General features: G+C 41.8%; 2 protein-coding genes across 6 annotated transcripts; both read left to right on the top strand.

Annotated features, from left to right (window-relative positions):
• The first annotated feature begins 27,250 nt into the window (after positions 1–27,250).
• On the top strand, positions 27,251–39,903 carry LOC140195389 (uncharacterized). 5 transcript variants are annotated; one of them, XR_011885455.1, is made up of 7 exons: positions 29,649–30,213; positions 31,405–31,464; positions 33,422–33,598; positions 34,833–34,919; positions 35,621–35,821; positions 36,866–36,991; positions 39,253–39,903. XR_011885455.1 is itself a non-coding variant. In XM_072253611.1 (4 exons), the coding sequence occupies exons 1-4, from the start codon at positions 29,694–29,696 to the stop codon at positions 39,354–39,356; spliced, it is 861 nt and encodes a 286-aa protein (XP_072109712.1). In that variant the 5' UTR covers positions 29,649–29,693; the 3' UTR covers positions 39,357–39,903. The 5 variants fall into 5 exon arrangements, 1 of the variants encoding a protein (XP_072109712.1); XR_011885457.1 differs by lacking the exons at positions 29,649–30,213; positions 34,833–34,919 and adding an exon at positions 27,251–27,658; XR_011885456.1 differs by lacking the exon at positions 34,833–34,919 and adding an exon at positions 27,251–28,291 and having other exon boundaries at positions 29,985–31,464.
• Positions 39,904–51,354: 11,451 nt separating this feature from the next.
• On the top strand, positions 51,355–71,844 carry LOC140195388 (retinol dehydrogenase 12-like). Its single transcript, XM_072253610.1, has 7 exons — positions 51,355–51,685; positions 58,341–58,447; positions 63,081–63,236; positions 64,615–64,719; positions 65,205–65,414; positions 67,530–67,722; positions 71,310–71,844. The coding sequence occupies exons 1-7, from the start codon at positions 51,672–51,674 to the stop codon at positions 71,410–71,412; spliced, it is 888 nt and encodes a 295-aa protein (XP_072109711.1). The 5' UTR covers positions 51,355–51,671; the 3' UTR covers positions 71,413–71,844.
• The last annotated feature ends 245 nt before the right edge of the window (positions 71,845–72,089 follow it).

Below are 72,089 nucleotides of genomic sequence, written 5' to 3'. Positions count from 1 at the left end.
AGGTCTACTGTGCAGTGGTCCTTACCACTCTCCCTTACGCCAGCGAGACCTGGACTGTCTACAGCAGACACGCCAAACAGCTCAACCATTTTCACCTGAGCTGTCTCCGCAGACTCCTCCACATCAGGTGGCAGGACAAAGTCCCTGACACGGAAATCCTGGAACGAGCTGGGCTCTGCAGCGTCTACACCCTCCTGCTGAAAGCCCAAGCCAGGTGGGCTGGACATGTGGTCAGAATGCCAGACAGCCGATTGCCTAAGCAGCTGTTGTACGGAGAACTGTGTCAGGGCAAGCGCTCAGTCGAGGGGCAGAAGAAACGTTACAAAGACTGACTGAAAGCGTCCCTCAAAGGCCTGGGTGTCGACATCAACGCGTGGGAGATGCTTGCCCTCGACCGTCCAGCTTGGCGCAGCAAGTTCACCACAGGACCCCATGCAGCTGAAGTCAGGCGCATCATCGAGGCGCAACGAAAGCGTGCTGTGCACAAGGCCCGAGCAGCATCCACTGCCACGACAGCACCCACCCACTTGTGTCCCACATGTGGGCGAGCCTTCAGGGCCCGGATTGGCCTCATCAGTCACCTCCGGACCCACAGCCACCAATCTCCCATTTGACTTTGAAGCCATGGTCATCTTCGACTACGAAGGACGAACAACAACAACAACACAACAACAACCTCACATTTGTCTGTATTAAACTCCATCTGCCATTTTTCAGCCCATTCTTCCAGCTGGTCCAAGTCCCTCTGCAGGCTCTGAAAACCTTCCTCACTGTCTACTACACCTCCAATTTTTGTATCATCAGCAAATTTGCTGATCCAATTTACCACATTATCATCCAGATCATTGATATAGATGACAAATAACAATGGACCCAGCGCTGATCCCTGTGGCACACCACTAGTCACAGGCCTCCACTCAGAGAAGCAATTCTCTACCACCACTCTTTGGCTTCTTCCATTGAACCAATGTCTAATCCAATTTACCACCTCTCCATGTATATCTAGCGACTGAATTTTCCTAACTAACCTCCCATGCAGGACCTTGTCAAAGGCCTTACTGAAATCCATGTAGAAATATCCACTGTCTTCCCTTCATCCACTTTCCTGGTAACCTCCTCGAAAAACTCCAATAGATTGGTCAAACATGACCTACCACGCACAAAGCCATGTTGACTCTCCCTAATAAGTCCCTGTCTATCCAAATGCTTGTAGATTCTGTCTCTTAGTACTCCCTCCAATAACTTACCTACTACTGACGTTAAACTCACCGGCCTATAATTTCCCGGATTACTTTTCGATCCTTTTTTAAACAACGGAACAACATGAGCCACTCTCCAGTCCTCCAGCACCTCACCCGTAGACAACGACATTTTAAATATTTCTGCCAGGGCCCCCGCAATTTCAACACTAGTCTCCTTCAAGGTCCGAGGGAACACTCTGTCAGTTCCCGGGGATTTATCCACTTTAATTTTCCTCAAGACAGCAAGCACCTCCTCCTTTTCAATCTGTACAGTTTCCATGATCTCACTACTTGTTTCCCTCAATTCCATAGACTTCATGCCAGTTTCCTTAGTAAATACAGACGCAAAAAACCTGTTTAAGATCTCCCCCATTTCCTTTGGTTCCGCACATAGCCGACCACTCTGATCTTCAAGAGGACCAATTTTATCCCTTATAATCCTTTTGCTCTTAATATACCTGTAAAAGCTCTTTGGATTATCCTTCACTTCGACTACCAAGGCAACCTCATGTCTTCTTTTAGCCCTCCTGATTACTTTCTTAAGTATTTTCTTGCACTTCTTATACTCCTCAAGCACCTGATTTACTCCCTGTTTCCTATACATTTCATACAACTCCCTCTTCTTCTTTATCAGAGCTGCAATATCCCTTGAGAACCAAGGTCCCTTATTCCTATTCAATTTGCCTTTAATCCTGACAGGAACATACAAACTCTGCACTCTCAAAATTTCCCCTTTGAAGGCTTCCCACCTACCAATCACATCTTTGCCAGAGAACAACCTGTCCCAATCCACGCTGTTTAGATCCTTTCTCATTTCTTCAAATTTGGCCTTCTTCCAGTTCAGAACCTCAACCCTAGGACCAGATCTATCCTTGTCCATGATCAAATTGAAACTAATGGTGTTATGATCACTGGAACCAAAGTGCTCCCCTACACACACTTCCGTCACTTGTCCTAACTCGTTTCCTAACAGGAGATCCAATATTGCATCCCCTCTAATTGGTACCTCTATATATTGATTTAGAAAACTTTCCTGAGCACATTTTACAAACTGTAAACCATCTAGACCCCTAACAGTATGGGAGTCCCAATCAATGTATGGAAAATTAAAATCCCCTACCACCACAACTTTATGTTTCCTGCAGTTGCCTGCTATCTCTCTGCAGATTTGCTCTTCCAAGTCTCGTTGACTATTGGGTGGTCTGTAATACAATCCCACTAATGTGGCCATACCTTTCCTGTTTCTCAGCTCCACCCATAAGGACTCAGTAGACAAGCCCTCTAATCTGTCCTGCCTGAGCACTGCTGTAATATTTTCCCTAACAAGCAATGCTACTCCCCCACCTTTCATTCCTCTGCCTCGATCACATCTGAAACATTGGAACCCTGGAATATTAAGCTGCTAGTCCTGCCCCTCCTGTAGCCAAGTTTCACTAATTGCTATAACGTCATAATTCCACGTGGCTTAGAACAAAAGCTTAAATCTGAAGGGAGTAGCAGAGAAGAATGTAGCACAAGTTCAAAGAATTTTCAATGTAATTTGTATTAACAGTTACAGTAGAAATAGAAAATACAAGTTATATAAGTCAGATCAGATAGCATTTGTGAAGAGGGAGACAGAGTCTCTACTAACTCTCTCTCTCAACTAACCTTGCAGTACATGGAAATGGGTTGTAAACAATGTTTGCTTTAGATAGATAGATTAATAATCATCGTACAGTACTTGAAATCTTAAATGTTAAGAACTAAATGACTGAAGGGTCTTTAAATAATCAAGCACATTGAATCTATTTAATTTAAAGGACCTGAAATTGACTTTAAAGAAAATGTAGACCATAAGAGACTAGCTTTCAAACTGGCAGCCTCTCCACTTCATTGAAATTATTATTTTTTTTGCTTAGCCTGTGCATCATTTATTCTGATGTACATTTAGCATGTAACTTTCCCAACATAATTGCTGTGATGTTGCTACTTTGCCACTGGTTCCATGATGATTGCAAAATTAGACTACTGTCAGATAATCACTAGCACACCCCTTGAAACAAGTTATGGACTTCTGCATTCTCACACATTTGTACAGGAATCCCAAGCTTCACAGTACCATATGGAAAGTAATATCAGCAGTTCCATATGGAACCAATTTCAATGGGACTGAAATTGCAGGAGGTGTTTATAACTGGAATTATACTCACATGCATCGCACAGACAATCAAGGATAAACTCTCCTTTTAGTCTCCTGACTAAGAAAATACAGATATGTAAATAACATTTTATGTAAATAGATGTATTCCAGTGTTGTATTTGAAGAAATTGGCCTTAGGGATAAAACTACTAGGCAAAGTGAAGAATTTTTTTGTCAAGCACCAATTCAGTTCTTTGATATGTATGATTTTTCTCCTAACAGGTTCCCTGCCTGGATCTCAGGCTTGGCTCTGGGTGAGGAGGGAAAAGCTACAACCTGAGCATTTCAGCTTATTGCTGCATGGGGTGAAGATTGTTGGGGGGGCGGTGAGGCATTGTGCGAATACTGTGGTTTGGAGGATTGAGCAATGATCATGAAGTTCAGAGAGAGATTAGGGGCTGAGATGGGGAGGTTGGAGGAGGGGAGTAAATTGGAGGTCAGTGATTGTTAGTAGTATTTTTTTACCAGTGAATCTGGTGAGGCAGGTGGGAATCAGATGATGCGTGTGATCACCAACAAAGAGCACTAAAATATTTTGAAGTGTGTCTAATTACAGCAACATCAGATCCTGCTAGATCCTTGTCATTGAGTGTAGATGTTGCTGTGCAATTGGAGGAGCACATTTATTTCAGTGGTAAGGAGGAGGACTCCTAGAACTTTCTTCTGGGAGTCCTTCCAAGCTGGAAAAGCATTTACCCAACCCAGGTCATTTTCTTTGCATCTATTTTGCTGTTGATATTTCTGAGGCATGGGAAAGCTGGCTGACTAAAAGGAATACAGATAAAAGTACAGGAGATGTAGACATTAATATACCAACCAACCCTCTAGAGCCAATCGGTTGCCGTGCTCCCATATAGTATCCTTAAAACCTGAATCACATGACTTCAGTGGGAATACGGTTTGGGGCTGCAATTCTTTTTCACATTTTAGCATAGAATACAATCTAAACCATAAGGTGGGAATACTGGAAGATACAGGTTATTTCCCCTTATCCTGCCCCTACACTCAATGAGGTCATTGCTGATTTATTACGTAAATTCAGATACATACCTTTACACATGATAGCTTTAACAGCAATATGTCGATCACAGGTTTATAACTAACATTACCACAATATCAGTTGCTGATTCTGAAAGAGAGCTTGAAGTTTCTACCATTGCTTGTATGTTGAAATGTTTCATATCTTCACTCCTAAAAGACGTAGTCATTTCATAGGGTTCCAGTCAGCAGAAGATTGATTCACTCAGTATTCTTCCTCAATTCTCCTTACTAACTTTGTTCAAATCACACCCTAAATGTCAGGGCTATAGTCATGCCTTATATGATCTCTCATTGTGAATTAATCTTTGAAATACAGATGTCAGGCTGGGCTACATAAAACTGCAATCCTCCTACAGCCAACTATCCACGGACCACTCAGTTTATGGTCAGAGTCCATAGCATAAGAAAGGCTGGCAACCCCTGAGGTAAAATATGACTCTCACAACAGCTAATAGGTGGCATACATACATACATCTACTGATGCTTCTGGACACATCTTCAGTGATGTTCCTGGAATCATCGGGTGTTTTGGGTCTTTCAACATCATACAACCTCCTCCAGGTGACCCAGCCGGGGCTGATCAGACCCCAGCTTGTGTCCAGATGGCTAGCTACTTATGACTCCATGGCTCCCCTCTTTTGAGCCACAGCCATCTTGAGGCCCTCTCTGCCACATCGGTGGTACTGCGGATGGTTCTCCTCTTCCTCTCTCCCTCGATGCCCAAAATGCTGAAGGCTGTAGCTAAGGAACGGGCTGCGAATCCCCTACAACCAACCTCCACTGGGAGAAACCTCGCTCTCCATCCAGCCTGCTGACAGTTGCTGACCAGTCCTGCGTACTTGGAGAGCTTCCTTTCAAAGGACTCTTCCAAGCTATCTTCCCATGGGACTGTCAGCTCCAGCAGCACCACTTGCTTACCAGATTTTTTCAATTTTTTTTGCAACTTTTACCATTATAAATCTAATTCATATAAAAAAAATCACAAAAAATCACATAATCAGAACCTGAAAGAAATTAAAATCCTCCTTAACTCATTTGTCAACATTTTTTCTTTTGTTTTTAGGATTACAATCTTTATTATCTTGAATGCCCTAGTTTACCTCAAGATCACTAACTGAGGAAGTTTGCCATTTCCTGAAATACTCTTTTCGGGCTTGGTATTAAGTTACAAACACAAGAAAGTCCAAATGGGTGCTGAAAATCCAAAGCAACGCATACAAGATGCTGGGGGAGCTCAGCAGGTCAGACAGAGTCTATGGAAAAGAATAAACAGTCAAGGTTTCAGGCCGATACCCCTCATCAGGGCTGAGAAGGAAAAGGGATACCAGAATAAAAAGGTGGGGGAAGGGAAACAGGCTAGCCGGAAGATATTAAATTAAATTCTGGATGGTATTAAATTAAATTCCAGACAGCCTACTCAGAATATAGAAAGGATTGAAATATTTTCAAATCATTTCTTTCTCATGCATTGCTACAAAAAAAAACAGATTGCTTGGACAATTGTTCATTTACAGCAACAAACACAAATGCTGGAAGAAATCAGCAGGTCAGGCTGATCTATGGAAGTGAATAAACAGTCGACATTTTGGGCTGCGACCAATCATCGTGTCCCATGTAAGCAATGAATAGCCACAATTCTCATACCATTTTGTGAATGATCAGGCTATTATGGATTTTATCAGCACATGCAAAAAGATCAAGTGAAGGAATAAGAGCAGGATTGGGGACTGTAGCAAGGTACTGACATCCATTGAGAGGAACATTTGTCAAAGCAGTAATTCATTCTACACTTGTTCTCACAGTTTACCTCAGAGATGTGTAAATTATCTGTTTCAAAACTAAGACATTTGACTAAAAAGTAGAACGTTTGCCAGTTATGGAATGAATCAAGTAAGATCACTTACTGGTTAATTGTTGAGATTGTTAATCCCTTGTAAGCAATAGAATCTGGAAGACCATAAGACATAGGAGCAGAATTAGGCCATCTGGCCCATCAAGTCTGCTCTGCCATCTCATCATGGCTGATCCTCTCAGTCCCAATCTCCTGCTTTCTCCCCACATTCCTTCATGCCCTGACCAACCAAGAATCTATCAACAAAGATGACAACAAGAATTAGTTTTATTTGTCACACTGACATTGAAACATACACTGAAGTGTTTGTTTGCTTCAAATCAAATTGACAAGGTTTGTGCTGGGCAGCCTGCAAGTGTTGCTGCTGTTCCAGCGCGATCGACTTACTAACTCTTAGCGTATATTTTTGGGATGTGGGAGGAAACCTGAGCTCCTGGAAAAACCCCACACAGTCATGGGGAGAACGTACAAAACTTTTCACCCGAAAGGGAAATTGAGTGGACAGGTGGGTATGTTCAGGGAGATAATTCAACACTGAAAGGAGCTACTTAAAGGAAAGACATGGATTGTGGTGAGGTCAGGAAAGTGTATTTCCCTTGATTCTCTTAATGTCCAAAATTCATTAGCATGCTTTGAATATAAATTAATGAACACTCCTCACAGTCCTTTAGATTAAAGATTCTTAAGATTTTTAATTACCCCTGCAAATAACTTTCTCCTAAATTGTGACAACACATCTTAGGGCTATTCCTTTTGGCTCTACATTGTTCAGCAGAAGAAACCATCATCTGGGTCCATCCTGAAGATCCCTTTCAAAATTTTATTTAGCCCATTGGATGTTCTCCAAAACTCCTATGAATATTTATATAGATAATCTCCACAGAAGAAACTCTTAATGCCAAGTATCCAGTGTATCTTGCCTGCATCACCGCCATTTCCTAACTTAGGTATGAGAAAACAAATTGCACACACTCAAAAGAACCTTGAAGTGGAAGCAAGTTTAAACATAGTAGCTAAAAGAAAAACAGGAAGCAAGTGAATAGAATTTTATTCCATGCTAAGAGTTGTTAGTAACTGGAAAGTACCCTGAAAGAGCAGTAGAACCACATTCCACAGCAACTTTCAGAAGATGACTGGATGTTACTTAATGCAGAAATATTTGCTAAAACATAGTGTGAAACACTTGATTGTGATTGGCTGGACAGATTTCAAAAGTTTACTGATATAGGCATGCACTGAATTGTCCCAATCCATTTGATATCTCTGGGATGTGAGTGAGAAATTGGGCCTCACAAATTTGAAGAAGAGATCAACAGAATTGATAAGGACAGATTAGTAGATTGTTCAAAGCTCAAAGTAAAATTTATTATTAAGGTACATACATGTCACCACATACAGTCCTGAGATTCTTTTTCTATGGGCATACTTAACAAATCTATTGAACAGTAACTGTAAACAGGATCTGTAAATTGTAAATATTAGGAACTGTAAACTGTAAACAAACTGTGCAAATGTAGATAATAAATAAATAGCAATAAATAATGAGCATGAAATAACAAGATAAAAGTGTCCTAAATGAGTGTAGTTATATCCCCCTTTTTTCAAGAGCCTGATGGTTGAGGGATAGTAACTGTTCTTGAAACTGGTGGTGTGAGTTCTGAGGCATCTGTACTTTCTACTTGATGGCAGCAGAAAGAAAAGAGTATGGCCTGGGTGGTGAGAATCTTTGATGATGGATGTTGCTTTTCTATGGCAACATTTCATCTAGATATGCTCCATAGTTGGGAGGATTTTAGCCATGATGTATGGGGCTGAATCCTACCTTTGGTAGGACTTTTCACTCGAAGGCATTGGTGTTCCCATACCAGGCCGTAATGCAGCCAGTAAGCACACTTTCCATCAGATATCTATAAAAATTTGTCAAAGTTTTTGATGATATGCCAAATCTCCTCAGTCTGTGGAGGAAGTAGAGGCACTGCTGCGCTTTCCTTGCAACTATATTTATATGATGGGTCCAGGACAGGTCCTCTGAGATAGTGACACCCAGGAATTTAAGTTACTGACCCTCTCCATCTCTGATGTTCCGATGATTACTAGCTCATAGACCTCTGGTTTATCCCTCCTGAAATCTACAATCAGTCCCTTGGTCTTATTGACACTAAGTGAGAGGTTGTTGTTATTACACCACTCAGCCAAATTTTCAATCTCCCTCTTGTATGTTGATTCATCACCCCCTTTGATACAGCCCATAACAGTGGTGTGTTCTGCAAACTTCTACATAGTGTTGGAGCTGTACTTAGCCACACAGTCGCAGGTATAAAGCGTGTAGAGCAGGGGAGTGGGTACAGATCCCTGTGCTGCTCCTGTACTGATGAAGATTGTGGAGGTGTTTTTGCCAATCCAAAGTGGGTGGAGTCTACAAGTGAGGAAATCCACAATACAATTGCACAAGGGAATTTTGAGGCCCAGATCATGGAGTTTATTGAAGGAGTGGATGAAGGTGTTAAGTGCCGAGTGGTAATCTGTAAAGAGCACCTTTGCGGTCCAGATGTTCCAAGATTGTGTGAAGAGTCAACGAGATAGCATCTGCTGTAGATCTGATGCTTCAGTGGACAAATCAGTGTGGATCCAAGTCGTCACTCAGACAGGAGCTCATGTGCATCAACACCGGACTCTCAAAGCACTTCATCATTGTGGATGTAAGTGCTACTGGACTAAGGAAATTGAGTTAGAAGTAGACGCTAGATAGGCTGGGGCTTTTTATCCCAGTGTGCATGATTCTGGTTGACTTTAACCACATTCCCTCAAGTTGATTGGAGTACTGCGCAGATGCAACAGGAACATTCACACACATCTCTGACAAAGAGCTTTTAAAAAGCCCAGTCTCTATAACAGAAAGGTTCTGCCTAGTGGAGCAGTCAGCATCGGAGTGGTAACTGGCAGAGTAGGCACAAGCCAGAGTAGTAAAGTTTTGGCTTTACAAAGCTTCAGCGAGGACAGGCGGAGGCTGGGTAAGTTCTTTCCTTATTTCTTTTTCAACTCTAGACAGAATAGGGGGGTATGTCTACAGAGCCAGTGTTCTGCTCTAGATATCAGATGTGGGATTTCCAGGAGATGTCCAGCCTCCGTGATGGCTACATCTGTGCCATGTGCATCGAGGCGCAGCTCCTTAGAGACCGTGTTAGGAAACTGGAGCTGCAGCTCAAAGACCTTTGGCTTGTTAGTGAAAGTGAAGCAGTAATAGACAGGAGCTACAGGGAGGTAGTCACCCTAAGGCTACAGGAGGCAGATGACTGTCGGGAGAGGGAAGGGAGAATGTCAGATAGTGGAGAGCACCCCTGTGGCCATCCGCCTCAACAATGTGTATTCCATTTTGACTACTGTTGTTGGGGGGGAGGAACACCTACCCAGGGGAAGAAACAGCCGCCATGCCTCTAGCACTGAATCTAGCCCTGTGGCTCAAAAAGCTAGGGAACTGGAGAGGAGGGCAGCAGTAATAGGGGACAGTTAAGCGATTCTGTAAAAGTGAACAAGAAACACAGATAGTTGTCTGCCTCCCAGGTGCCAGGATCCGTGATGTTTCTGAACGTGTCCACAATATCCTGAAATAGGATGGTGAGCAGCCAGAAGTCGTGGTACATATTCGTACCAATGACACAGGAAGAAAAAGGGAGCAGGTCCTGATAAAAGAATACAGAGAGTTAGGAAGAAAGCTGAGAGGCAGGACCTCAAAGATAGTAATCTTGAATCACTGCCTGTGCCACACAACAGTGAGGATAGGAATAAAAATGAGGTGGCTGAAGAACTGGAGCAGGGTTTCAGATTTCTGGATAAATGGGACCTCCTCTGGGGCCAGTGGGTCTTGAGCCTAATTCCACTCATATGTCTTATGGTCTCAAGTCAACTATCTATTCTAAGGTATGGCCCTTAAAACTGTACTTCTCATTGGTGTAACCAGAGCTTGTATCATTACAATATTCTTCTAACCTCCATGATGTTCTTCCATAGGAAGGTCAAGATGAGAAAAAAGTGAAAAACATTTGAAATTTCTACCATTGTGGTTCTAATACGGCTGGAAAAAAACTGCAAACAAAATCACATAATCAGAATCTGAAAGAAATTAAAATCCTTCTTAAATCATTTGTCAACATTTATGTTTGTGATTTTTGAGATTACATTCTACTATTATCTTAAATGCATGAGTTTACCACATGATAACTAACTGAGGGAGTACAGCATTTCCTGAAATACTATTTTCAGGCATGGTATTAAATTATGATCCAGATTGCCTACTCCGGTGAAAATAGAAGGAGTGGTAATATTCTCCAATCATTCCTTTCTCAAGCATCACTGCAAAAAGCAGACTGCTTGAACATTTGTTGATATATATTGCTTTCTGAACTGCCTTATGAACCAACAGTAAACACTTTAATAATCAATAAAAAACAACCAATAAAAGTACTTCAAAAAGATTTTTTAAAATTTTTCCCTGGAGGAGGGTAATGTCAGTTGCTGGACAATTAAGTCACCCTGGCCATGTTAATCACGTTGACGCTGCTTTTACCTGCTTTCATGATAGCTAACTCTCATTAGCAGGTAACTTAGATGCAGGAGTTGGAGACAGCCAACCTTTCTGAGCAGAAATGTGATTTTGGCTCTCCTTGAAATTTAAAGGCTTATGGGGCCTCAAAAAGAAAGCAGCCTTGAAAACAAAACTAACCTTGATTTGGTCTGTTTTAGTTAACTGATTAATATTGCATTTATGGGTTATAGGAGGTGTTAGACATTGTTAAAACAGTGTGAAATATTGCTCATACGCACAGTTTAGTGCAGAGGTACATTATAGAAACAGAAACACAATCAGAATTAGGTTTATTATCACTGACGTGTGTCATGAAATTTGTTTTATGGCAGCAGTAGATAAAACATTACTATAAGTTACAGTAATAAGTGAATCAATGGTACAAAAGAGGAATAACGGTACAGTGTTCCATGGATTTTTGGACCATTCACACATCTGATGGCAGAGGGAAAGATCTGTTCCTACAACATTGAGTGTTGGTCTTCCAGTGCCTGTACCTCCACCCTGATGGGAACAATGATGGCAGATATACCAGGAAGTCACCACAAATGGAGGAGACACAAACCTTGAGGAATATGCCTCATCTGTCACTAGCTGCCTAAGTAAGGGTGTAGACGACGTTGGTATCTTAAGACCAATCATCTCACGGCCCAACCAGAAGCCCTGGCTGAACACAGAAGTGCGATCCCTACTAAAATCCCGGGACGCTGCCTTCAAGTCTGGTGACCAAACAGCTCTCATGGCAGCCAGGCAAATCCTCATTTTAGGCATCAGATGGCAAAGGTCACCCACGCACAAAAAATTCAGGACACCTGTCTGATAATGATCCCTAGCGTATGTGACTGGCCATCAAGGGGATTACTGACTGTGCACACAGTGTCCGTTGTACCAGTGATGCCTCCCTTCCTGATGCTCTAATCAAATTTTATGCTTGTTGAGGTATGTCACACAATCTTGGCCATGAAATCTACTCCCTCTTAGGTGAGCTGACATTGTCTGTAACAGCAGCAGACGTGAGAAGGAGTCTGCAGAGTCAACCCCTATAAGGTAGGCAGGCCAGACAACATCGCGGGCTGAGTACTCAGGGAATGTACATACCAGCTGATTGATGTCTTCTTGGTCATCTTCAATACTTCATTCATCCGGGATGTTGTCCCCACATGCTTCACATCAGCCACCATCGTCCCTGTGCCAAAGAATTCTGCACCTTCAGAGCTGAACAACTACCACCTGGTAGCACTATCACCAATCACCATGAGGTGTTTCGATTGGCTACTGATAGCTCATAATAAAAAACTCCATTCCTGCCATACTGGACACTAATCAATTGGCTTACCAACAGAACCACTCTACAACAGATGCCATGGTATCTGTCATGCATCTGGCTCTGACATACCTAGAAAACAGTAACACTTATGTCAGAATGCTGTTTCTGAAGTTCGGTCAGCATTCAACACTACTGTTCCGCAGACCTTGGTGAACAAACTCCTACTCCTCAGTCTAAATACACCACTGTGCAACTGGGTGTTGGACTTCCGAACGAACAAACCTCAGATAAGTTGCACAACAGCTCCTCCCTCCCCATCACCCTCAACATGGGCAACCCCCACCCCCAGGGCTGTGTTCTGGGCCCATTGATATACACTCTGCTCACACATGACTATGTGGCCAAACACCCGAGCAATCACATTATCAAATTGGCTGATGACACAACAGTAGTGAGGTTCATACCAACAATTATGAGATGGTATACAGACAGCAGGTGGAGGAGCTTGAGGGCAGGCACCTCTTCCTTAATCTCAACAAGACAAAGGAGATGCTTATCGACTTCAGGAGAACTCACACTACACACACCCCACTTTATATCAGTTTCAAACTCTTGGGAGTGCAAGCTCGCACAAACCCTCAAGGTCCCAGAACATATTCTACATGATCAGAAAACTCTCCAATACTTCTACTTTCAGAAGAGGCTGAAGAGACATGGACAATGCACTTCCATAATCCTGTCATTCTTCAGTTTAGAACATCCTAACAAGCTGCTTCACTGCCTGGTAAGGAAACTGCACTGTGGCTGGTGGGAAGGCTCCCCAACAGCTAGTTAAAACTGCCCAACATATCACCAGCACCAGCCTACCGGCCACCCAGGACATCTATACAGAAAGGTGCCAGAAAGGGCCAGTTACATGATGAAAGATCCCACCCACCCTGCTCATGGACCTCAGGAAGGAGGTTATGTAGCATCCAAACCGGGACCACCAGACTCAAAAACCATTATTTTCCCCAAGCAGTAAGATTGATCAACACCTCTATCCATTAACCCACTACCATTACCTTCAGTCAGTTACCTTATGTACAGATACTTCTGTGTCAAGCGTCACTTCATGTAGTCATACAATCAGCCTTTGTATATAAGCTATCTGATGTATTGTGATTTTTTTTTCAAATATTGTGTTCTTTACCTTTTGTGCTTTTTGTGCTGCATTGGATCTGGAGTGACAACTATTTTGTTCTCCTTTATTCTTGTGTACAGGAAATAACATTTAACAATCTTGAATCATGAGAAGAAGGCATGTCCTGGATGGTGAGGTCCTAAATGATGGATGCTGCCTTCTTGAGGAGCTGCTTTTTGAAGGTGTCCTCGATGGTGGGGAGGCTGTGCCCTGACAGGGCTGGCTGATTCTACAAACCTCTGCAGCCTCATTTGATCCTGTACATTGGAGCCTTCGTACCAGTCAGAATGCTCTCCATGGTACATATGTCAAAGTTTTCTAGAGTCTTTGGTGATATACCAAATCTCCTCAAACTCTTACAATTGCTACATTTTAAAATCCTGTGGACAAGTGTGACAAGTGTGATCAATGCAGGAGTTTCAGAAGGCCAGGAACAAGAGAGTCATTAGAGACATTCAAGGAGTGTTGGTTAATGACAGTGGGTATGGGAATGTTAATTGTTTTGCTACTTTAACTATTGGAAGATAAGGGTAAAGGGAGACCTCAAAATATGTCCAGAGATAGGATTCTGTCAAGAGAACAAAGATCCCCTGTCTAAGCCTTTGTGCAGGGTGCTGAGAATGTAATGAAGGGGTAGGCTTCAATAGTCATATTTCCATAATTAATAGTAATGTATGACCACATTGCCCTCTAATAAATATCAATTAACATTTATGTTTGATATACATCTCAAATATGTATCAAAATTAGTTTATTGTGACAACTGGAGACACTCACTAGAGGCCTGCTCTGCTATGCTTATATCAATCCAAAAAATTGTGTAACATTGGTTTGAAGTTGGGGACAGATTTCAAAGGTTATTGATCAAGGCATGTTGCATTGAATCATCACAACCCATCTGTATTTCTTCAGGATGTCTGTGAGAAAAGTGTGTGAGATGCTAAATGCATTTCATTGGCTATGTATCTGTACTCAGCACAATGACAATAAAGTTGAATTGTATTGGAATGAATTGAATTGAAATAGTGTCTCGTGAATTTGATTGTGTTTTCAACAATGTGAACAAGAAGACTGATGAGGGCAGAGTAATAGACTGGAGGAGAGGTCTTGAGCTATGGAGAGAGGCAAGACTGCCCATGGCTTTTTCTCATTGGCATGTTGGAAATTGAGCAGTGAAGTTACAGAGGTACAGTATATAAAATCATGAAGGATTGTCACTGTCTTTTTCCCAGGCTATGGAATTTGAAAACTACAGGGCATAGGTACACGGCCGAAGGGAAAAAATTTTAAAAAAGGATCTGAGGTGAACTTTTTTGGTGTGTATTTGGAACAAGCCGCCAGAGAAAATGGCATTAGGAGCTACAATTACAATAGTTAAAAGACATTTGGACAGGTACATGGATAGGAAAGATTTAAAAGGTTATATCCAAAATGCAGGAAAATAGAACTAGCTCAAGTAGGAAACTTGGTTGGCATAGGGGAGTTAGACTGAGCCAGTTTCTACGTTGCGTAACTCTATGATTCTATTCATTATCAAGGTAGAATATGAGGTACTATTCTAGTTTGTATTTGACCTCCCCTCCCCCGGCAGTAGAGAAGGTAAAGGATGGCAGGTCAGTGTGGAAATGGGAGAGGGAGTTTGTTGTGTATTTGATATTTCAGTAATATTTGAGTAATATTGTAAATATATTGATTGGTTAACCATTCTTAAGAATCTACTCTGCGTGGATCAAGGTCATCGCATGAACTTCAAGTTGGAATCAAAAACAGCTGCTTGTAAACGTAGATGCAAAGACCAAAGCCCAGCTGGATGAATGGAAGGCCAAAAAGAAAGGAGTCAATAGAGAAATGAAGACAGAGGATGTATCAGATGGTGTTGTGGATGTGGAAACCAAGAGGAGAGATCAGATCATAAAGCAAGCAACAGAAAGCTTAATAAGAGAATATTTCAGTTACTAAATGCACCTTCCCAAGATCAAGATGCACATCCTTGAAAGAAGAAAAAGGAAAAAAAGAGGAGGATAACATAAGTAACAAACAGGAATTCTGCAAATGCTGGAAATTCAAGCAACACACATGAAAGTTGCTGGTGAATGCAGCAGGCCAGGCAGCATCTCTAGGAAGAGGTGCAGTTGACGTTTCAGGCTCTCCCCCTCCAACTTTCAAATCCCTTACTCACTCTTCCTTCAGTTAGTCCTGACGAAGGGTCTCGGCCTGAAACGTCGACTGCACCTCTTCCTAGAGATGCTGCCTGGCCTGCTGCGTTCACCAGCAACTTTTATGTGTGTTGCTAGGATAACATAAGTACTGGGGTAATGAAAGAGGATAAATGGGACCTAATTTCTTGAGAAATTAGCAAATTCAGAGATACTCACAAGAAACTAGAATAAGTAAAAGGAAGGCGAAAAAAAGAAAGACAACCAGTTGAAAAAAAGAGAAAGGATAGAAAGAAAGAATGTGGGAGAGAAAGAGGAAGGTGTGAAAGAGAGAAGTAATGAGAGAAAGAAAGTGGGATCAGGAGAGAAGCCCATTCCACGCACTCACCACTTTCTGCGTAAAAAACTTACCCCTGACATCTCCTCTGTACCTACTCCCCAGCATCTTAAACCTGTGTCCTCTTGTGGCAACCATTTCAGCCCTGGGAAAAGCCTCTGACTATCCAAACGATCAATGCCTCTCATCATCTTATACACCTCTATCAGGTCACCTCTCATCCTCCGTCATTCCAAGGAGGAAAGGTCGAGTTCACTCAACCTGTTTTCATAAGGCATGTTTCCCAATGCAGGCAACATCCTTGTAAATCTCCTCTGCACCCTTTCTATGGTTTCCACATCCTTCCTGTAGTGAGGTGACCAGAACTGAGCACAGTACTCCAAGTAGCTGCAACATTACCTCTCAGCTCCTAAATTCAATTCCACGATTGATGAAGGCTAATACACCGTATGCTTTCTTAACCATAGAGTCAACCTGCGCATCTGCTTTGAGCAGCTGCTATGGACTCGGACCCAAGATCCCTCTGATCCTTCACACTGCCAAGAGTACTTTATACCAGTAATACTTTATTCTGCCATCATATTTGCGAAATATGATGCAAAAGATGCTGGAGAATTTGCAAATGGGAAGAAATGGAGTGATACTTGGAAACTTGACTTTTTAAAGCGTCACTTAGCAAGCATAATCACGGATGGATGGTGGGCAAAAGCTCCAGCAAGAAATTTCTTCATTAACTGCTACAGGCCTGCTACGTATGTTCAATAAGAGTGCAGATAAATGAGAGTGAAAACAATCAAATCCACCAGAGGAGATCAAAGTTTTTATTGACAGTGTTTTGCAAGCTGTTAAAATGAATACCTCTATATATAAAATTATGTGCACACATGTTGCTGTCCCTGGGCAAAAAATTGCACAGTACAAGATTTTTATGGACTTGATTATTACAAATTAGAGGGAACATTGTTTCAGATGAGTTAGCTTAAAGCTTCCTTGTAATTTTATGAAGAATATAATTATGCATTTGTCATTTTTAAATCTCTGGAAAGAGCCAAGTGAGCATCTGCATTCTTGTTAAAAGTAAGAACACATCCAGAGAGTTCCAAGCCCATCCTGGTCTCCAGGGTCTAACAGAATCCAATGACTTGGAGCATTGTCATTTTCATGCGTGTAGAGGCAACAGCTCCCTGGAACTGAGCTCTCTGATAATATTGGCGCAGTCCAGGGAAAACAGTTTCCCTTTTTCCACTGAATTCTGAGCTATCCGTTAGATATTGTCCTGTTTTTAAGTCATTTTGACAAAAGTTGCTGGAGAATTTGCAAATGGGAAGAAATGGAGTGATACTTGGAAACTTGACTTTTTAAAGCGTCACTTAGCAAGCATAATCACGGATGGATGGTGGGATGTCACCTTTGTAATACAGTTTAATATGCTATGCTTGTTGCAGATGCTGTTAGACATTTACTGTTGTGGACAGTGCTATGTTGCTCCTCTCACGTTCCCTCTGTCTCAGCACTTACCGCACTACACTAAACCCCGCACCCTCAATTAAAGACAAATGTACAGGAACAATGTCAATGCCCCTCAGCTACGTTGTTAAAGCATTTCTTTCTCCTCGAACACCTGCTGTTGTCATTTTCGTAAATTATTTGTGGTATCTAAAATAGAACAGAAAGCCTTACAGCCACACCAGCACTTTTCGTGCATTTCTGCTCCATCACTGCCTGCCCCTTGCCCTTGCTCAATGAAGCGTTGGTGGCCTCCTGCCAACATTTTTTCAGGCGGCTTTAAAAGCATTTCCCAGTCTATCTATGACTGCTTCTCTTCTCCAATATTGTTGACTCAAAACTGCTGTCTAAAATAGCCCGATAACCTATTCATTTGTATGAAACCAGAGATGGATTTTATGTCCAATAATCACTGCAGTGGACAAACAAAATGAGTCCTGCTGTAAGATCCTCTGTAAAGCCTCAATGAGCTCACTTGTTTATTATAAGGTTCTTTTATTTATTATCAAAATATACAACTCTGAAGATCTTCTTCTCTGATAGCCATGAAGCCAAAAAAGAAAAGAAAAGCAGCACAATCATCAACCCCAAAATCCCATCCTCCCACACAAAAAAAGAACAAACAAAAAATGGAACAGGCACATCAACCCCCAAATCCCTCCTCCGGCTAGAACACCCAAACAATCTCCAAACAGCAAATCACAGGCTCCAGCGGTTCCAGAATCACATTCAAGAGAAAAAAAAACCAAACATAACAGACATAAAAGATGTGAAATATATGGTGTCATGATCTATTCAGCGGAAGTATTGTACCGAAGGAGCATTGTACCCAGGCGCTATCTTGACCAGAAGTTAATTGCATCAATATTGACAGGGCTTTGCCAATGACGATACCTTTTCCTTTTTGGAGACTCATTGGCCTTGAAATTCCAATACTTGTGTGTGCAGCTTGATGTAATTTTTACATGCCTGTCTGAAAAGTACTTCAAGAATTTTCCTCCAGCTCCTCTTGGGAATGCATCGAGGTCATCATGTAGACAAAGCTGTTGATCTCAGTGGTTGGAAAGATGTTGGAATCGATTGTTAAGGAAGTGGTTTCAGGGTACTTGAAGGCACATCATTAAATAGGCCTAAGTCAGCATGGTTTCCTTAAGGGAAAATCTTGCCTGGTAAATCTATTAAAAGTATTTGATGGATTAACAAGCTGCGCAGACAAAGGTGAATGTTAAGTGCTTGGATTATCAGAAGGTTGTTTACAAGATCCTGCATATGAGGCTGTTTAACACAATAAGCACCCATAATATTGCAGGAAAGATACTAACATGGATAGATTATTGACTGATTGGTAGGAGGAAAAGAGTGGGAATAAAGGGAAGCGGTGACTAGTGGTGTTCCACAGGAGTCAGGTTGAGACAGCTTCTTTTTACATTGTATTTCAATGATTTGGATGACAGAATTGATGGCTTTGTAGCCAAGTTTTGGATGATACAAAGATAGGTGGAAGGCAGTTACTGTTGAGGAAGCAGGAGGGCTCCAGAAGGACGGACAGATTGGAGAATGGGCAAAGAAGTGGAATACAATGTTCGGAAATGTATGGTCCTGCACAAAGGTAGAAGGAATAAATGCTTAGAAAATTTTTTAAACGTGGAGAAAATTCTAAAATCCAAGGTGCAAAGGGGCTTGGAAGCCTTTGTGCAGGATTCACTAAAGGTTATTTTGCAGGTTGAGTTGGTGGTGATGAAGATAAATGCAATGTTAGCATTCATTTCAAGAGGTCTAGACTATAAAAGCAAGAATGTAATGCTGAGACTTTATAAGGCATTGGTGTCCTCACTTTAAGCATTGTGAGCAGTTTTGGGGCCCCAATTTAAGAAAGGATGTGCTGACATTGGAGAGGGTTCAGAGGAGGTTCGCGAGAATAATTCTGGGAGTGAAAGGCCTATCTTATGAGGAGCAACTGAAGGCCCTGTGCCTCAATTCACTGGAATTTAGAACAATGAGGGGTGATCTCATTGAAACCTATTGAATGTTGAAGGGCCTGGATAGACTGAATACGGAGAGAATGTTTCCTATGGTGGGGGAGTGTAGGACCAGAGGGCACAGCCTCAGAGTAGAGTGACATCCATTTAGAATGGAGATGAGGAGGAACTTCTTTAACCAGAGTGTGGCGAATCTGTGAAATTCACTGCCACAGGCGGCCGTGGAGGCCAGGCCAAGCCAGAGGTTGATACGTTGTTAATTAGAGTGTGAAAGGTTATGAGAAGAATGGGGCTTCAGAGGGAAATGGGTCAGCGATGATGAAATGGTGGAACAGACTCAAAGAGCCGAATGGCCTAATTCTGCTCCCATGTCTTATGTCTGATGGACTTTGCCTGCATAATATTCTACTCTGCGTATGTGGCTAGTCCAAACACTGAAAGAAGTCTCAACTGGAGAGTTGAACCATAAAGTCATACAGTGTGGAAACAGACTCTTTGCCCCATCAAGTACTTGGTTACACTGATCCAATACTAATCCTGTCTTTACCTCCAAGAGGACCACAACCTTGTTCTGGTTTGGAGGCTTATGTACCTCAATGACCCAGAGAGCGATGTTGGCTGGAGTCAGGGCTTTATGCTTTGGTAGGGCTACTCATGCCAAACATGTCAAAGGGTAGAGGACAGACTAAGAGTGCTTTACTGGTCCTCCAGGTTCGAGGGTTCAGCTCAGGGCTAACAACCCTGACTGGTAAAACAAAACTGTTACTGAATCAGCAATGAAGAATCATTCTACACTGAGTGCAATGGTATTCCTAAGTCTCCATCCGGTACCTGTGTGACCTACAGTAGTGAAAACCAAGAGGTAGCTACTGACACGATGAACACTGCCAGAGATGGAGGACCATCATTGCTGCCCCAAATGCCAGCGGCATAACAACCAATGACGATAATGACATTCTCTTCAATCGCATCCCCCCTCCCAACTCCCCACACACGCCGATTTCTTCATTCCCTCATATACTGGCACAATTTGCAGCAGCCAGTCTGCACATTTCTGCGTTATGGGAGGAAACCAGAGCACCTGAAGGTAGCCTACCATCACAAACAAAACATGCAAACTCCACCTGGCAGTACCAGATGTCAGAATTGAACCAGCTCCTCTGGAGCTGTGATGCAACAGATCCAATGGTTTCGTCACCCTGCAACAGCAATGAATGAAAGGCCTGACTTTACTTGTGGCTGTGTCAGAAGTCCAAAGCAGCATTTCCTTCAGCTATTCTAATTGTTTATGTTCCTCACCACCTCCCACCATCCTTGCAACACTTTTACTTCTCTCCACACCATTTCCCAAACCTCATGACCATCTCTCTGACTGAATCTCGCACTCTGATCATCTTTCTGTCTAATAATCCTAATCACACTTCAGAACATTAAACCTAACCATCTCAATCGTCTTGACTATATGCACCTATCCTCCCCATGGCTCCAAATTCCTTGTTCCCCAAAGAATTCCCTCTCACTTAAATGTAGGGTAATCCATTCCACACATCCTCCATCTTCAGAGCACAACCTCCTATCACCCTCCAGTCCACCAAAAGGAATCTTCCACATCTTCACTGCACTGGGAGGAGGCTCCTGGAGGAAAGATCTTGTGCAGCTATTCTACTCTACGTGTTTCACTGAGCCTTGAGCCTGAAAAGGCTCACACAAAATTAGTATGCAATCTATGTTTGTAAATGCTTTAAAGTTTCTCGCCTTTATGACTTGTTTTGCCAGCAGCAGCAGCTCTTCAAAAAAGTAGAACATTTTATGTTCATGTTTGTCCATGCCTGAGGCTAATTCAACTGGCACAAACAATAACAAGACCATAGGATTGTTTTCCAGTGAAGAAAAAAATTAATCTACTCTTGTTACTGTTTTTGATGAAACTCAGATTACAGTCTGCCTGTTAAACTCATGTTCTTGCCCCCTATAACATTAACATCTAGAAATTAAGTAAACTTATCACATTGGTGGGTAATTTATATTCTGCAAAATGGTTTTGTAATGGTACATAGTTAATTAGTTATGCATATTTTACACATGTGATTGATGCTAAGATTGCAATTTGCTATGTACGGAGATGAATACCCTGTTCTCCCTTTGAAGTTAATGTTTCAGCTGTCAGTTAGTTTGAGATATAATCTATTCTCTGTCCAAGCATATGTGCTATCATGATCAAAAAGTCGCAAAGATAAATATTGAAGTCTGTTGGAATCTATGTTCCATCTGTTAATAACCTAACCATCTATATGTGGCTAACTCCCATGTCTTTTGTCAACAATCTATCTTCATATGTCTGGAAGAGATGGACAAGACAAAAGAATTGTTGTGTGTATTACTGAAGCACTTGATGATTTTATTGATTATTTCGTCCACAAAATTTTGGTCATGGTATTGAGATGAAACTCAGATTTTGATTCCATTTTGTAACTTTACATTTTTATATTCTAGTATAAAAATGTTGTTTTCAAAAAACAAATTGAGCAGTTAAGAAATCAATAGAGAGATAAGAGACACAGCTGTTACCATTCTATGACAATGTTTAAATTCAACAAGAAAATAGAATGATTGAGCTAGTAACATTCACAAATAAAAAGAGGAAGACATTCCATCTTTTAAATCTGTTTTCCTTTCATTTAAATCTGTCCATTTGCTTTGCTTCTGAAACTAATGTCTGACCAAAATTTTATCACATCCCCACCATCAAAAATTGCAGGTTCTAAAAATTAGATTTACTACAGAAAATGCTGGAAATACTTAGCAGGTTAGGCAGCATCTCAGAGAAGGAAACAGAGTTAACGTTCCAGGTCAATAAATTTTGCATAAACAGACTGGAAAGTACTGAAACTTTTGACTAACAAGTATCTTTGAGTTTTTGGGTCTCATGTTTAAAATTTACACCATCCTTAGCCTCAAAGGCTTTCTAGTAAATTTCAGATTTCCACTATTCACTATGAGCCATGTTTTCCAATGTCATCCCTGAACAGTTCCAGTTTAGATATCGTAAGTTCCCATTTTCCCATTCCATGTTTTTTTCCTCTTTCTTTCATGTCAAATCCAATAATTCTATCAAATATTAACACATTTTTAGAGGTACAAAAAAATCTATGGTAGAATCTAATGTGATAACTCCACTGCTTCTTGTCTCAAAATACCCTTGCGAAAATGGAAAGAGAACCATTTGGAAATATTTATGCAGGTATGGTGACGAAGAAACACAAACTCTAAGTCTGAAGACATGTTAAATGTGCATTTTGGCTGCTGGCTGAAAAATATAGATTAAAGTTAGCAGTTGTTCTCATAAGGGCAAATGTGGGCATTCATAAGTAATGTGAATATTTCTGTGTCACTACAATGATCCATGGAATACAATTAAGGGTTATTGTTTTAAATGTGAGTCACCTCATTCAAATTCTAACATGGCAGTGAATTACAAAAAGAGCTAATAGTTCATAGTTAATTAACATTGTGAAGCAATACCTATCTATATAAGGACATGTCTGCACAGGAAAGGTGGGCAATTGCATTTTATTATTTAGACAGCAAGACATAGGAGTAGTATTAGGCCATTCAGCACATCGAGTGTGCTCCAAATTCTATCCTTCTCAATACCATTTTCCTGCCTTCATCTCATAACCTTTGATGCCCTGACTAATCAAGAATCTATCAATTTCTGCTTTAAATATACCCAATGACTTGACCTCCACACCAGTCTGTGGCAATGAGTCCCATAGATTCACCAGCCTCTTGCTAGAGAGATTCCTTCTCACCTCTGTTCTAAATGGACCTCCCTATATTCTCAGGCTGTGCCTTCTGGCCCTAAACTCCCCCACTGTAGGAAAAATGCTCTCCACATCATTCTATCGAGGCCCTTCAGAATTTCATTGGTTTCAGTGAGATCCCCCTCATCATTTTAATCTCCAGCAAGCAGATGCCCAGAGATATCAAACAGTCCTTGTACATGAACCCTTTCGTTCCTGGAATCATTGTCATGAACCTCCTCTGGGCCCTCTCTAGCACCAGCACTGGAGAAGATGATAAGGGGCCCGAAACTGCTCACAATACCCCAAGTACAGTCTGACCAATGCCTAATAAAGCCTCAGCATTACATCAATGCTTTTATATTCTAGTAGTCTTGAAATGAATGCTAATATTGCACTGACACAACCTAGAAGTTAACGTTTAGGGAATCTTACACGAGAACTCTGAAGTCTCTTTGTAACTCTAATTTTTGAATTTTCTCCCCATTTAGAAAAGTGTTCACACCTTTATTCCTTCCACCAAAGTGCATGACCATACACTTTCCTACACAATATTCCATCGGCCACTTCTTCACCCATTCTCCCAATCTGTCTGAGGCCTCCTGCAGACTTCCAGTTTCCTCAACACTACCTGCCCCTCTACCTTTCTTTGTATCATCTGCAAATTTGGCCACAAAGCCACTAATTCCATCATCCAAATCATTGACATATAATGTGAAAATGGGCGATCTCAACACCGGCCACTGTAGAGCACAACTAGTCAATGGCAGCCAACCAGGAAAGGACCCTTTTATTCCCACTCTTTACCTTCTTCCAGTTTGTCAATCTTCTATCCATGCTAGCAACTTTCCTGTAATACCATGAGCTCTTATCTTGTTATATAGCCTCATGTGCAGCACCTTGTCAAATGCCTTCTGAAAATTCAATTACACAATCTCCACTGACTCTGCTTTGTATACTCTACTTGTTATTTCCTCAAATAATTCCAACAGATTTGTCAGGCAAAATTTCCCTTTAAGGAAACCATGCTCACTTCGGCCTACTTTATTATGTACCTCCAAAACCTCATCCTTAATAATGGACTCAACCACTGCAGTCAGGCTAACTGCCCTAGAGTTTCCTTTCTTCTGCCACCCTCCCTTCTTAAAGAGTGGAGTCACATTTGAAATTTTCTAGTCCTTCATAACCATTTCAGAATCTAGTGATTCCGGAAAGATCATTACGCATGCCTCCACAATCTCTTCAGCTATCACTTTCAGGAACCTAGGCCATCGTCTTTCTGGTGCAGGTGACTTATCTACCTTCTGATCTTTCAGCTTCCCAAGCACCTTCTTCTTAGTAACAGCAACTTTGCTCACTTCTGCCCCCAACACTCTGGCATACAGCTTGTGTCTTGCACTGTGAAGACTGACACAAAATACTTACTAACTTCACCCGCTATTTCTTTTACCCCATTTCTATCTCTCTCATGTTATTTTCCAGCAGTCTGATATCCATTCTTTCCAGCAGTCTGATATCCATTCTTTATCTATCCTCTCTTTTATTCTTTGATTACCTGAAAAAACTTTTATATTATTAGCTATCTTACCTTCATATTTCATCTTTTCTCCCCTTATGGCTTGTTTAATTGCTTTCTGTTGATTTTTAAAAACTTCCCAATGCTCTAACTTCATGATTTTGCTTGGGCAAACATTAGTCATAAACACTTATGAAGGACTGAGCAATGTATAAGAGAGCAGAAGTCCTACACACCCTTCACCCTTACCTCATATTTTGGGTAGGATTTTCAGTTCATACAGGAAGTTCCTACCTGAATCTACATGCCAAACTTTGTGTCCAGTACTGAAAGAGCAGACAATGGGCTTGCAAATTTGCCAGCAGTTAATTTAAAAATTCACATTTAAAAGACTCAGTATCTTAGAAACATTAATGCAATTGTTTTCTTAATTATGATGGAGGTGGTGTTGATATGCATATTGCTGAAAAGTGTTACTCATTGGCTATCTAAATATTCAGGTGGCAGAGTAGCCTATTTGAGTATCACAGTATTGTAGTGGTTAGCATAATTCCTTACAGCACCGGTGACTGGGTTTCAATTCTCACTACTCTTTGTAAGGAGTTTTGTACCTTCTCCCATGGCCACCTGAGTCCCCCCCCCCCCCCACACACACATTTCAGAGATGTACAGGTTAGAGCTGGCAAATTGTGGGTGTGCTATGTTGTTACTGGAGGCATGGTAATACTTGCAGGCCACCCCCAGCACATCCTCGACTGTGTTGGTTGTTGATGCAAACAATGCGTTTCACTGGCTGTTTCAATGTACATGTGACAATAAAGCTAATTTTTACCTTTATCTTATCTTTATCAATTTTCACCAATAATCTTCAAATCCCAGAATTTCTGTAGCTGCCTGTTGCCCTTTTTAACCACTATTGTCTATCAACAAAATTAACAATTTTAGTGTACGTCGTAACTCAAATATTAATCTATACTATGGTACACTATATATGCAATGAGGTTTCTATTGGTCAGAGTCAAGCATGGATGTTGTGTCCTAGCTGTCTAGATACGCAAGCCAGGGCAGTACGATATGGAAAGAAAGCTGTTGCCCATGTAGCAAGTTCCACCTCTGCATGCATCTAATGAACCCAAAGGAACGATAGAATCTGATACAGTTTGGCACCAGCAGCATCACAGGAATTGCCAGTCAGCATTGAACTCAACGTTGGACTGCCTGAGGGACTCCAGCTCTGGATTTTTCCCTCAGGTTTACTCTCAAAGCCTTCCACATGAGTGGGTATAGCTGCAAGGCAGCGGAGGCTTGAGAACAGAGTTTTCACTACCATTCCCAGATGTAACAACCTTAGGAATCACACTATATACACATCACTTCCGCTTAAAAAATAAACCCTACAAATCATTAACTACCTACATAATAAAGTTATAAAACCAATTAATTATTTGAATTAATATACAGTTATAGATTACACCAGTAATAAATTCACCTGTTCTCTTACTGAACTTTTCACCGCAAGTTGAATATCACGTCTCTAGAATATATTCTCCAGACACTGCTAGCTTCACAGAGCATTCACTTCTACTCTGACATACTGCATTCAGAATCACAGGATCATAGATTGGATACAGCAAAAAAAGATGGTGTATAGCCCATTTTCTTTCTGTGTAAGATCAAAGTAAGAGCAATACATTCCACGAGGCTTCAATAATGAACAAAACATTTTCAGTGTTTAACTCTACTGTGAGGTGCAGATGGTTAAGAGTTCCAGGTTCCTTGGAGTTAACAACACCATCAGCTTGTCCTGATCCAACCTCATAGATGCTGTGGCCAAAAAAGCACAACACCACTTCTATTTCCTCAGAAGGCTAAGGAAAATTAGTCTTTAACCCTGTTGACCTCACAATTTTTTATAACTCTACCATTAAAGCATCCTATGCCTCAGGCCTTGTTATGCGATTGTTCTGCCTAAAGCCCAAAGAATTTGAAGGGAGTTGTGGACGTAATTCAGTTTATCAGGAAACCCAGACTCCCCTCCATGGACTCTGTCTACACTTCTCTTTGCATTGGAAAAGCATAACCAAAATCACATTTTCTCTTCTCCCCCTTTCATCAGGCAGAAAATTGGAAAACACCACCTCCTCAAGGATGGAGCCATGACAGGCATAATGGTTAGCACAACGCAAAGGGGCATGAGGTTTGGAGTTCAACTCTGACACTGTCTGTAAGGAGTTTGTACATTCTCCCTGTAACTGTGTGGGTTTTATTGGAAAACATTTTAACTCTGTTTTCTAAGTGTTTATTTTATGTGTTGCTTTTATTGCATATCAGGTGTTTATTCAGATGTTGACCATGTCTTTACTATGCATTAATTGTCTGTTACTGAGTGCGTGGGATTACTATGGTATTTGGGATGTAACCATTGAATGAAACCCGTGTACTTTTAACCCCTCGAGAAAAATGAATGTAGCCAAGTAAGAGAGATAAGAGTAATTGATTTATTAGCTAGATTGAAATTTACAGAGATATGCTAATACTGTTAACCCAGAAGGGGTGCTATAAAGAATGCTGTGTGAAAACATCGACAGGCATTCGGTGGCAGACTTACAGAGCCTAGTCCACCGTCTGTCTCAGCTTTAATTTGCAAATTAAAGTTTAAAATTTCTTGAAGAATCTTCGGCGCTTCCTTGTCATTTATAAAACCACGACAAAATTGGCGTAGTCGGGCAGGATCGGGAAGAGACCCGTGGAAGAAGAGAAACGGCAGATTGAGGGCGCTTCCCGGTCCCTGGGGGACCTCCACAGAGCTAACAGAATTCAGGGTGCACCCAAAGAAAGGTAAGCGCTTTTTAGCGACAATTTGGACTAAGAATTCTGTTGGTTTTTGGAGAGATCTCGGGGACTCAGAAGCGTGAAACAACTGTCGAAGGGTCTCTCCGATTCAAAGAATCTGGCAGAATTGAGGGTTACAAGGAGGCTCGGAGGATTAATCAAGAACACTGCAGTGAGGGGGGTGAGTATGAATAAGGTAACGAGAAGTTAAGTAAGAAAAATTCCACGCGGTGCTGGTAAATCCCCGTGGATACCGCTTCGTATGAGACGAAGGTCTGAACAGGCAGGGAAAGAAAGAAAATAAGAGAAAATCCTTGTGAATATCCCCTTAAGAAGTGTAAGGATCTGCATAGGCGAGGTGCTAAAGAGAAAATCCTCGTGAATACCGCCTCAAGAAGTGTAAGGGTCTGAATAGGCGAGGTGCTAAAGAGAAAATCCTCGTGAATACCGCCTTAAGTAAGGGTCTGAATAGGCGAGGTGCAAAAAGAAAGTTCTGCGGATACCGCCCGAGAAAGGGGTCTGCACGGGCAGAACAGAATGGAAGATAAGGATAGCTTAAGTAGATAATTTAGACGCGGGTGAAAAGAAACCGTAAGGTTAGATAGAGAAATAGGTTACAGAAAATATTACCGAAGTATGAGACGTTAAGAATACCTTCAAAAGGGGAAGAACAATATGACAGGGAAAGGAACAGCAGTAGAAATAGAGTAAAATATTCCCGATGTGTCAAGGCAAGATCGCGGAAATTTCAGAAAAATGGGAAAAAAGAACCAAAAATCTGGTCACGAAGTGGCCGAAAGAAAGAACATTTGATGTAAGTTTACGTGAGGAAATGGAGGCGCTGATTAAAAATCACAAACCAAGAGCTAAATCCAAGAAAAGACAGAAGAAAAGAAAATAGGAGATAGAAGTGTTAAAACTCTTTAGGGTGGAGGGAGAAAGATTGAGAAAGAAAGGAAGAATATCAGTAGCAAGTAAAGAAGACACTGAGAAACAAGAAAAGCAGCCTGGTAAACCAGAGGAGAAACAATAAGGAGCCGACTCTACCCAGACCTGAGAAATATAGAAACCCCTCCCCTTATTACGAGAAGGAGACTCTTAAACAGTGTCCTGTACTATCAGGAGAACTATAACTGGAAGCAAAGTTTAAAGTCTGGGATACTGAGGAGGAAAGGAGAAAATATGAGGAGTCGGGTGAGGAGGAAAATCAGAATATGGGGAGAGAAGGGAAAAAGTGATGCTGTTGTTAGTAAAAGGGTCAGGACACATACAGTATGTTCCGTGGGGCTCCCAGGACTTGGAAGGGCTGAAAAACACCCTGCCTAGCTTACATGAAGGAGCAGGGAAGTGGATTAGAGCTTTTGAAGAAGAAACTACGGAATGGTTATTGGCTATGGGAGATTTGGAGGCACTGCTGATAGGGTTGATGGGAACTTCCAAATTAAAAGAGCTGATGGAAACGGCTGGACTACTAAATGCGTTCAGCCCAATGACTGACGCGACCAGCTTTGACCAAGTGAGGCAGAGGGTATGGCAGGCCCTCAGGAAGTTTTACCCACCCAAAGTGGACCCCAAAGCTTTGAAAGGGGATCCGCTGGGGGACACTGAGAATCCAGCAGCCTATGTAGAAAATCAGTTAAAAAGGTGGAGACTGGAGACTGAGCAAGAAGTGGAAGGCAACTCGTTTATGACCATACTGTTCCGAACCACCGTTTTGGACGCAATGCCTCCGCAGATTAAATCTAAACTGGAGGAAGTGGTCGGACTGATATCAATGAACTCACAAGAATTTAGAGACCACGTAGTCCATGCGGTTGAGAAATATCGGAAAGACAAACGGAAGCTGATAGAGCAGCTGGAAGAGGTGAAAAGAAAGCTAATGCAAATGCAGCTTGAAGAACTCAAAAAGAAGGAAAAAGAGTAGGGAAAAGATGCTGCCAGTAGCACCCGATTTGAGTGCAACTGTTGAAATGAATGAAACACCACTGTATGGAGGAACCGGTTGCGCTGTCAGACAGGGGCCAGAAAGCCCCATGCCAATAATAAACGTCTTTGGAGGAGCATTCCCACGAATGCCCTATCAGGAAATGAGTAAATTTAAACAGCAGCCCAGACAGGACTGGAAATCCCAAGGAGGGGGTCAAAGAGGGCCAGTGAGAAGACAAGTGGAGAGAGAGATAGAGAGGCTGTGCTGGGGGTGTAAACAGCCAGGACACATGAGAAGAGACTGTTCACTCAGATCATGGCCCGTCACGTACCAGCAGGGACCGATGAGAGGGGAGCCGCAGTTTAGCCAAGGATCAGCTCCCACAGGCTCAGGCGGACTGGTGAACCCCTATGCAAGATGCTATGGGTGCCCAGAGAACCCAGGTGGGAAGGGACATTACCCAGTGATAACAAGGGAGGTGGAAATAGCGTTTAATACTATTAAACAGGAATTGCAGTCAGCCCCAGCGTTAGCTTTGCCTGACTATGAAAAGGACTTTCATTTGTATGTATCCAACCAGCAGGAAGGCTATGTCGCAGCAGTTCTAACACAAGAGACGGGCACAGGAAAAGCAAAACAACCAATAGCATACTACAGTGCGAAATTGGATGAAGTGGCTCAGGGGTACCCACCCTGTTATCAGGGACTAGTAGCATTGTACTATGCCTATGAAAAGGCATCATCCGTGACCATGGGTTACCCTGTGATCCTGTACACACACCACAAAGTAACAGAACTACTGGAAAGAGGTAAATTCGTGTTGACACCAGCCAGAATAGCAGCATATCAGATGTTATTGACATTTCCAATTATAACTATACAGAGGTGTACTACCAGTAATATAGTTGATTATGTCTCCTTGGATCATGAAGGAGAACCCCGTGACTGTGTAAGGGAAACAATGGCATTTGCCAAGTCAAGAGCAGATTTACGATCCGAACCACTAGAAGAGGAAGATAAAAAGGTTTTGTTTGTAGATGGCTCCTGTTATAGGGATTATGATGGAAATCATGCAGGTTTCTCAGTAGTGCAGCAGGATCAGACAAGTTTTAAGACTATTAGAATGGAAGCTTGCCCCCAACCGTGTCCCGCCCAGTTAACGGAAATCAAAGCCCTGACAGCAGCATGTGAAATGATGGAAGGTGAGAAAGTAGACATTTATACTGATTCGGCATAAGTGCATGGGATGGATCATTGTGTAAGGGGAAAGTGATAAGGAAAATAAAATGGAAGGTTTTTGTTTGCCTTAATTTACAGGCTTCAGTAGATCATGTGTTGTTGCAGTGCGAGGTATGTGCACAGAATAATGTTTGGAAAGGAATTACAACCCCAATAGGTCATATACCCGTGCTGGAAGGGCCATTTAAACATTTAGTGATTGACTATGTAGATATGATAAGGACAGTAAGAGGGAAAAGATACATGTTAGTAGTAATTGATAGATTCAGTAGATGGGTAGAAGTGGTACCCTCGAAAGATCAAGGGGCAGGAACAGTGATAAAATTCCTGACAAACGAGGTGATTCCAAGCTTCAGAATACCTAAAGAAGTCAGCTCAGACAACGGTTCAGCGTTTATCCAAAAGATGGTCAAATTAGTATTGCAAGCACTAAGAATAAAACAGAGGTTTGGATGCGTGTATCACCCTCAGTCGCAGGGCATGGTGGAAAGAATTAACGGGACTCTAAAAACCAAACTGAATAAAATTTGTGTGGGTACTAAACTCAACTGGATTGACACGCTGCCGTTAGCGTCAATGAGTTACCGCATGCAAACTAATCGAGTGACCTGTCTAACACCGCATGAAATGCTAACCGGAAGGCTCATGCCGGTGCCCCAGTGGAGAGGACCATACAAAGGGCCTAGCTTGGAACAATTGGAAGAGAACTAAAACAATACATGCAGAAACTAACCATGATACATAAATCTATCTATGCACAGGAAAAACGGAAAGAGCCAGAGATCGTGCAAAGGGAAGGACCAATCAAGCCAGGAGATCAGGTCTATGTAACCATAGAAACTACAGCACAGAAACAGGCCCTCTGGCCCTTCTTGGCTGTGCCGAACCATTTTCTGCCTAGTCCCACTGACCTGCACACGGACCATATCCCTCCATACACCTCCCATCCACGTATCTGTCCAATTTATTCTTATATGTTAAAAAAGAACCCGCATTTACCACCTCGTCTGGCAGCTCATTCCATACTCCCACCACTCTCTGTGTGAAGAAGCCCCCCCTAATGTTCCCTTTAAACTTTTCTCCCCTCACCCTTAACCCATGTCCTCTGGTTTTTTTCTCCCCTTGCCTCAGTGGAAAAAGCCTGCTTGCATTCACTCTATCTATACCCATCATAATTTTATATACCTCTATCAAATCTCCCCTCATTCTTCTACGCTCCAGGGAATAAAGTCCTAACCTATTCAACCTTTCTCTGTAACTGAGTTTCTCAAGTCCTGGCAACATCCTTGTAAACCTTCTCTGCACTCTTTCAACCTTACTTATATCCTTCCTGTAATTTGGTGACCAAAACTGAACACAATACTCTAGATTCAGCCTCACCAATGCCTTATACAACCTCATCATAACATTCCAGCTCTTATACTCAATACTTCGATTAATAAAGGCCAAAGTACCAAAAGCTCTCTTTAAGACCCTATCTACCTGTGACGACACTTTTAGGGAATTTTGTATCTGTATTCCCAGATCCCTCTGTTCCACTGCACTCCTCAGTGCCTTACCATTAACCCTGTATGTTCTACCTTGGTTTGTCCTTCCAACGTGCAATACCTCACACTTGTCAGTATTAAACTCCATCTGCCATTTTTCAGCCCATTTTTCCAGCTGGTCCAAGTCCCCCTGCAGGCTCTGAAAATCTTCCTCACTGTCTACTACACCTCCAATCTTTGTATCATCAGCAAACTTGCTGATCCAATTTACCACATTATCATCCAGATCATTGATATAGATGACAAATAACAATGGACCCAGCACTGATCCCTGTGGCACACCACTAGTCACAGGCCTCCACTCAGAGAAGCAATTCTCTACCACCACTCTCTGGTTTCTTCCATCGAGCCAATGTCTAATCCAATTTACCACCTCTCCATGTATACCTAGCGACTGAATTTTCCTAACTAACCTCCCATGCGGGACCTTGTCAAAGGCCTTACTGAAGTCCATGTAGACAATATCCACTGCCTTCCCTTCATCCACTTTCCTGGTAACCTCCTCAAAAAACTCCAACAGATTGGTCAAACATGACCTACCATGCACAAAGCCATATTGACTCTCCCTAATAAGCCCCTGTCTATCCAAATGCTTGTAGATTCTGTCTCTTAGTACTCCCTCCAATAACTTACCTACTACTGACGTTAAACTCACCGGCCTATAATTTCCCGGATTACTTTTCGATCCTTTTTTAAACAACGGAACAACATGAGCCACTCTCCAATCCTCCGGCACTTCACCCGTAGACAGCGACATTTTAAATATTTCTGCTAGGGCCCCCGCAATTTCAACACTAGTCTCCTTCAAGGTCCGAGGGAACACTCTGTCAGGTCCCGGGGATTTATCCACTTTAATTTTCCTCAAGACAGCAAGCACCTCCTCCTTTTCAATCTGTACAGATTCCATAGATTTCATGCCAGCTTCCTCAGTAAATACAGACGCAAAAAACCTATTTAAGATCTCCCCCATTTCCTTTGGTTCCGCACAAAGCCGACCACTCTGATCTTCAAGAGGACTAATTTTATCCCTTACAATCCTTTTGCTCTTAATATACTTGTAAAAACTCTTTGGATTATCCTTCACTTTGACTACCAAGGCAACCTCATCTCCTCTTTTAGCCCTCCTGATTTCTTTCTTAAGTATTTTCTTGCACTTCTTATACTCCTCAAGCACCTGATTTACCCCCTGTTTCCTATACATTTCATACAACTCCCTCTTCTTCTTTATCAGAGTTGCAATATCCCTTGAGATTTTCGAAGAAAGTGGAACGAACCAAGAAGGAAAGGGCCTTTTACGGTAACCAAGGCGTCACCCACCGCAGTTCAAGTAGAGGGACGCTCCACCTGGTACCATCTCGATCACTGCACCAGAGCAGTCCCGCAGGTACAGCCAGGTGTGGAGCCCGAGGTAAGTGGTGAAGAGGAACGGATAGCAGGGGATAGACAAGAAGAACAAGAAGTTGTCACTGTACCACAGGAGTTTGATCAGATGATAAGGGAAGTTTTTGGTTTTGAGAACAGGTCTGATGACCCTAAGGATGGGGTTGTGGATAGTAGTACTCCTTCAGACAGTGAGGATGACTTGGGAATGACCAGTTTTGCCCCTTGGGTTGATACACCCACAAACCCCTGTACGGACTTGGAAACCATTAATTTGGCTGATATGGCATAGGAGTGTTAGGACTCCACAAACCTTAAAAGAAAGGAGTAAGCGGAGCGCAACAGTTACCTCTTTGCAGTGGCAACAGACACGTACTAGCCAGTGGTACCAATGGACACAATACACAGCAGGAATGATGGAGAGACAGAATTGTTATCTGTGCTCCAGGGCGAAGCCCGTGCAACACATAGCCCCCATGCCTTATAACTCCTCCACCTGCACGCAATGGCAAAAGGAGCCGAGGGGGCAGTGTGCGCGGCAGTGTCCAACTGTAGTCAAGACTTGCAGCATGGGAATTTGTAGCGGGACGGATCCTTGTCATCAGAAATGTATTGATAACACCCCATATTGCCCTTATTGGTGTATGCTATCCCAAGGCTCCTCGCAATTCGATCGAAATGTGCTCACCCATAAATGTATTTATAGCAGACCTTTGGCCATTAGTAAAATAAGTCAGACCCCCATAGTGGGAAAACTGATAATGCGGGATCATTTGAATTATGAATCCTTTACACAGACAGGTGCTTTTTCAGTTGCCCATTTTAGGGGTAACTGCATGCAGACTTGGGATGTAACCCCAGGCCGAAGATACATAGTAGGTACCCCTCCACCCGAAGGTGCGTTGGATGTCCAGAACATTCCATTAGCAGATCTTTGGTGGTTGTGCGGAATGGTGGAAGGCCTGAGATCCACACTTCCCCTTAGTTGGGCAGGCACATGTACATGGGTTATGCTGATTCAGGAAGTTGTAGTATCCCCTGAAGTACAATTTGACGCTCCAAAGCAGCAGACACTGCGGCGGAAGAGGGAAAAATATGAACGTGATCCAACGATCCGAATCGACAGTATAGGACAGCCGAGAGGTATACCTAATGAGGTTAAGGCAAGAAATGAGATTGCTGCTGGCTGGGAAGCGATTATACCTATAATAGGGGTTAGCAAAAATGTTGAGTGGATAAATTATATCTATTATAATCAACAGAGATTCATTAACTACACCGATGATGCGCTGGAGGCACTGGGACAGCAGCTGGGTGCAACTAGTAGAGTGGCGTGGCAGAATAGACAGGTACTAGACTGGCTGTTGGCAGAAAAAGGAGGAGTTTGTGTAATGTTTGGAGAACAGTGCTGTACTTTTTTACCAAATAACACTAGTCCAGATGAATCATTTACCAGAGCAATGAACAAATTGAAAAGTCTGAGAAGAGAAGTTAGACAGAATGCAAGGTTCAGACATCAGTTATTTGACTGCTTAGATAGTAAACTAGGGGGATGGGGAGTGTGGCTAACCAAGATAGCAATAACCATCAGCACTCTCATTCCCTGGATTACATCCAGAATAGTGAAACACATTTTGTAATTGAAGACCACATTAGCACTCCGACACTCAGAATGTCATAGCTTTCATTTAAACCTAGTTTTGTTTGTTGATAATCTCATGTTTCCCCACTAAAAATCTTCTAGAGTTCTGGGAAACAAAATATAAATAAAAATAAATTACTATTACAGGAAACACACACAAAATGCTGGAGGAACTCAGAAGGCCAGGCAGCATCTATGGAAAAGAGTACAGTCGACATTTCGGGCTGAGACCCTTCGAGTCCTGATGAAGGGTCTCGGCTCGAAACGTTGACTGCACCTCTTCCTAGAGATGCTGCCTGGCCTGCTGCGTTCACCAGCAACTTTTATGTGTGTTGCTTAGCAATAACTGTAGGTATTGTATTGGTAAGCTGTGCGATTGTTTTGTGCTGTTTTCTTCCGTGTCTCAAGTCTCTTATAGTGCAGGCCACAACAAAACGCTTTCCGATGGTCCTGGAAATTGCTGAATCAAGCCCAGTGGAAACAGAAACACCGATGATGTACTGTTACAGTTTACACGATATGCAAGATGTACAGGAGTGAAACGATAATGTGGCAGTAGACTGTAAAGGCTCCTGAAGGGACAGGTTTTTGGCTCAATGGCCTAGGAAGGTAGGGAGAGAACTGAGTTCTAAGCACAAGAAATTATAGTTTGACCCTGATTTGGGAGTAAATTCTGGAATTTATTTGAGCTATTGTGTGTGGACTTGTAGTTTCCTCTCTCTATGTCAGACTTTGTAAGTCTCAAAGAAGGGATTATATTGGAAAACATTTTAACTCTGTTTTCTAAGTGTTTATTTTAAGTGTTGCTTTTATTGCACATCAGGTGTTTATTCAGATGTTGACCATGCCTTTACTATGTATTAAGTGTCTGTTACTGAGTGCGTGGGATTACTGTGGTATTTGGGATGTAACCATTGAATGAAACCTGTATACTTTTAACCCCTCGAGAAAAACGAATGTAGCCAAGTAAGAGAGATAAGAGTAATTGATTTATTAGCTAGATTGAAATTTGCAGAGATATGTTAATGCTGTTAACCCAGAAGGGGTGCTACAAAGAATGCTGTGTGAAAACATCAACAGGCATTCAGTGACAGACTTACAGAGCCTAGTCCACTGTTTGTCTCAGCTTTACTTTGCAAATTAAAGTTTAAAATTTCTTGAAGAATCTTCGGCGCTTCCTTGTCATTTATAAAACCACGACAGTTTTCCCTCGGTGTTCCCGTTTCTCCTACATTCCAAAGACATTGTAAATTGTCCTGTGATTAGCCTAGGGTTAAATAAGAGGGTTGCTAGTCAGCACAGCTTGTGGGGCTGGAAGGGCCTGTTCCGTGTTGTATCTCTAAATAAATCAGTCAATCTGGTACAATAAGGTCAATTTTTGACCTCACAATCTACCCTGTTGTGGACTTGCACCTTCTTTTCTGCCTGGTCTGAACTTCCTTTGTAACTGTAACACCAGAACTACAACACGTCGATGGTACTCTTTTCCATTGATTCTGCTGGCCTGCTGAGGTCCTCCAGCATTTTGTGTGTGTTGCTCTAGATTGTGCATCCTGTTATTGCTTTTTACTTGTACATCCTCAATGTGCTTGAAAATGATCTGTATGGATTGTACTGTAAGCAAAGCTAAGTTTTTTTTTCTCTGCATTTCAGTATATCTGAATATAAGAAATCATTTTCAAATCCAAGTGTTTCCAATGTGCTTCAGTGTTTGATTATGGCTGCTGCAATGAAGCAATGTTTAAGAAATTATTAAAGAAAATACAACATGTATTCACAGTACGTATATTAAAATGGCCTAACTTCACAGAACTTGTACGATGATTGGTTCATTCAAAAGTAACACTAACTGCAAAGGTGCTGAAATAGAATTATGCTTAAAACTTGTGCAATGTTGAAGTTAGAACACTAAATTAGACTGTGGAAATGTGGTGTTAGAACCGCATGGAGGACACTTGGCCAGTACAACAACATTACCGTTGCACCACGGTCTGCTATGATGGGGAGAGGATCGTGGGGGTTGGAGTGCTACTGCACAGGATTGAAGTAAGCTGCAGAGAGTTGTAGACTTAGGTAGCTCCATCATGGGTACTAGCCTCTGCAGTACCCAGGACATTTTCAAGGAGCGATGCCTCAAAAAAGGCAGCGTCCATCATAAAGGATCCTCATCACCTAGGTCATGCCTTGTTCTCATTGCTACCATCAGGAAGGAGGTACAGAAGCGTGAAGGCACACACTCTGCGATTCAAGAACAGCTTCTTCCCCTCTGCCATCTGATTTCTGAATGGACAATGAACCCATGAACACTACCTCATTAGTTTTTTTCTAATTTCTATTTTTGCACTACTTATTTAATTTAAGACCATGAGATCATAAGGTATAGGAGCAGAATTTGGCCATTTGGCCCATTGACTCTGCTCCACCATTTCATCATGGCTGATCCAATTTTCCTCTCAGCCCGGATATCCTGCCCTCTCCCCATATCCCTTCATGCCCTGACCAATCAAGAATCTATTAACCAAGAATATTAAGTATACAAAAGGACTTGGCCTCCACAGCTGCCTGTAACAAAGAATTCCACAGATTCACCACCCTCTGGCCAAAGAAGTTCCTCCTCATTTCCGTTCTGAAAGGATGCCCCTCTATTCTGAGGCTGTGTCCTCTGGTCTTAGACTCTCCCACCATAGGAACCATCATCTCCGCATCCACTCTATCAAGGCATTTCACCATTCAATAGATTTCAATGAGGTCACCCCTCATTCTTCTGAATTCTAGTGAATACAGTCCTATCAAAATATAGTTATTATCAAATATTAAATTAACTATTTTATATATATATCAACAGCTTGCTGTCCATATTGTACTACCCAGGCTTGTGTATTGCGTATTGTACCCAGCTACCCAGGTAGCTAGGACTCAAGATCCATGGTGAACTCTGTCTGGCGGAGGCCTCAGATATATAATATTAATAATAATAACAATAATAATAAATACTTTATTGATCACGAGTGGTAAATTCTTTTATTACACCAGCAACATTTAAAAACAAACTTAGCATTGTGCAGACTTAACTAATAACAAAGTACAGAATAATACTATACACAATATTAATTTACCAATGTGCAATAATTTGCAATAATGTGCAATAATATTGTACAAAATAATAGATCAGAGACTCTCGTACTATGATGTGTGTTCTCCTGTTGCACAGGGATGAGCTGATGTACATGCTTATTGTATTCGGTAGGAAAGATTTTCTGTAACGATCCTTGTGGCAGCGGAGCCGAATGAGTCTGTTTGAAAGGGTGCTCCGCTGCGTATTCAGTAGGTCATATATATACTTGCTGTAATTCAGCTTTTTTCTCTGTATTGTTATGTATTGCATTGTGCTGCTACTGCAAAGTCAACAAATTGCAAAACATATACTGTGATATTAAATCCGATTCTGAATTTCCAGGATGCATGTTAATAAAGCACAGTGCTTGAAACAAGTAGAGCTAGAACACTAATTTCGAATTACAGAGAGCAAATGAGGACTATCTGTGTTATTGAAGCAAGTACATTTGGGACGGAGTTTTAGACTATTAGTAAAAGGCAGCTTTCATGGAGTAGCTCTGTCTGCAATGAAATAGACAAGAAGGATAAGGATTGACTCTGTCCCATCTGCAGTAGCAGAGAAAGCAATGAATTAAATCCAAAATATACTTTGAAACGTAAGATAGCTTGGCGAATTGGTAGTAAACAGAAAAGATAAAAGATAAAACATGGGATGGAGAGAGGGTGACCAAGTATAACCAGAAGGAAGAGGTTCTGCAGTTAATGGCACATGGAGGAAAAGGGGCCCCCTCCCCCGGCTCAGTCACTCAGAGAGCAAAACTTGGAACATTATAGGACAGACTGTGATGATCGTCTTTGTTTAGTATTGTTTCTTTGTACTGGATACTTCTTGCAACTTAATTAATTAATCAAATGTGCTAAAAATGCATCATCTGTATCAGTGGTCCATTTGTGATATTGGCTCGTTTTGTTTGTTCCAACAGAAACCATCCCTCCCGCCACCAGAACTTTTTTGGGATATGCCCAGCCTGAGCTGCTGCGTGTTTCCAGCATTTTCTGTTTTCACAACTCCTATGGTTTAAGATGACTACTTATCAACAGCAAACAAATCAAAGGAAACTACTAAATACCACTTACGAATAACACTTTATTAATAATGATCACCGCTAATAATGGAGAGGCAAGCAGAGCTGAGGCGACGTGAGTGGAGGCGAGGCAGAGTTGAGGCAAGCGGAGGTGGGGCTGAAGCAGAGGCATCCCAGAGAGAAAGGAAAAACCCAATGTTTGATCAATTCAAAGGCTGGACCGAATTAGAAAGGTCAGGTATGGTCCGAATTGTGGTGGTGGAGTCCAGGTCTCGGACTGGTTTGCAAGCGAGGGATGATTTAAGCGTCAGGCCGGATTAAAAGGCCAGGGTGTCGGGGCCGGAGGCGAGGGGACAGGCAGGTTCTGCCTGATTCTGCTTGCTGCTCCATGACTTTTACTTGACTCTGCAACAAACTGGAGCTGTGGCCTGGTCCAACTGATGTGATGCCTGGCTTTGTCTCTGTGGTCTTGTGGTATTTCTTTGTTTGGTGGCTGGCTGTAATGAGATGAGCCTCAAGGTTGCATAATGTATACAGACTTTGATAATAAATATACTTTGAACTTGAATTTTTTATTTCTCTCTGTTCTTTCGTCTATGTTCACACTCTGTCCCATTAACTTAATGGCCAAGTAATCCTGTTTGTAGTTTATCCTCATGGTCACCCCTGTTTAACCCTATCAGATTCATTGTTCCCTCCTCCCACCCCTGTCCTATCTGCAGCTGAAAAAAACTCCTTTTGTCTTCCTCTCAGTTCTCACAGAGGGTCCATGTCCTTAAACATTAACTTTGTTTCTCTTTCCACAGATGCAACCTCACCTGCTGTGTGTTTCCAGCATGCTCTATTTTTATGCCAAATCTTACACTTGCAAATTCTGCTTCCCTGCCCTCTCCCCATAACCCTGAAAATCCTTTCCTTTTCAGATCCAAATTTTTGCATCTCACTTTTAAATGTTACAATGGAAACTGCCTCCGCTAATGCCCAGCAGGAATTCCAAACCACAACAATTTATTCAAGCTCTGCTCTCAGTCTACACACTGTTTCAAGGACAACTCCAGCATATCTAACCTATTCACACAACTAAAATTCTCATTTCCAGAATCATTTCAAAAATTCTCTTCTACAGTTTTGTATAGGCTCTTCAAGACTTCCTCGTTTTTGTACTCTTTGCCTGTATTTGTGAAGCCCATGATGCTGTATATTTTTCAAGTTATTTTCTCAAGCTACACTGAATTATTTACATTAACCCCTGGTCATATACTACCTTTTCAAATATGTCCTCTAAGTTATATTGCCTCTGTTTATTCTTCCTACTGAAATACAACACGCCTTTACCCAGTATTAAATATAATCTGTTGTTCCCATCCATTCTACTAGCCTGTCTTTATCTCTTTTAAGTCTATCATTATCCTCCTCACAGTTCATTTCACCTCCAAATCTTGTGTCTTCAGCAAATTTGGAAATGATGTCTTGTGTACACCAGTATATCTAACAAATTAAGAATAGCTTGATGAAGAGTATCGGTCCAAAACATCAACTGCTCATTTCCCTCCATTGATGCTGCCTGACCTGCTGAGTTCAGAATTAGAACCACGTTTAGTATCACTGGTATATGTCGTAACATTTGTTAACTTTGCAGCAGAACAAAATTATCTCCAGCATGTGTGGGTGTTGATCAAAATTATCAGAATCTCTTGTGTGTTTGTAAAAGCCCTAATCACTACAATCACTAGTACTTAGCACTAAAATCGATTTTGTTTTCTTCTGTTCTAATTGTGTTTTCTGGTAAAAAAAAATGTGTATAATTTATGTGACGTAGCTTATATGATATTATGTGCCTGTGATGATGCTGCAAGTAAGTTTTTCACTGCATCTGTGCATATACAGTATGCACATGGGTACAGGGATCAGAAGTAGAGAGAGTGAGCCCCTTCAAGTTCCTGGGCATCAAGATGTCTAAGGACCTACCCTGGTCCCAACATATTGATGTAGTCATAAAGAAGGCAAGAGAGCAACTATACTTTATTGGGAGTTTGAAGAGATTTGGCATGTCAACAAGTACATTCAAAAACCTCTATAGTTGTACCGTGGAGAGCATTCTGACAGGCTGCATCACTCTCTGGTATGGGGGGTGGGGGGGCTACTGCACAGGACCGAAAGAAGCTGCAAAAGGTTGTAAATCTAGTCGGCTCCATCTTGGGTACTAGCCTACAAAGTACCCAGGACATCTTCAGGGAGCGGTGTCTCAGAAAGGCAGGGTCCTTTATTAAGGACCTCCAGCATCCAGGGCATGCCCTTTTCTCACTGTTACCATCAGGTAGGAGGTACAGAAGCCTGAAGGCACACACTCAGTGATTCAGGAACAGCTTCTTCCCCTCCATCATTTAATTCCCAAATGGACATCGAATCTTTGGACACTACCTCACTTTTCTTTACTATACAGTACAGTATTTCTGTTTTTACACGTTATATTTAATCTATTCAATATACGTATTTGATTTACTTGTTTATTATTATTATTTTTTTATTTATTTTCTCTGCTAGATTATGTATTGCATTGAACTGCTGCTGCTGTTAACGAATTTCACATGCCAGTGATAATAAACCTGATTCTGATTCATATGGCAATAAAACTTGACCTTGACTTTGACTTTGGTCCAGGACTGACCCTTGGAGAACTTCATTGTACAGTTCTCTCACAGTCCACAAGCAAAAGTAGCTTTTCAGATCAAAAAGTGCAGATACTAGAAATCTGAAATAAAAATGGAAAATGCTCAAAATATTCAGTAGTTTAGGCAGGGTAGAGAAAGAATGTTTTGGGCCAAAGTCTCTTTATTGGAACTGATAAAGTGTGGAAGCAAGATAGTTTTAATTTGCAGAGAAGTTGGGAAAGGGTTGGTTATGAAATAACTGTGATAGTGAGGCCATGTGATAGTGAGGTGGATGAAAGGTGAGGGCAAGTAAAAATACTTTTCACCTCCATTCTTTGCTTTCCAATATTTAGCCGATTCTCCATCCCTCCTTCTACAAACACTTATTCCCTAGCCTATCTTCATGAAGGCAAACATTTTTGAGTGCATTTGAAGATCATATAGACACAACAAATAAATTTGCCTCATCCACTTTCACTGCATTTTATGTGAAAGCCCTATTAGGATAGTTGAACATGGCTTACTTTTAACAAATAAGTGCTGTTTTTTTTCTAATCCATCTACGCTTGTCTAAGTAACTGTTAATTTTGTCCATGATTTTTGCTCCCCTTCCACTTTCCTCAAGTATAAACAAAATTGCTGGAAGTCCAACAAGCAGCACCTGTGTACAGAAAATCAATAGTGCAGGTTACACACACAAAATGCTGGTGCATTTTGTATGCGTTGCTTGAATTTCCAGCATCTGCAGATTTCCTAATGTTGCAGGTTGACAGCTTTTCAGCAGTGTCAGAATAACTTTCACAGGGTTACAAGAAGGCAACCCTTGTTAAGGTGAGAGTGGAATCAACGCCTTTGTCAATATGATTGTAGAGAAAGAAAATTCAATTTCTGCCATTGCTGATGTATGACATTCCTATGCCATTGTATCAGAAATAGGAGGGAAAGTAGGCCATCTGGACTTTTAAGATGATGGCTGATCTGGCATAGTCTCCACCTAGCTTGCTTTTCCTTATACGTAATCCTTAATTCCCCTTCCCTTCAAAAACCTGTCTTAAATATATTTAATGAGGTGGCCTCTACTGCTTCCCAGAGCACAGAATTCCATAGATTCACTACTCTCTGGGAAAACCAGTTTCTCCTCATCTCTGTCCTAAATCTGTTCCCCTAAATCTTGATGCTATGTCCCCCAACTCTAGTCTCACTTACTTTCCTGCCTCTCTCTTATATATCCCTTTCATAATTTTATCTGAACAGTACTGTGCAAAAGTCTAAGGCACAGTATATTTTTTGTACAGTTTCAGATAGTATGGTATCCACAGAGCCCTGATCTCAGCGTCTTCAAGGCTGTCTGGGATTACCTGGAGAGACAGAAGCAAGCGAGGCAGCCAAAGTTCGCTGAAGAACCGTGGCAAGTTCTCTAAGATGCTTGGAACAACCTACCAGCCGATTTTCTTATAAAACTGCATGACAGTATACATTAGAGAATTGATGAAGTTTTAAAGGCAAAGGGTGGTCAGATTAAATATTGATTTGATTTAGTTTTTTACTGTTTACTGCTCTTTATAATACATTTTCAGATATTTAGAAACTTCATTCATTATTTTTGGAAACATCTTCACTTTACAGATGTTTTCATGTGTTAGACTTTTGCACTGCACTGTATATATAAGATCCCTTCTTGTTCTTCTAAATTCCAGCAAATATAGTCCCAGGTGAGTCAATCTCTCCTCATGGTCAATCCCCACCCCCCCAAATCTCCAGAATCAATTGGTGAGATTCTTCTGCATGCCGTACTCCAGGTGTGGCCTCACTGGTACCCTATACAGTTTCAGCATAACCTTCCTGCTCTTAAATTCAATCCCTCTAGCAATGAAGACCAACATTCCATTATTCTTTTTGTCATTTTGGAATGATGAGATGGCCATTTTACTTGCTGCCATGCAGACAGAATGTAACCAGTAAATATTTGGTTTTGTTTGAACAAATGCCTGACTGGAATATGGCATTGATAATGTGGTTTAGTAACAAACAATCCACTGCGGGGACTCAGCAGCTCAAGCAGTATCAGCGGGAGGAAAGGAAGTGTCACCATTTCAGGTTGAAACCCTGTATCAGAGGGTCCAAGGGAGGTTCACGAGAATGATCCCAGGAATGAAAGGATTAACATATGAGGAGGATTTGATGGCTCTGGGCCTGTACTTGCTGGAGTTTAGAAGAATGAAGAAGGATCTGAAAACCAATCAAATATTGAATGGCTTAGATACAGTAGACATGGAGAGGATGTTTCTACAGTGGATGAGTCCAGGAGCAGAAAGCTCAGCCTCAGAATAGAGGGTTGTCCATTCAGAACAGAGATGAGGAGAGATTGGTGGAATAGACTCGATGGCCACATTGACTAATTCTGCTCATATGTCTTACGGTCTTATTATTGGCAGGAAATTTATTAGGACACTCATTTCATGTTAGGACTCTCGATTTGCAATGTTCGGGTAATGTCAAGCATTCAGCTCAAACTTGCTTCTCAATATAAAACTACATCATCCAAGAATACCTTCCTATTATATAGATATATCTGTCCAGTGACAATACTTTTTGTTTGAGAGACCAGCTTTTCTTATGTTAGTTAAGGCACACTTACTTAAGTAGTGTTTAGTTAGAAGATATATGACCTTAGAGAAGGAGACATGGATAGCTAACCTTAAAAAGTAAGACCATTGTAAGATTTAGAGAAAAGTCACGAAAAAACAAGATTCAGAATTCAAGATTGTTTAATGTCATTTCCAGTACACAAATGTAAAGGAGAATTAAATAATTGTTATTCAGGATATGATGCAGCACAAAAGAAAACACAATAATAAAAAAAACAATAAAATATATGTAATGCCCTGGGAAAGGTTTCACGGCTAATGCAATGGTTTTTCCGAAGCAGCAGTGTTTGGGTTATGACTGGAGATAATGGGGGCTTTGGAATGTGCCCCGTCCAATGAGGGGAGCGTTTTTTCTTGTTGTGTGCCCGAGAGGTATTCGCGGTCTTTTGTTTGGCGAGAGATGAAGGGAAAAGATGTGAGAAAGGAGAGGCCGTAGACCGCAGGATGGAGTGAGGGGGCGGGAGTCGATGACGCCCGGGGGAAATTAATGGAGGACTAAGGGACGGAAAACGGTGAGCTCCAACATGCGCATTAGACTGTTTCATTAAAATGGGCCCCTTTCTTTTTGTTTTACTTTACTAACCCTCTAGTCAAATTAAGAATTATAAAGCTAAATCGTTTAATTGCATATGGTGTGCTGTCTGATTTGTAACAGGGTAACACATCACACAACATCCATACAAATGAGATTTCACATGTTTGGTGGGGCCGGAGACTGTCTTCCCTAGACTAACGCAGCCGGCGGAACCTGAGGGTTACATGTAAATACATAAAAGTCCATATATGTCCATAAAGTAACACTAGGCAGAGCAGTGTCTATGCATAAGTTGACTGATAGGTAATGGTATAGTAATGTTGGTTGCAGATGTGGAGGGATGGGTTAGTGAGTGGAGGTGGGTGGTTAGTGGCCTGACTGTTGGGGGAAATTAATTGTTTATGAGTCTGGTGATCCTGGTGTGGATGCTACACAGCCTTCTCCCTGATTGGAGGGGAAGAAACAGCCCATGAGCAGGAATCCTTCATGATGTTTTATGCTCTTTTCCAGCACCTTTCTGTATATATGCAGGTACAACAGATAATTAGATAAGTAGATGTTCTATTGGTCTTGATTATAGGAGAATTCGAACTTAGGGGTAAGGAATGCTGACGGAAGATATTCAGCTCCTTGGTGAGAGTGCATCTGGAGTATTGTGTACAATTTCAGTCTTCTCATGCAAGTAAACTGACACTTGCCAGGTACCAAAGATAAGATCTAAATCAGGGGCATGTATTTGGTATTACTATCGAATGCTATTTTATGCTTGAGATGAGGCAAAATTTCTTATCAATTTACAGCATCTTCCATTTTTATTACAGTGTTATTTTTTATTGGCTGAGAATAGTTGAGAAATATCCTGTGTTCCCTTTCATTGCTCCATGAAACAGCAATTTCAGAATGTCCATGTATAATGCTGAATTCTTGAAGTTGTCATGTTTCTACTCTTTCAACCTAATCCACTGGAAACAAAGAAAATCTTTTAAACTATTGTAAACTTAATTTACTTTCGAATTAAAATACAGAAAGCCAAAGTGAGTTTTTAATGGTGCATAAAGCTATAATTCTGGCTGAGCAAACAACATGACTTTAAAAAGAGAATAAGTATGTGGACTATAATATTTTTCTGTGAATATTCCAAGATATCAGATTTTTTTAAAAAGACATGTTTATGCATGACATTTTAATTTCCTAACGTTTTATTTGTTCCAATGTTTATTTCAAACATTAGATAATGTTTGCAAATGCAAAGGCTTTTGTGGGTTATGAAAAGGCCATCTATAATGACTGTAACACACACAAAACGCTGGAGGAACTCAGCAAGCCAGGCAGCATCTATGGAAAAGAGTACAGTCGACATTTTGGGCTCAGACCCTTCAGCAGGACTGGAGAGAAAAAGACGAGGAGTGATTTTAAAAGGTTGGTGGAGGGGAGAGAGAAACACAAGGTGATAGGTGGAACCGGGAGGGGGAAGTGTGAAGTAAAGAGCTGGGAAGTTAATTGGTGAAAGAGACACAGGGCTGGAGAAGGAGGAATCTAATAGGAGACAGAAGGCCATGGAAGAAAGAAAAGGGGGTAGGAGGAGCACCATGCGGAGGCAATGGACAGGCAAGGAGATAAAGTGAGAGAGGGAAAGGGGGATGGGAAATGGTGAAGGTATAAAGTATGTAAAGGGTTAACATGGTCAGTTAAACATAGCAGCCTGTTCTGCGGGAAACCGCTGATGATCAACAGATGTGCTAATCTTGCTATTCAATGCTGAGCAATATTTCTTCTTGTAGTTAGGCAGTTAGTGTTGCAAGGTCCTTGTCACTTCGTGCAGTCATGCACATAGATAAAATTGGCTCCAGCCTGTCCTATGTATGTGAGCCACTATATCTATTCTGTAATTTGTATCTCTGTACTGTCATACACATAGATAAGACCGGCTCTGCCTGTCCTGCGTGGGGGTATCTGAGCAACTATACCTATTCTGCAAGAGGAACTGCCAGTTAGTTGGTGGACCAAGCAGGAACAGTCATGGACTGTTCCTGTTTGAGTGACTAACCAAAGTGCCCCAGAGGCTTTGAATAAAGGGTTTATACTCATACAGTCTCTGAGTGAGTTTATCCAGATTCGACTCCACAAAGGAGAGTGGGGGGGGGGGCATTACCAGAAGTTCGAGAAATCGATGTCTGTGCCATCAGCTTGGAGGGTACCCAGGCGGAATATAAGGTGTTGCTCCTCCAACCTGACTGTGGCTTCATCACAACAGTACAGGAGGCCATGGATTGACATATCAGAACGGGATGGGAAGTGGAATTAAAATGAGTGGCAACTGGGCAATCCTGCTTCTTCTGGCAGATGGAGCGTAGGTGCTCGGCAAAGAGGTCTCCCAATTTATGTCGGGTCACACCGATATACAGGAGGCCACACTGGGAGTACTGGACACAGTATATGACCCCAACAGACTCACAGGTGAAGTGTCATCTCACCTGGAAGGAGTGTTTGGGGCCCTGAATGGTAGTGAGGGAGGAGATGTAGGGGCAGGTGTAGCATTTATTCCACTTGTAAGGACGTGCCAGGAGGAAGATCAGTGGGGAGGGACGAATGGACAAGCGAGTTGCAAAGGGAGCGATCCCTGCCAAAAACAGAAAGTGGGGGAGAGGGAAACATGTGCTTGGTGGTGGGATCCCGTTTGAGATGTGGAAGTTGTGGAGAATTATGTGGTGGACACAGAGGCTGGTAGGGTGGTAGGCGAGGACAAGAGGAACCCTGTCCCTGGTGGGGGGGGGGGTAGGAGGATAGGGTGAGGGCAGACGTACATCGTAGAGATGGAAGAGATGCAGTTAAGGGCAGCATTGATGGTGGAGGAAGGGAAACTCCTTTCTTTGAAAAAGGAGGACATCTCCTTCACTCTGGAATGAAAAGCCTCATCCTGAGAGCAGATGCAGTGGAGACAGAGAGAAGGGAATGGTGTTTTTACATGTAACAGGGTGGGAAGAGTATAGTCCAGGTAGCTGTGAAAGTCTGTGCATTTATAATAGACATCAGTTGATAAGCAGACTCCAGAGATAGAGCCAGAGAGAATCAGAAAGGGGACGGAGGTGTCGGAAATGGACCAGATAACTTTGAGGGCAGGGTAAAAGCTAGAGGTGAAGATAATGAAGTTGACGAGCTCCACATGAGTGTAGGAACCAGTACCAATGCAGTTTTTGATGTAACATATGAAAAGTGAGGGATGGATATCAGTCTAGGCTTAGAACATAGAGTGTTCTGTGTAGCCAACAAAAAGGCAGGCATAGCTGGTGCCCATGGAAGTGCCAATGGCTACAGCTTTTGTTTGAAGGGAGTGAGAGGAGCCAAAGGAGAAATTATTAAGAGTGAGGACAAGTTCTGCTGGATGGCGTTGAGCGGTGGTGGAGGAGAATTGGAAGGGTCAAGCGTCCAGAAAGAAATAAGAGTTTAGAGGCCTTCCTGATGGAGTATGGAGGTGTGTAGGGCCTGGGCATCCATTGTGAGAATAAGATGATCAGGCCGGGGAACTTGAAATCATTGAAAAGATCCAGAACTACGGGGGATAAAACAGTCGAGGTAAGCAGATACGAGTTCAGTGAGGCAGGAACAAACTAAATCAAAGGGGCTACATGGACAAGCGGATTTATGGATCTTGAGAAGGAGCTAGAAACAGGAGGTGCAGGGCTGGGAAACTATGAGGTTAGTGGCAGTAGATGGGAGATCCCCAGAGCTAATAAGGTCAGTGATGGTGTGGGAGACAATGGCCTGGTGCTCCTTAGTGGGGTCCTTTTTGAGGGATAAGTAAGAGGAGGTATCTGAGAATTGTCATTGGGCCTCAGCAAGGTAGAGGTCAGTTCACCAGACTACTAAAGCACCCCCCTCATCTGCGGGTTTGATGGTGGGAATGGAGAGCAGAGTGTTCGGAAGGAGTGAGGTTGGACTTGCAGAGGAGGACTTTTGAAGTTGAGATGGTTGATGTCCCGTCGGCAGTTTGCAATGAAAAGGTCCAGAGTAGGCAGAAGACCAGAGCAGGGTGTCCAGGAAGAGGTAGAGGGTTGAAGACAGGAGAAGGGGTCATCGGTGCGGGGTGGAGAGTCCTTGCCAAAGAAGTAGGCTCAGAGATGGAGGCGGCAGAAGAAAAGCTCAGTGTTGTGGTGGGCGTAGAACTGACTGCAATATGGTGCAGGGGAACAAAGGTGAGGCCCTTACTGAGGACAGAACGTTCTGCCTCAGAGAGGGGAAGGATGAAGGGAATAGTGAAGACCTCACATGGATGAGAGCTGGGATCAGAAGGGGGAAGAGGGTTGGTAGTGTCTGAGGAGAGGGGAGGTTTGGAGATGGTGAGGTGAGAGGAACATGGAGTCTCTGAGGACCCAAGAGCTGGTGGTGGGACCTGAGAGAGACAGGATTGCAGGCGGTGGTGGAAGAAGGGAAGATGGGGGTTCCAGCAGCAGCACATGAAGACCCGGCCTGGAGGTCAAGCTGGAGTCAGAGTGGGAGGTTGCACAATAATGGCTGATGCTACTCCCCACATTTCTCTTGAAGTTCATGCTCATTGAAGATGATGATTCCAGGTGATTTCTCTGGGGGAAATCAGTTGAGGACTGCCTTGATAATAACCTGCACTATGAGAGTCTTGTAGAGTTAACTCAATAAGATTACTGCCGGCTGGAAGCCCAAGAAGAATTTATTCGTCATATACACCGGAAAAGCATTATATCCTTTTACACAATCAGATTCGTCTCCTTTCCCAAAGGTTGTCTTACAATATCTTTGAAATACCCTGTCTTGTTCTCCTCTCCCCAGATACAAGAGATGAGATTGGGAACTTGTGAATGAGGTTCCTCTCCCCCAAGTTCTCGAACTTCAGCTGAGAAGTCTGCTCCTGAAGCCTTATCTTATTTCAGTTGCCTTGTGGCCTGCTTGGCTTTTTGTTGGCCGGGAATGGCAGTGATACTGGAAACGGATAATCTACTGTGGGGTGGAGCTAAGGCACATCAGCGGCCAAGAATTCTTGGTCACTGATGAACCATTTCCCACTCCCCCCATCCCACCTGTAGAGCAACAGGGTATATCAATCAGCTGGCCTCACACAGCACCAGGTGGGTGGCAAAAGGTGCTCACAAAGTTTTCTGAGAAGTTTGTATGACTAGGCTAGGTTGCAGGATGAGGAACCAGGAGCTGGGGAGTGAATGACAGGTCCGGGTGGGGGAAGAAATAGTTGTTGGGGGGGATGTTAGAGGAAGGTGAAAAGGTAGTGAATTGAGAGGGAGGAGGAACCCCAGGCTGGAACTCCCTTTAGGGGCGTTGTTCCCTCACGTTGATGCCCATAGCAGCACCCATACAGCCCCAAAATCACCATCATTAGCTGCCTCACCTCCAAGCACAGCCCACTGCTGATAGAACACCAAGGACTGGGAAGTGAGAGAGGACAATGGTGACAACTTGGAAAAAGGTCTAGGAGAGATAGAAAAAGTTAAATAGGACCAGCTCTGCAGGAAACAGGGAGGAGCCTCAGTGGGGGGGAGGGGGAAGGATCGGCAAGCAATTGGCAGGGCAATAGCAGGGATGGGGCATCAAGGGATGAAGGAGAGAGACTGAAAAGCGGGTTTGAGAGTAGGAGATACAGATGGGGATGATCAAAGGCATCAAGGGGCCTGTAAATAAGGATGAGACAGCAGGCAGGAGTGCCTGTGGCTAAACTCACCCCCGTTTACATGCTGAGATGCACCACTATATGTATCCACCTCAGGGTGTGCATTAATGTCCACCTGATCTCTGTCACCTTGGACTCCCTTGACAACGGTCCAAGGTCGCATCCAGTCAATTATCGGCCGTTTATTCTCCTCCACAGAAGCAGCCTGGCTAACCGAGCTCCTCCAGCATTTTGTGTGTGATGCTGCGCTGCCTGTACCAAGGGCTCGGCGTTGGCCCGGTCTGCTCCCGGTCGTGGTGCTTTTGAAACGCTTTGGTCGGGGGAAAAGTGATGTCTGCCATGCGTCTCTGGGGGCAGAAACACCGCGGAACCCAGAGTCCGAGCCGACGCAATCAGTGGGGCGGCTCCGCTCACGCTGGGAAAGTAAACCGGCCCGGGCCGCCCTGCCCTCTCCTCCCCCGCTCCACACACACAAACGCTGCTTTCACTGAGGTGCCAGCCTGGTTGGTTACGTAATAAAGACTATTCTGTAATTCGCTGCGAGGTCAGTAACAGCCAGCTCTTTGTGTCTGTATGTTTGCAACTGTAAACCAATGAATATTACGTGTTTAACTGGAAACAAACTGCAGCACAAGATAACAGGAGTCAAACCCACCGGAAGTGAGTTCGGTCTCTCCCACTGAGTAACTGAGCTGCAGGAGCCGCCGCGCTGCGGAGGAGTGACCGAGGGAACCAGGGCGTATAACCACTTCTCCGGTTTCCGGGGTGCCACGATAAGGAACACGTTCACGACAACATCACCAGGTGCAGATCAGGGACAGTCTGCCAGCATGGGTGACAACAGGTAAACGGGAGTTTGGTAACACTTTCACGACAAGCCCACCCGCATCGAAGTATAACTGAGATAGTCTGCCAACGGATAAACGGGAGTTTGTGGACACTGACACTAAGCCCACCCGCTCCGAAGTATAGTGGAGACAATCTGCCAATGTGGGAGACAGTGGGTAAACGGGAGTTCGTGAATACTTTCACGGCGAGCCCGAAGTGTAGCAGAGATAGTCAACCAACACGGCTGACGACAGATATATGGGAGTTTGTGCTCTGCATCCCAGTAGCATGAAGTGTAGGAAACGATGAAAACAACAAACCTCGCCAATTTATTTGACGGGCCAGCAAAGCTCTTGAGTTTGAAAACCAACTTACCAAATTTCTACATTTTTCAGCGTTTGTTATTTTCATAAGTTATTTGCATGCTGAAAAGGTCTTTTAAAATATAAAAATGGTTATTGGTTCTATGTCTTCTAGCTTTTGACAGGCTCAGAGGTAGCACTTTTGCTCCTAACTCGGTAGTTAGTTGGTTCAAAACGAGAGTATCAGGCCTGAAACAAACTTATTTTCACCTCGCGTAGACACTGCCCGCTGAGTGCAGTGTTTTCTGTGATGGCACTTAGAATCTGGAACCTCAAGTAATACAAAATGAGTGTATTCAGCAAGTCAGGTAGAATCTGTGGAAGGACATGAACCGTCGACATTTTGGGTTAAGACCCTTTATCTGGACCTGGGCTAAAACTTGAGTCTGCGAGATGTTGCTGGAGAACTGATCTTTAGACTGAGATTTGAAGCCATTTGAGATTCTGCCTGTTCATTTTGGCTCAAAATCCAAACTGGTCTCTAATTTGTGATTGTGTGTTTTTTTTTTGGAGGGGGCAGCTGCTTGGAGGTGAGGAAGATCTATTTCTGCACCTCCCATGGGGTGGCTGATGTGTGGGTTCCACAGGGACTAGGGTTGTTTGGGATGTTGCACACTCCCATTGGAACAAGGCCTGCTGTGTTGCACCATGTAAGTTGAAATGGTCATTGACTTCCTGAGTAATCATGCACCCATTTTGAGTTATCTGATGCCAGGGTTTCCACTGAGTGGCTGAGGGCAATAAAATCATTATGAGGAGATTTGACAATGTCCTTCAAGCTCAAACAGTGTAAGAATAGTCTAGCAGTCGCTCAGTGTGAAGCACAGAGCTAGTTGGGTAGACCAGAAAACTGCAAAAGGAAGAGCCCCTTCAAGCCATGATATTGTGCCAAACTAATTAAACCAGTGATTAAAGGAACAGCTAAACTAATCCCATCTACCCCCCCCATAATGTTTGTATTCCTCCATTCATGTGCCTATCTAAAGAGCCGCCTTAAACACCTCTTTTGTATTTGCCTCCACTGTTACCCTGGCAGTGCATTCCAAGCACCCACCATTCTTTGTGGATATAAAACAAAATTTGTCCCACACTTCTCCTTTCAACTTAGCCCCTCAACTCTAGTTGTCCTCTAGTTTTGGCCATTTAACTCTTGAGAAAAAGGTACTGGCTGTCCACGCTGTACTGCTTATAATCTTAGAATCTTCTGTTGTGTATCCCCTTGGCTTCTGCTACTCCTTGGAAAAACACAACCCATATCTGTCCAAACTCTCATTGTAAGCACGTGCCCTTTAACCCAGGCAGTAATCTGGTAAATCTCTTCTGCACCTTCTCCAAAGCATCCACATTCTTCTATAATGGAGGGGTCAGAATTGAATGCAATTCTCCGGATGTGGCCTCAGAGTTCCATGAAGTTATAGCATAACTTCCTTGATCTCAGTGCCTTGACAATGTGAGGTATTGATGTTAGCCTTGGGCTAAGACACTAATTTATCTAATTTGACGACAGCCAAATTTGAGAAGGATTCTTCCAGTTAAGATGGCATACTGAACGTGTGCAAGTGCTTTCTGGTAGGCAAAAAGTTAAGAAATCTATCTAAAAGCACCACTAAAAGTACCTTTTCTGTGGGAAATTGTGTTAAATTATCACCACGAACAGTGAAGGGGCGAGCTATGGTGAGGTGAGTTCGGGGAATAAGCCGCGATCATGTATTGCAGAATCATTGCAGATGGAGCTCCGATGCCCGTACAACAGGCCTGGGAGTGAGGTTGGATTGCTCTGGGTGCCAAGAGGAGAAGTCAGGGCTTGGGTAGAGGTGATATGGTGCCCAAACAACAGGCCTGGGTTGGATGGCTGTGGTTTCTGAGCTGGTTTGAAGAGCTTGAGAGTAGCTTTGGGCCGGGTGGCGAAATCTGGGCCCGGAGCAAGTTGCCAGGTGGCATGGTCTAGGCCTGGAGCCTTTCACTCCAGAGGTGTCCAGGTCCTAGTGAGAGGTACAATTTAAATGCCAGTCCAGATCAGAGATGAGAGCCAATTTTGCTCACTCTTCATGACATTCGCTGCTCTCTCCAGAATGCGGAGTCTTAAGCTACAGCGGTGTCCTGGTCCTAGTGCGAGGTATGGTTCACTGTTTAGACAATTTAAACACTGGCCCAGATCAGAGGCGAGAGCCGATTTTGTTTGCTATCTGTGATGTTCACTCTTCTCTCCAGGATGTGGAACCTTTTGCTGTTCTGTTGTTTGGTCAACTCAAATGCCTGCTCTGACAGACTGAAATGACAGGGTGTTGGGGTCCGGGGCGACAGATGATTTCGCTCGCTCTCTGCGATGGTCACTCCTGTCTCGCTCTTTCTATGGCACTGAGGCTATGAAGACTGCCCCGGCTGTGATGAACTGATGAGGATATGATATACCAGCTGATATGAACTGATATTGGCCAGGGTTTGGACCTGAGGACTCAATTTTTTGTTCAATTTGTAGTTGTTCACTCCAATTGTTTGCATGATGTGGGTATTTTTTTCTCTCTTGAGTATTGAGTGTTAATCTTTATTTTTATTTTTTTTTCTTTAATTGGGTTCCTTATGGGTTTCTTGTTTTGTGGCTACCTGTTAGCAAACAATGATTCAGCGTATGTGACAAAAGAAAAGTAAGAGTTAGCATTTCACATTGATAACCTTCATGTAGAAATTTCATTGGAAAGGTTGTCAACTCTGTTGCTGTCTCCACAGAAGCTATCTGGGTATTTCCAGCATTTATTGTTTTTCTATTGGATTTTCAGTGTCTGCCGCTTTTTGCTTTTGATCAGTAATTTAAGCGATAGAATACTTTGTGTGACTGATGTAGATGGAATGGGTCAAAATGGCTTCTGCCTGTATTGTATATTTTCTGTCATATTATTTATCTCCTGGTCATTTTCAGCAATACATTCTCCACACCTTCTGGTAGATGAGCCAAGAGTCCCTACGCAAAGAAGTTGTTTTGCAGATTTCACTGTTGAAGCTATGTAATGATGTTTAAATGAATGGTTTTACTTCCTCCATGCTGTGAGGTTTGGGCTCTGTCAGCCAGGGTTAACCATGGATATTGCATTCTAGCTGTCTGGAATTGCAAGCCTGGGCAGTATGATATGAAGAGCAAGCTGTTGCTCATGCAGCAAGCACCCCCTCTCCACGCATCTGATGAACCCAGAGGAATGGTAGAGACCGATACAGTAGGGTACTAGCAGTGTCACAGGACTTGCCACTCAACATTGAATGTACTACTCAATGTAGGACTGCCTTAGGGAGTCCAACTCTGGATCTTTTCCTTGGGGTTTACTCCCGAATTCTCACCTATGAATGGGTATAGCTGCAAGGTAGTGGAGGTTTGCGATCAGAGTCTTTCTTCTCCTAGGTAAGCTGCCAACCACAGCTAACAAGCCCCATCTGACCAAATCTTACTAACCACTTTAATTTCTACTCTAGGAGAGTGAATTTGAATTACTTTAGTTCTTTTTGTACTGTACCCACACTGCACTTCCTACAGGAAGTCAGATTAAATTCCTTTCCAAATCTGTAAGTTTTCAGGCTGTATGCCTGCCGTGTTAATGACTACTAAAAATGCAAACACTGTGAAATTATAAAAAAATGCATATATTAGCAGTCTTCTCTTCCATGCAACCCAAAAATCTGTAATCCTCAGATCTTGCGTCTGGTGAGGGAGTGAAACTGCTTCTCTTAAAAGCAATTGAAAACCAAAGAATTGCAGAAGTAGGAAATCTGAAATAACACAGAATTCTGGAAACACTTAGCAAGTGAGGGAGCATTTGTGGAGAGAGATAAAATTTAATGGTTCAGGTTTAAACCTATCAGAAATGGGGATATCAGAACATAAGTTTGTTTTGAATTGTTGAGATGGACAAGACATAAGGAATTTTGCTGTTTTTCAACCAGATAGATTAAATGTGTAAAAACTAGGTGCAGATCAGAATTATTACTAAGAGTTGAGAGCAGAAGAATGTGAGAAACCCCGAGCAAATCGGATAGTGTCTGGGGAGTGGTGGGGGAGGGACGGAATTCCGATTGCACTTAAATAATTTGCAACATAACTTCAGTTCTGATACAATTATAAAAATAGCTGAAATTTTGAGTGTAGTGTCCAATCTTGAAGACTGCTGTCTTCTCATATGCTAGATAAAGTGCAATTGGTCAGGCTTGTGTTGATCGTGGGTCTCGTAAGTGGGATGGAGAATTTATGCTGAGAGCTTGGAAGTGCACATTCCCCTGTAGACCAAATGGAGGTGATTCACAATGTGGTCTCTTGATCTGCATTTTTGTTCCACCTGTGTAAAGGACCAAAAGCAAAACACTAGGTTGATTGATGTGTATGTAATCACAGCTTTACTATTTGGGTCCTTTGATAGCAGGTTGAAGGGTAGGGGTGACATTGGAAAGTGTCCTGAAATTTCCAGTTTAAGAAGGCACAGCGATGACTTGCTGGCAAGCAAACCAAACTACGAATTAATCACACTTTTGTTTTGAAAGAAGATCAAAACAGTCAATAGACTGCAACCTCCCTTTCATGCGGCGCTGAGATTTAGAAACCCCTGTATGACCTGCATTTTTGCGGTGTGAACTGAAGTTAGGACAGTTGCAGTGTGGCATGTGTGTCCCATATTGAGGGGGTTGGGCCCAAGCCCAAGCCCAAGAGAGGGGAACGAGCCGACGTTTGGCTGCTGGGGTGGGCTTGGAGGTGGTTTGAAGCAGTAGAACCAAGGGCAGTAGAGCCTGGGCCCAAGAGCGAGAAACAAGCTGATGTTTGACAGATTTAAGTGTCGGGCCAGATTGGAAAGGTCAGATATGGGCTGATTCGAGGCGGCGTCCCGAGCCCGGGAGTATAGCGAAGCGGCAGAGTCTGGGTCTGCGAGCAAGGATCAACTCGCATCGCTGCTTGGCTGATTTTTAAATGCCAGGCCTGATTGAAAAGTTAGGATCTTGGGGCTGGAGGTGACGGGCGGGCTGGTGTTCAGCTTGCTGCTCGGCAAGGTTTACTTGTCTCTGCGCTATATTGAGCCTGTGGCCTGCAACTAACAGACTCGACTCCTGGACTGGCTGCAGATAGTGACTGGCTTCATGGCTGTGGACTCAATTCAGTGAACTTCAGTCCTGAATGTTATTCACTTATGCTTATTGTTTGCATGATTTATTTTTGCACGTTGGATCTTTTTTTTAATGGGTTCGATCTTTATTTTGTGGCTGCCTGTAAGGAGACAAGTCTCAAGGTTGTATATAATATACATACTTCGATAATAAATGTACTTTGAACTTTAAACAGGAGTGGTTTGTGGACCAGGGAGAGTGGAAAAGAACAGTATCTTTTGAAGGCTGGGACGTCAGGAATAGGTGGTGTTTGGTGATAGGATCTTGCGAAAGGTGGTAGAGAAGCAAAGTGACGTTAGGAGGGAGGGGAGGGACGTTACCTACTCCCCATTTTATTGGAATGTCATATAACCACGAAGGAAAAGTGAGAATGTCCCTTGAACTTGCTTCATCATTCAGTGAAGAGTATAGCTTAGCATTTGTATCAATGGTACTCTTGCTTCAGTTCCCATAACCCTTCAGATCCTCAGTACCCAAAAATTGATCAGTTTTGCCATAGAATAAATATATCAACCACTTATTTATTGACCTTGAATGCCGCACAAAAGCAAATTTGTTGTCTTATTTAGTATTTCATAATAACATGCAAAATGTGATTATGAATCGGATTAAATAATCTGCCTGAATAATAGATTTGACTTTTTGGCATTACTGTGCAAATGAATTAAAAGGGCAAACTATTTGGAGACTTGGATATTTAGTCATGAGCTTCAGCACTGTGCTTTCAGTGCGGAATAGCAAGTCAAAATACTCATGATAATTCCCAAGACTGGAGCTGGCCCACGGTAATGTTGGCATGCACGTTCTGATCTACAGATGCAAATCAACAAATAACAAAAAGTCCGTTGTTTTCTAATGAATATGTGGAAGTTAATGGGTCACTTTCGGCTGGCAGCCATCTTCTGCTAGGTTGCTGCAAAGATGAGTGCCAGGACTTGGCTGTTTGCAATCTGTATTAATATCATGCATGAAGGAATAGGTGTGTTTCATCTGTTGGCAATAAAAATTTAAGTATATAAGTAAGGAGCGAATGGGGTGCAGAAAATTGTAAAAGTGTACAGACACTTATTGAGCCAGGTCATGAAATAGGGATGGATGGGAGAAACTTTCAGAGAAAATCAGAGTATGACTACTTTACCATGCTCTCTCCAACCCCCTCACCCCCATCAATAGAGCACATGAAGAATGGAAAACGGCTAGACTTGATGGAAAGACTGTAATAATAACTGGTGCAAACGCTGGAATTGGCAAAGAGACTACAAAAGACCTGGCAAAGAGAGGTACAAAAAACTTCACTGCCTTGAAATTCCCTCGTGTAATGGTTGTATGCCGTAAGTTTTCTTACATCAAGTTAAGTTGGAACTTTATCATTGATAGTTTTTTTTTCAGTTTCAAATATGCTACATAAACAAAGTGATGTGAGACAAATATTTTCAAGTAAGAAGCTCATTAAATTGGGTGGAGAAGGAAGTGTTGGGAAGAGCAGGAAAGAAAGCTACAAATTTGCACAAAATATAAGTCTCAAAATCAGTATTTGAAGGCTTGTATTAAATGGATACACTACCATTGTTTGATTCAAACATTATCTATTTGGTGCTTAGAAACATGGTGAAGCATTTGTGTTCAAAGCCACTGCCATCCAATGAGGGCGTGGTAAATTGTTTTTTACAATATAATGTTCCTGCACTCCACTCCCATCCCATACCTATATTATTTTATGTTTAGAAATGTATCTATCCCCCTTCTTAAATTTTCAGCATTCTAGTTTCTGCTATTTCTCTGGTAGAGAAAATTCTACAAGTTCAGCATCACTGAAGAAATTGCACCTTCTCACAGATGTACGTTGTTAACAGTATTCTGAGAGTAATATAGCATTCTAGAACCCATTCCACAGGTGCAATAGCCTCTCTGAACCCATTTTCCATAAGAACTAAGAAAATAGGCAAAATTAGGCCATTCAGCCCATCGAATCCACTCCACCATTTGATCATGGCTGGTTTATTATTTCCTCTCAACCCTATTCTCCAACCTTCTCCTTATAACCTTTGATACCCAAGTTAATCAAGAACTAATCACTCTCTGCTTTAAATTCACCCAGTGACTTGGCCTCCACAGCCATCTGTGGCAATGAATTCCTCTAGCTAAAGAAATTCCTTCTCATCTCTGTTCTAAAGCTGTGAGCTAACCTTGAGGCTCTATAAAACTCAGGTATGATCACACTTGGAGTATTGCCTTCAGTTCTGGTCACCCCATTAAAGGAAAGACGTGGGAGTTTAGAGGGTGCAGAGGAGATTTACCAGGATTAGAGAGCATGTCTTGTGAGGAAAGGTTGAGTGAGCTGGGGCTTTTCCTTTTGGATCTAAGAAGGATGAGTGGTGACTTGATAGAGGTATATAAGAAAGACTAGCTTTATTTGCCATATGTACGTCAAAACATACAGTGAAATGTGTCATTTGTGTCAACGACCAGCACATTCTGCGTCAACAAGCATGCCTTTAGAATGTGGGAGGAAACTGGAGCACCCATGGAAAGCCTACATAATCCTGGGTAGAACGTACAAACTCCTTACAGACAACAGTGGGGATCAAAGTCCAATCTGTGATTGCTGGTGCTACAGAGTGTTGCGCTAAATGCAGCGCTACTGTGCCGCACTGTTATGACGATGAGAGGCAATGATAGAGTGGCCAGCCAGCACATTTTTCCCAGGGTGGCAATGACTTATGAGAGATCATAATTTTAAGGCGATTGGAGGGAAGTATAGGAGGGATGGCAGAGGTAGTTTTTTTTTACACAGATTGGTAAATGTGTGGAATGTATTACCATGGGTGGTGGTAGAGGGGGATACGTTAGGGAGACTTAAGGGATTCACAGGTATGTGGATGAAAGAAAAATGAAAGACTGTGGAAGGGAATTAGATTGATCTTGGAGTAGGTTAAAAAGGTTTGTACTATTCCATGTTCTAAAAATGTCCTTCTATTCTACAGCTGTGTCCTCTGGTCCTAGACTCTCCACATCCACTCTCTAGGATTTTCAGTTTTCCCCCATTCTTCTAAACTCCAGCAAGTACAGGCCCAGAGCCTTCAAATGTTCCTCGTACATAAACACTTCCATTCCTGGGATTATTCTTGAAAACCTCCTCTTAACCCATCTCCATTGCCAGCACATTCTGTTCTTCGATAAGGGGCGCAAAACTGTTCATGATATTCCAAATATTATCTGACCATTGTCTTACAAAGCTTTAGCATTGCATTCTTGCTTTTATATTCTAGTCCTCTTAAAGTGAGTGTTAACATTGCATTCGCCTTTCTTACTACTGACTCAGCCTGCAAGTTAACCTTTAACGAAGTGTATGGTCCTGCACTAGAACCCCCAAGTCCCTGTGCACTCTGATTTCTGAATTTTCTCCCTTTTAAAAATAGTCTATGTCCTTATTCCTTCTATCAAAGTTCAGGGCTATATATTGTATTCCATCTGCCATTTCTTTGTCCATTCCTCTAATCCATCCAATTCTTCTTCCAGACTCCCTGCTTCCTCAGCACTACCTGCCCCTCCACCTATCTTTGTATATAATCTGCAAACTTGGCCACCAAACCATTAATTCTGTCATCCAGATCATTAACATATATCATGAAAAGTAGTGGAACCAACACCAAGCCCTGTGGAATGCTGCTAGTTAACTGGCATCCAACAGAGAAGACCCCTCTTATTGCCACTCTTTGACTTCTGCCAGTCAGCCAATTGTCTCTTTGGTGTCTTTCCTGTTAAGGCTCAAGCTCTTATTTCCAGCAGATTTATCAGACAAGATTTCCCCAAGTACCCCAAAATCTCTTCCTCAATAATAGATTCTAACACCTGCCTTCCTGTCTTAAAGAATGGAGTGACGTTTGCAATTTTCCACTCCTCTGAAATCATTACGGTATCTAGTGATTCTTGAAAGCTGTTTACTAATGCCTCCACAATCTCTTCACCTTCCTCTTTCAGAACTCTGGGAAGTAGTCCACCAGTCTGGTGAACCTTTGTTGCAATCCTTCTGTGGCAACTTCCTTCAGGTTAACAGGTCCTAAGTTGTATTTCACCAATGCCCTGAATAATTGTTGAATTACACATAGCATTAGTGTAACGCTATTACAGGATCTAGATCAATTGCAGATACGGCAGACACACTTTAACCCAGCCAAATGTGAGCTGTTGCACCTTGGAAGATTAAAGGTAAAGAGACAGTGCACGGTTAGTCATTCCCTTAAAGTAGTTAGAGTTTGGTAGGGTGGTAAAGACATGCTTGCTTTTTATTTGTCAAGGCACAGAGTTCAAGAACCAGATAGTTTTTTTTAGAGCTTTATAAGACTCTGGTTAGGCCACACCTGGAGTACTGCATTCAGTTCTGGTTACCCCATTGAAGGAAATATGTGGTGGAGGCTTTGTAGAGGATGCAGATGAGGTTTACCAGGATACTGCCTAGATTAGATGGCATGTGCTGTAAGGAAAGTTTGGACAAACTTGGATTGTTTTCTCTAGAATGGCGTTGGCTGAGAGGAAATCCGATAGTTATAAAGTTATAAGAAGCAGACATAGACAGCCAGCATCTTTTTCTCAGGGTTAAAATGCTTAATACTAGAGGGCATAATTTAAGGTGAGAAAGGGGAAAGGGGTAAGTTCAAAGGAGATGTGTGGACCAAGTTTCTTTTTAATCAAGTCAGACATCCGACCCTGCAAACACTCATTTCAGGGAGGTAGCACCATCAATTTGCCGGGACTCCCGGAACTTCAGGAGAGTTGGGATGTCTGTAATAGAGTAGCTCCTGAGCAGCCAGCCAGCTAGTTTAAATAATGTTAGCTATGCTAAGGAACGAATGATGCCTGTTAAACTCACCTCAACATGACTTTTACAGTTTTAACCCACCATGGGCAATAGAAAAGTCACTGTTGCAAACAGCACAGTGAGCCATTATTCTTGACCCCTATTAGGCAGGGGTACACTTTAGGGTAGTCTGGGGTGATGTACATTTTATATTTTCTTTTTTTGGAACACTTTGCCATGGCGCGCTCGCGCTCTCTCTCTCTCTCTCTCTCTCGTCACTGTTGCGCACTCTCTCACTCGCGTGCTCTCGCTTGCTTGTGCTTGCTCTCGCTTTCTCTTGCGCGCGCTCTCTCATGATGGCTCTCGCACTCCCTCTTGCTTTCTCTCTCTCTTTCTTGCTCGCTGGCTTTCAAAAAAATTGATTTCCGTGATAGTGTATGTCATTTGCGGGCATCAGGGAGCCACTATTAATATGCGGGAGACTCCCAGAACTTCCGGGAGAGGTGGGATGTCTGCCAAGTGGTGGGCACCTGAGAAATGTTGCAAGAAGTGGTGGTCGAGGCAAATATGATAGAGGCATTCAAGAGGCTTTTAGATAGGCACAAGAATGTGCAGGAATGGAAGGATATGACATTGTGTAAGCAGAAGGGATTTGTTTAGTTGGATATTTGATTAGTAATTTAATCTGGCACAAAATCTTGGGCCAAATGAAGGGCATGTTGCTATGATATCCTATGTACCTCAGTGGTACTCAGAGTACGTGGCTCTTGGGCAAGTTTGGTGCTATTGGAAGCAGTTTTAATTAGACTAACGGGCTGGCATCTGAGTATTGATTCAGAGGAGAGGAAAGCAGACTGGAAGTAGTAGACAGATTGATTTTTTTTGTTTAAGGCAGGAAAGCAAACAGAAAATAATATACCTGACTGTTTAATGGATATACAAACACCAAGGAACATGATGAATAAGGCATATGAGCTGAAGAGACAAATACAAGGAAATATGATACTTGGTTGTTTATGAAACATTAAGCAGAGTAGGCAAGAATTAGTTTTATTTCTGTAAGCATTTGTTTGTTCTGTTCTAACATTTGCTGTTGTTTATGTTTGTGTTTATAGGAGCCCACATTATAATGGCATGCAGGGACACAGAAAAAGGAGATGCTGCAGCTAAAGAAATAATAGAGGAAACTGGAAATTCTAATATAGTAGTGAAGAAACTGAATTTAGCTGATACCAAATCTATTCGAGAGTTTGCAGAGCAAATCAATAATGGTATGCTTTGTTTCCAATTGCAATACTTCTATTTTTGAACTACAGCTCTGAACATTATCACTTACTTGGTTTGCACAATTTGTGTTTTTTTTCTGCACATGTGGAACGAGCTTCCAGCAGAAATGGTTGAGGCAGGTTCAATGTTCAGTTTAACTTTAAATGACAACAGCTATATGGACAGGAAAGGAATAGACGGTTATGGGCTGAGTGCAGGTCGGTGGGACTAGGTGAGAGTAAGAGTTCGGCACGAACTAAAAAGGCCGAGAAGGCCTGTATCCGTGCTGTAATTGTTATATGGCTATTTTGGTTCATGTACAAATGCCCCCCCCCCCCCACCAGATCCTCCTGGGGTCAAAAATTAGAAGATCCATTGCTTGTGGCATTTATTTGTGAATTGTCAATATTAGAGTGAAGTTGTTAACAACTGTACGTGATCTTGGAAGTGGAGCTTCATTGTAATAATTATTTATTGCAGGCTCCTGCCTAACCACCTAGCATAGGAGCATCAGCACGAGCACCAGAACCCCATCTTTCAATGTGGCTTGAAGCTTGGCTGAATACAGTGAACAAGGTGGGAGAGCTTGGAGGTGTGTTGTTAAGACAGTCAAGGAAGTCTTGGAGCAGCTATTCCCGTTTCTTACCAACCTGTTAGAAATATCAGGTTCAAACTTATCCCTGTTTACTGGCATTGTTGGAAAAATAATTTTTTTTTCGGTGAATATAACATTTTTAGGGTTATCATTTAGATAGCATTTTTGTTCACAGTTAATTTGTCCAGTGGCTGAGAAGGCAATTAAGAGTCACCCAAATTGGCGAGCATAGAGTTGCGTGTAGGGCAGACCAGAGGAGTTACAGATCAATTGGTAGTTTCATGGTTTGAATGACTATATTCCAGATCTTTAGTTACTGTAAATTCCCCAGCTGCAATCGTGGAATTCAAACTTGTGATTCTGTATCAATGGCCCTGATTTTTGTTTGCTAGTCCTGTCACTTTACCACCGTTCTATAGCAGTGTCCATTATTAACAACCCGTCATATGACAATTATGAACTGAGCATACTAATTTGGAAGAACTTGTCACACAAAAGGTAACCTGGTAAGCCACATTGAGAATGACTTTCAAAGCACACTTTTGAACAAACAATTTAATCTTCTTGTGTGCTAATTATGCAGAAATATACGAGAGCTGACTGTCATTTAGAAATTTATAACTTGCCATTGTATATTCTCTTATATACAGTACAAGTTTTTGAATTTGTGTTTGAATGCTACAAGGGTAATAGCTTTGAAAAAGAGTAATATTTTCTATTGCATTGAATATGTTATAAAAGCTTAATAAAGTCATTTATAAGATTTTTTTCTTGTATTCCCCTCTTAGAACAACAGCAGGTTAACATTCTGATCAACAACGCTGGGGTAATGATGTGTCCTTATTTGAAAACGGAAGATGGCTTTGAGTTACAATTTGGAGTCAATCATTTGGGTGAATTTAACTACAGAAAATCTGTACTTTGTTCTTTTTCTGTAATATTTTGCTTCATTGCAATTTTCTTTAAAAACTTCATAAAATAAGCATTACAGATTTGCAGTTAAGTATTATTGACTTAAAGTTAGTGTTTGATGATTATTGTGTTCTGTCTTCTCCCTGAAATGGTATGTTTGTTCCAGATTTATATGAAATGCATTTTGAATAATTTGGGAAAGACTTGAGTTTTCATTTCTGTGGGGAAGATTTTAAAACATTTCAATCATACAATTCCTCTGACTGGAGAATGAGAAGGGGATGAAAAGAAATATTTACATTTTTGTGGAAGAAAATGTAGTATCATTGCCAAGTACCAAGAACTTGAAGAATTATTGTACATTTAGGAGAGGGAAATGAAGAACAAATTAGGAAGCTCACGCTGCTGTAAGGATTTTACACTTCAGCTTGTCATGTTTTAAAACGTGTTTGCCTTTTTTTTTCAGGTCACTTTTTACTAACCTATTTGCTAATTGATTTGTTAAAACGATCTAGTCCTGCTCGAATCATAAATGTCTCTTCAATGGTACATAAAATGGGAACAATTCAGTTTGATGACTTAAATAGCGAGAAGAGCTACAGTTCAATGAAAGCCTATGGACAGAGCAAACTAGCCAATATTTTATTTACAAGGGAGTTGGCTAGAAAACTTGAAGGTAAAGTTAAATTTCATGTTTTCAGTAAGAAATACCTGAATTTTGCAATAATGAACCCCATTATGTAACGTGAGTATTGTTTGCATGTAACGTCAGTATCCTACAGTAATACAATTTGCAATGATCCTTCATTTTCTTTAAAGATCTTTTTTAAAGACTACACTTCTCAAAGTCTGCATTTGATATTTGTGAAATATTTATTCATTGGGTACATAAATTTGCAGCTTTCAATTTGGAGATGGAAATTGGAAGTCGGGAGGTTGTCCAGTCTAGGTCTTTATCCCTTGGAACATAGGAGAATGAGGATTTATCTATACCTCTCATAATTTGAAGCAATTCCATTGATCAAGTCTAAATTAAAGGGCATCTGTTTAGAGTGAGAGGAGACAGATTTAAATGGAACCTGAGGGTCAACTTTCATGCAGAGGGTGGTGAGTATATGGAAGGAGCTGCTGGAAGAAGCGGATGAGACACATAACAATAGCATCATTTAGAAGCACTTCGATGGATATATAGAGGGGAGCAGCTGAGAGGGGTACAGGGTGAATGCAGGATATTGGGACAAGCTGGGTTGCTACAGTGGTTGGCATGCACTCACTGAGCTATAGGGCCTGTATTTAAGTATGATGTATTGTTCTTTGGCTGTGTGTAATATTGTTGTTCCAATAAACTTTCAAATACATCATTTAGTGTTTGTTTTCCATGTTCAAAACATAATACAATGCAGATCAAATCCAATTGAAAGATGGGCATTTTAATTATTTGAGTTTGGGTATTGGAAGTTGATTCATGATTGGGGAAATAATACTATCGTATCTGCACAGGTATAAAACTCTACTTTAAACTCATTCAGAATTTTTACATTGTAAAGTAATTTATTTGTGCACTTCAGTCTTTACAAAAAACACTTTTCTAATTATTGATTCAATAGATACTTTATGAGAACCAGATTTGCAGGATTCAGTTAGAATACTGATAACTTCTGATGTATATGACATTTAACTGCTACAGGTAAATGATATTTGGACACAAATGTAAGTTGTCCTAATGAATTTTCTCAGCCCAAGATGTGGACTAGTTATTCCTCTCCATGGATGCTGTGTGACCTGTTGAGTTCCTCCAGCACTTTGTGTGTGTTGGGGTGATTATGTTTTGTAGGTGACAGAAATTGGCGGAGTTATGGATAGGGAGGTGGGCTACTAAAGGAAACAGTAAAAGTTAGGAAATTTTGGTTGGAAAATGGAAGATAATCCGGAATAATGTGATAATGTTGCATTGTGGGAGCTCAGGTGCAAGTGGAGAGTATATTGCAAATGGCTGGACCCTTCGGAGCATCGATAGACGTAAAGATTTTGGCAAGATTGGCAAGAAATATAAAGACTTCTCGATCACAAATTGCTAAAGAGCAATTCTTTTTAATAGGCCATAAAATTAAAGACTATTCAAGCACTGGTATTTCTGAGGGATAGAAATGTGAAAGAAAAATCATGTTAAATTTGTAGTTTTGCTTTGATCATTACTGTACATATCTCTAATCCCTGTTATATGAAGATATTTCTATTGGAAAAGGTGTACAAAGTAAATTCCCGGATGATATCAAAACTGAGGGGAAGCTTGAAAAAGAAAAATTGCACAGGCTATAGTTCTTTGAAAATAGAAATAAGAAGCAGCTTGACTGAGTAGACAAGAATTTGTAGGGAACACTAAACCTGGGGGAGAGAATGCAAAATAATTGATAAATAGTCATGGGGGGGGAACATTTGTATCCTAATACAGATTTTAAAAAATATTATGTACTATCTTAAGAAGTAATTGAGCTAAGTTCCATAGACACCATTTGAGAAACTAGAGGGATATGCTCATGGTTAGCTGAAGAGAAGTTGCAGAAAACTTAGAGGGTCCATGAATATCATCATAGCACAACAGAGCCAAGCACCCTTTCTCAGGGTCATAGAGTTTGTGTAACTCTATGACTCTAGGTTTCAACTTTAAATTGTATTTCTGCACTTTCTAGGCAAATGGAAAATGTGTATTAAAACTAATATACTGTATAATGGCAATCAAGGGTGTGTTATAATGTCCTACCATGTGAACTAACTTCACTTTTCCTAATAGGAACAAGTGTGTCGGTTTTTGCTTTGCATCCAGGCATGGTCAGAACTGAATTAGCCAGGCATTTGAATCCTGTAATCCGGTTTGGGTTGGTATTGCTGCGACCTTTTACCAAATCTCCAGAAAATGGTGCCCAAACTACAAATTATTGTGCTGTAGCGCCAGGACTAGAGAAAGAAACAGGACAATATTTCAGGTAAGTTCAGAATGGAAATAGTGTTTTGTTGCTTTCACTGCATCCCTGTTTAAATTACAATCAATTATTGAGTCTCATGAAAGTTCAGAGGTGAGTAAAATCTCCATTTTGGCGGGAGGGGGGTGTGGAAGTGGGTGTAGGCAAAGGAGAAAAAAGTGACAGAACTGAAGTCTTTAACAATGTAGTTGAAAGGAGGATGAGTTGCCTGGGATTCTGAAATGATGGAACAAATAAAGGGTTAAACCCGTTTCATTTCAATCACTGGATCAAAGGAACAAGGAAATTTTTCAGTGTTGATTGTATACATGGGAAGAGTTGGTGAGGTCATGAAACAATTGGGGTTTAAAATTTAATGTTAGAGAATTTTAATCAGAAGTGGTAAGTGGATGGAATAGGTTGCATACAACTGAGTTTTCAATAAACTGAAGTTAAATGAAATATGGCAAGGTAATCTAGAAGATCAAACTGATGATTTCAATAAAAGCTATGAAGAGATGAAAGTAAACCATCTTGGTGATTAGGATATGGGGTCCTTACCTTGTCTGGATCAAAAAAAACCTCAATGTTTTTCAGTTTGTCTTGACTAATACCATTGCTTGAGGATGTGTAATTGTTTAAATATTTGTTTTCTCCGGTATCTGGTTTGGGAAAAATAGTTCAAAAATTAATTGAACCTGGTTTAAAATTAGCACCTGCTATAAATGTGATGTTCTACTTTCATTTGAATGTTGTTGCTCTGCATACTTCGTAAAATATAGTTGGACTATTGAGTGTCTTATTGAGTATTACAGCTTTTGGGTAAACCTAGTTGTCAATGGTGGAAAGTACTTCTGATATATATAAAGAAGGATCTACTGCTTCCCAGTGTATGTGACAAGTAAACTCTTCTCTGGCTTCCAGCCAGGTACAGATATTGACTTTAACCTACGTTTCGATGACAAACTCTGCCGCCTTCATCGGGGTTGATGCCTTGTCATGTCTAGCCTGGTGGTATTTTTACCCCTGGCATCTGAATCATCGTTAGTCCTCATCAGATTTACGCTGACCCACATTGTTAACGATCTAATTCCTGTTCTTACTTAGAGCGAGACCTTTGTCCTTGTTAAAATTCTTTTCCTCTAGCTTTATTTCAATGGTCTCCTTCACCAGGCAGTCCCAAAACCCATTGGCGTGGAAACTGGACGGTAGCCTCGGACATAGGGTTTATCGGAAACCTACTCATTCAGAGTTGTACCTCAACAGTAACAGCCACCATCACACCTCACAACATAGAGCGGTTCTTTCTACTTTGATTAACCCTGCAAAAACTATTTTGGACCCAGAGAGTCTTCAAGAGGAAATAAAACAATGACACACGACGTCCAGAATGCCTACAAGGTGAAGGAAATCAATCAGGCCCTTAAAAGAGCTGACAGAAAAGTCAGGAAACCTAACAATGAGGAAGAACCCATTGTTACTTCCTATCTTCCATATATTTCCACGGTTTCTGGAAGGATCACCAGGATCCTGATGAAATACTGGATTAATACTATCCACAAACCTGTAAGGAAGCGCAAATCACAGCTTATGCAGGCAGAAGATAACCTGGGACTCAGAACAGCTGGTGTTCATAGGACTCCCTGTAAACGTGGAGCAGCATATATTGGCCAAATGGGACGCACGGTGGAAACCCACATCAAGGAGCACAGGAGGTGCATCCGGTTGAGTTACCCGGAGAAATCAGCAGTAGTAGAACATTGCATTTGCAATGGCTATAGGATTGCCTTCTGCAGAAACCTGATTGGATGAGGACTAACCAATCAGGAAGGATTGACAACGGGGGTATAAATACCACCAGACTAGACATGCCGAGGCTTCCTCCCTGATGAAGTTGGCAGAGCTTGTCATCGAACTGTCTGTTAAAACCGATACCTGTACCCAGCTCGAAGCCTGAGAAGAGTTTATTCATGATATGCAGTGCCTACAAAAAGTATTCACTCCCTTGGAAATTTCCATCTTTTATTTTTTTACAACATTGAATCACAGTGGATTTAATTTGGCTTTACAAAGTGATCTAAATTAATTACAAATATAAGACACAATTGATTGCATAAGTATTCACTCCCTTTAATATGACATACCAAATCATCACTGCTGCAGACAATTGGTTTTAGAAGTCACGTAATTAGTTAAATGGAGATCAGTGTGTGCAGTCAAGGTGTTTCAAATTATAGTTGTAAAAATACACCTGTATCTGGAAGAACCAACTGTTAGTGAGTCAGTAATGGCAAAAACTACTCCTTGAAGACAAAAGAACACTTCAAGAAACTCCACGAAAAGGGTATTGAAAAGCACAAGTCAGAAGGTGAATACAAGAAAATTTCCAAGTCACTGAATATCCCTTGGAATACAGTTAAGTCAATCATCAAGAAATAGATAGAATATGGCACAGCTATAAATCTGCTTAGAGCAGGCAGTTCTCAAAAACTGAGTGATCATGCGAGAAGGGGACTAGTGAGGGAGGCCATCAAGTGACCTATGACAACTCTGGAGGACTTCCAAGCTTCGACTGTGCATACAACAATTGTTGCCCGGCTGCTTCATCAGTCACAGATTTATGGGAGAGTGGCAAAGAGAAAGCCACTGTTGAGAAAAAAAACACATCAAATCTGGCTAGAGTTTGCCAGAAGGCATGTGGGAAACTCTGAAGATAGCTGGAAGAAGGGATGAAATCAAAATTGAGCTTTTTGGCTATCAGACTAAATGCTATGTTTGGTGTAAACCAAACACCGCACATCATCAAAAATACACCAACCCTATTGTGAAGCATGGTGGTGGCTGCATCATACTGTAGGGTTGCTTCACTGCAGCAGACCCTGGAAGGCTTGTGAAGGTAGAGGTAGAATGCAGCAAAGTACTGGGAAATCCTGGAGGAAAACCTGATGCAGTCTGCAAGAGAACTGCTACTTGGGAGAAGATTTGTTTTCCAGCAAGACAATTACCCCAAGAACGAAGCCAAAGCTACACAGGAATGGGTTAAAAACAACAAAGTTAATGTCCTGGAGTGGCCAAGCCAGACTCCAGACCTCAACCCAACTGAGAATTTGTGGCTGGACTTGAAAAGAGCTGTTTACTCATGATCCCCATGCAATCTGACAGAGCTTGAGCAGTCTTGTAAAGAAGAATGGGGAAAATTGCAGTGTCTAGATCTGCAAAGCTCATAGAGACCTATCCACACAGACTCAAGGCTGTAATTGCTGCCAAAGATGTGTCTACTAAATACTGGCTTGAAGGGGATGAATATTTATGAAATCAATTATTTTATGTTTTATATTTGTAACTAATTTAAATCACTTTGTAGAGATCTATTTTTACTTTGACACAAAGAAGTCTTTTTCTCCTGATCAGTGTCAAAAAAAAGCCAAATTAAATCCATTGTGATTCAATGTTGTAAAACAATAAAACATGAAAACTTCCAGGGGCGGGGGGGGGGTGGTGGTGAATACTTTATATGTGTACTGTATAAGGTTATGAAAAATTAAGTCTGTTCTGTTTCATTTACATCAGAAATTTCAATGTGTGCTTTTTCATTTTTTTTTTAAATCCAGTGACTGTGATCGTGCAACTTGTTCAGCAGCTGCCTGCAATGATGAAACTGCAAAGAAGTTGTGGGAAGTAAGCTGCCAAATGCTGGAAATTGATTGGCAGTGAGAAATTAATATGATGCGTTTAAGATCAATTTACTTGTACTATTTTAATTGACAAAACCTGAGCTTGTATCTGAATAATAGAATAACATTAATTTTGTCAATAATTTTTCTGAAGTATGATAGTTCTTGTGATATTTACATTGTTTATATTTATAAGCTCAATGTAGGCCATATGCTTAGATATATACAGTTTTGTTTCTTTTTATTGCTTTAATCATAATTCTAATGTTTCTTAAAAATTGTACATTTTCTTTGTATCTGACACTACTGTCCTTTTCTGCTTGCATTAATTTACCATTTTTGTAGTGCCTTATTAGCATAAATTGAATAAAAATAATATGATATATTGAACTTATGGCTTTAAGATGTTGTACAATTGACTGTATCATCATCTGTTTATATAGGAGTAGAATAAAATATTCTGGACAATTACCTAGCTATGTCTGTGCTTGTGTTATGATCAGCTTGAGATATTGGTTAGCAACACTTGATTTATCATTAGGTTTTATGGTTGAATAAGGAAATCTTAATGGAACATTCTTAATGGCGTGAATATCAGACTGCTGGAAAATGACTATGGAGAGGTAGTAATGGGGGAGTGTGGACAAAGAAATGGCAGATGAACTTAATAAGTATCCTGTGTCACTCCTTACTGCAGAAGACACTAGCAGTATGCCA

The sequence above is a fragment of the Mobula birostris genome, chromosome 3, assembly GCF_030028105.1.
Source record: "Mobula birostris isolate sMobBir1 chromosome 3, sMobBir1.hap1, whole genome shotgun sequence".
In the NCBI taxonomy this organism is placed as follows: domain Eukaryota; kingdom Metazoa; phylum Chordata; class Chondrichthyes; order Myliobatiformes; family Myliobatidae; genus Mobula; species Mobula birostris.
Note: the sequence above shows the minus strand (reverse complement) of the source record. Positions and strands in the feature narration are given on the sequence as shown.

Bases quoted from the DNA above. Each gene is read 5' to 3' on its own strand.
- LOC140195389 (XM_072253611.1), top strand. From the start codon at position 29,694: ATGAGAAGAGACTGTTCACTCAGATCATGGCCCGTCACGTACCAGCAG. The intron at 31,465-33,421 runs GTCTATGTAACC...CTTCTTTATCAG, and splicing joins CAATCAAGCCAGGAGATCAG to AGTTGCAATATCCCTTGAGA. The intron at 33,599-39,252 runs GTAAGTGGTGAA...TTGTTCCAACAG, and splicing joins AGCCAGGTGTGGAGCCCGAG to AAACCATCCCTCCCGCCACC.
- LOC140195388 (XM_072253610.1), top strand. The intron at 63,237-64,614 runs GTATGCTTTGTT...TTCCCCTCTTAG, and splicing joins TGCAGAGCAAATCAATAATG to AACAACAGCAGGTTAACATT. The intron at 64,720-65,204 runs GTGAATTTAACT...TTTTTTTTTCAG, and splicing joins ATTTGGAGTCAATCATTTGG to GTCACTTTTTACTAACCTAT.